The sequence below is a fragment of the Equus caballus genome, chromosome 11, assembly GCF_041296265.1.
Source record: "Equus caballus isolate H_3958 breed thoroughbred chromosome 11, TB-T2T, whole genome shotgun sequence".
Taxonomy (NCBI): Eukaryota; Metazoa; Chordata; class Mammalia; order Perissodactyla; family Equidae; genus Equus; species Equus caballus.
Window position 1 is genome coordinate 31,595,439 of NC_091694.1, and position 70,289 is coordinate 31,665,727.

General features: G+C 48.1%; 1 protein-coding gene and 2 long non-coding RNA genes across 9 annotated transcripts; 1 reads left to right on the forward strand and 2 right to left on the reverse strand.

Moving 5' to 3' along the window:
• Positions 1-2,854: 2,854 nt before the first annotated feature.
• Positions 2,855-23,616, reverse strand: LOC106783365 (uncharacterized). Its single transcript, XR_002811536.2, has 3 exons — positions 23,479-23,616; positions 22,026-22,113; positions 2,855-2,990 (listed from the first exon to the last, which is right to left on the reverse strand). It is a non-coding gene; the product is annotated as an uncharacterized lncRNA (long non-coding RNA).
• Positions 23,577-57,088, forward strand: AKAP1 (A-kinase anchoring protein 1). Of its 7 annotated transcripts, none has more exons than XM_070227452.1 (11): positions 23,577-23,740; positions 42,274-43,915; positions 46,557-46,690; positions 48,295-48,421; positions 48,969-49,096; positions 50,988-51,165; positions 52,639-52,789; positions 53,254-53,321; positions 54,933-55,006; positions 55,512-55,574; positions 56,103-57,088. In XM_070227452.1, the coding sequence occupies exons 2-11, from the start codon at positions 42,298-42,300 to the stop codon at positions 56,175-56,177; spliced, it is 2,616 nt and encodes an 871-aa protein (XP_070083553.1). In that variant the 5' UTR covers positions 23,577-23,740; positions 42,274-42,297; the 3' UTR covers positions 56,178-57,088. The 7 variants fall into 7 exon arrangements, with proteins under 7 accessions (XP_070083553.1, XP_023508604.1, XP_070083551.1 ...); XM_023652836.2 differs by lacking the exon at positions 23,577-23,740 and adding an exon at positions 23,758-23,971; XM_070227450.1 differs by lacking the exon at positions 23,577-23,740 and adding an exon at positions 24,537-24,667.
• LOC111775673 (uncharacterized) lies at positions 33,234-34,273 on the reverse strand. Its single transcript, XR_011423237.1, has 3 exons — positions 34,125-34,273; positions 33,526-33,771; positions 33,234-33,341 (listed from the first exon to the last, which is right to left on the reverse strand). It is a non-coding gene; the product is annotated as an uncharacterized lncRNA (long non-coding RNA).
• Positions 57,089-70,289: the final 13,201 nt, after the last annotated feature.

Below are 70,289 nucleotides of genomic sequence, written 5' to 3' on the forward strand. Positions count from 1 at the left end.
GGCAGCAGAGGAGGGGATGGACTGCATAGGGGCACAAGGAAATTTGGGGAATGACAGAAATGTTCTGTATTTTGATGATGGCGGGGTTTCAAATTAGTTAGAAACTTATGTCCACACACAAACCTATACACAAATGTTTATAGCAACTTTATTCATAACTGCCAGAACTTGGAATGAACCCAGATGTACTTCAATAGGTAAATGGATAAACAAATTGCGGTACTTGCATACAATGAAATATTATTCAATGATAAAACGAAATGAGCCACTAGGGGGTTAGGGGTGGGAGAAATGGGGAGATATTGGTGAAAGGTTACAAACTTCCAGTTATAAGATTAACAAGTTTGGGGACCTAATGCACAGCATGGTGATTATAGCTAATAATACTGTGTCATATATCTGAATGTTACCAAGAGAGAAGATCTTAAATGTTCTCACCACAAAACAGAAATGGTAACCATGTGATAGGATGTAGGTAGCCGCTAATACTATGGTGGGAATCATTTTGAAATTTATAAATGTATCAAATCAACATGTAGTCCTTAAATTTATACAATGTTATGTGTCAATTACACCTCAATAAAGCTGAAAGGAAGAAGTGAGCCACCAAGTCAGGAAAAGACATGGAAGACCCTTAAATGCATATTGCTAAATGAAAGAAGCTAGTCTGAAAAAGCTACATACTGTATGATTCTAACTATATGACATTCCAGAAAAGGTAATACTATAGAGACAGTAAAAAGATCAGTGGTTGCCAGGGGTTAGTAGGGAGGGAAGGGAGGAATGAGTAAGTGGAAGACAAGTGATGTTTAGGGCTGTGAAACTATTCTGTCTGATTCTGTATATGACATTATGCATTTATCAAAACCCATAGAACTGTATGACACAATGAATGAGACAGTGTAAACTATGGCCCTTAGTTAATAATAACCCAGTATCAACATTGATTCATTAACTATAATAAATATATCACACCAATGTAAGATGTTAATAATAGGAGAAAATGTGTACTTGGAGAGAGGGGGTATATGGGAATCCTCTGTGCTTCTACCAATTTTTCTGTAAACCTAAAACTGCTCTAAAAAACTGTCTGCTAATTTCTTAAAAAGTAAGGAAAATAGAAGGAAAAAAATCCAAATGAGATATTTTGGAATTTCTCAATAAAAACCAGTTGCTAAAAAATCATTGAAATTAGATTTAATTGAGATAACTATGAATGACTGGAAGAAAATTATTAGAAGGATTTTACATTCAGGTTTCCTCTGAGTGACTCCAAGTTCTCATTGCACATTAACCTGAAAAATGGAAATTCTAAAAACTATTAAAAAGATGGACAAAAACACACAATCATGTTACTCTACAGATGTACTCTGCAAGCATGCCCTCCCATCTCTTTGTTTACCCAGCAGTAGTTTTGCATGTAACCGCGCTGTATTCGCCAACTTTGTTTTCTGATTCTGTGGGAGGGTTACTCATGTTCACAAAGGGTGGGGTATGCAGGGAGGCCCTCTGGAAATTTGATGAGAATGAGGGGGAACTTTAAAATATCAACCCAGCCACACTTACAAACACTTGTTGGAATTGCCTCCATGGAGGCTGGGATCCTGTGCTGTTAGAAGCCTTCCCCTGACGGGCTGGCCTCGGTTTTATTGCTTTGTAACCATTGGGAACCAGCTTCTGGCCAAGCATCTGGGAGGGCACACCCAGTTCCCAGCTCTGGCTAGATGTGAAAGTGAAAGGTTCTCATTGAACTCTGTGGGCTGGGAACAGAGCCACCTGTCAGGAGGAAGAACAGGTTGCGCCTAACTCGAGGGTGCTCCCAAGCGGCTGTGGACCAGCAATGGTCCCTGCAGAGAGAGGCAAGAAGTGTGAGCCAAACCGTAAGTATATAAGTGTGAGTACATGGAGAGCACAGAGGAGTCTGGGGTACAGAATCCTTGACTGTAACTTCCACTCGTGGCCTGGATATGCCAGTATTGTCACAGGGTAAACCCGGAGCTTAGAACAACTAATCAATGGTAACTGATGTTTATTCGGCACTTACTCTGTGCCAGGCATTGGGCTACACGTTTATGCAAAATATCTCATTTAATCTTCACAACAATCATAACAGGCAGGCCCTATTTGTACCTCCATGTTATAGGCGAAGAGATGGAGGCACAGAGAAATTAAGTAGCTTGCCTCAGGTCACAAAATTAGCATGTGGCAGAGCTAGGATTTGCATCTGGCCTGCTGGACCCCAGAGCTTGTTGTCTTCATCACCATGCTAGTGAGGAGGAGGGCAAAAAGATTACAGAAAGTGTTCCTTAAATGGCTACAGCGGCTTTCAGCTATTACTGCTTGATGAGGGAGACAGATGGGTCTGCTGATACAGGAAGAAGCTGAAAGGGGGAGAGGGGTGGGGCTGGGATGGCAAACAGCTGTGACAAGTGCCCTCCGACTGGAAGGAAGCTTTTCCAGGCCAGAAGTGTCTGTACCTCGAGTGCTTAGCATGGTGATGGACACAGAGGCGGTGCTCAGTAAAGGTTTGCCGAATGAATGCAAGAAAGAATATGTTTTTGGCCATCAAAGCCATTTACATAGAATTACCTCCTAGGCCCCTAATAAACATCTGATTGCCTGCTGATGATATTTTTTTTATTTAGGTAAAATATATTTAGCATAAAATTGACCATTTTACCCTTTTTTAAGAGTATAGTTCAGTGGCATTAAATACATTCACATTGTTGTGCTATATACAACGACACAGAGATTAAGAAACCAACAATCCCTTTCCTCTCTAAACTAGTCAGCATTAGAGTTGGTCAGGATGGCCTAAATTAAGCTGTGGGAACAAAAAACTCCAAAATCTCAGTAGTTGAAAAAAATAAGGTTTATTTCTTTCTCATGCTATGTGTCCGTCACAGGTCAGCTGGGGGCTCTGTTCCACGTTACTCTCACTCTGGACACCAGGCTGACGTGAGAAACACTAACTGGAGTACCGCTGGTTGCTATGGAGAGAGAAAGAAGTGGGAGAATTTGTATTGGCTCTTAAAATATCTGCTCCCATGTCATTGGTCAAAGCAGGTCCCGTTCCACATCTAACTTCAAAGAGGATATGGAAGTATACTCCCATCACGTGTCTGGAAAGAAGGAAACAGGATGTTTGTGAAGAGCGTGAGAATACTACACGACTCTTTCAGTTGCAAATAACATAAACCAAATTTTAATTGGCCGAAGCAGAAAAGGGAATTTGCTGACTCACGTAAGTGTAGGGATTGTTTGGCTTCAAACACGGTTGGATCTAGATAGTCAAAGATGTCTTCAGTGCTCCATCTCTCTTTTGTCTGGTCCTTATTCTCAGCTAGCGGCCTCCCAAGTCACGACAGAAACAGCCATCAGAAAGTTTCACAATTATTTTCCATCAACTATAAAAAGGAGAGTCTCAGGGCAGTGTGGTGGCATAGTGGCTGAGTTCGCACACTCCGCTTTGGCAGCCCGGGGTTCACTGGTTCGGATCCTGGGCATGGACCTACACACTGCTCATCAAGCCATGCTGAGGCAGCATCCCACATAGAAGAACTAGAAGGACTTACAAGTAGGATATACAACTATGTACTGGGGCTTTGAGGAGAAAAGAAAAAATTATTTATAAAAAAGGGAGAATCTCTTCCCACTCTGTTCCACAAAAGTACCTGGAATGATTTCCATTGGCCTAGATTGAGTCACATGTCCATTCCTGGTCCACTCTCTCTGACTCTGATTAGTCTGGCCTGATTCAGGTGCCCAGGCTTTTGGAGCTGGGAAGTGAGTCAGCCCCACTTGAAAACTGTGGATGGATAATGGGGGAGGGTTGTCTTCTCCAAATGAAGAGATGATTCCATTACTAGAAGAAGGGACACTGGGCAGGCCAAAACAAAAGATATTCATCGTGTTCTCTCTTCCCTTTTGTGGTGGGTCAGATGCACCTGTGATGGAATCCTGTTGGAATGTGTGACCCCAGGCTTATACCTGCTACCACCCTTCAATTTATGCTCAAGGAAAGGCTAGGGCTTACTTCTCTGAGCAAGGTGTGGTGGGGAGGAGCTGCTTAGAAGTGGGCTATGGAAGAGGAATGATCAAAGATAAGTTGAGATTGGAGCCCAGAGAGTGAGAGAGCAATAATGCCACTAACAGAAATTGAGGGATGAGAAGGAGAATCAATTTTGGAGGGGAGAGTTGAGCTCTACATCTTGAATTTGAAATGACTGGGATATGCACGTAGAGCAATCCACAGGCATTTGGAGCTGCAGAAGCATAACTCTGGATAAAGGGGAGAGCTAGATATTGACTTGAAAATCATCTGATGATAAGAGGTAGGCTATCCGGAGGCCTGAGACACCTGAGGGAGAAAAGGAAAGAAAAGAATGTGGTCTTCCTTGGGAAATATCCCCAGCTAGTGGGTGAGACAAGGAAGGGGAGCCACCAAATGTGACTGAAGAAGATTGGTTATAAGGATGAAAAGGAGATAAAGGGTAGTTTCTACTTCTCAGAGATGTCCTCAACTTGCCCAGGGAAAGGATGAAAAACACTTTCCATGTCATTTCCTCTGACCTCACTCTCACTTCTGATTTTCCTTCTTTTGATCCCGGATTGTATCATTATATCTCTGTGATCTACAAACACCCCTGCACATCCATGTATATGATGATATGCTTGATTATACTTACATTTGTTTCTGTATGTCTTTTGATTGTCAGTTGCCTGATTCACCTACTACCTGTTGATCTATCCCTGTTTTTACTCAAAAGATTATTAGAAGATGATGCTAAGCGGAAGTCTTATCATATTGATTAAAAACCTGAGCTTTCTCAGCAGAACTGGGCTCTAATCTGTGATGTCACTTACCACTTTTGTGGCATATTTTAAATTACTCAAGCTCTGAGACTTAATTTCCTAATCTGTGAAATGGGGATAATGATATCCACTTCCTAGAGTCACAGAAATGACTAAATGACATGACTTAATTGGAGCTCTTAGCATAGTGCATGGCACATAAAAGTAGCTACCATATATTGAGAATTTATTTTCAATAATAACGGTAATAAAGCAGAAAATTTGAAGCCATGAAAAGCCTTCATAATATTGTTGATTAAAAAGGCAGACTGTCAAATAGCATTTACAATATGACCTCATTTTTACTAAAACACATGCACACACACACACATACACACACACAAACACAAACACAGGACTGGAAGGATATATAGCAAAGTGTAGCAGTGATAGTATGGGTAGGATTACAGGTGATTTTTGTTTTATTATATTTTACTTTGCTCATCTGCAGTTAGCTGTATGTTATTTTGCTTATCTGTGATTCCTGTAGTTTGTACAATACATAGCCACTCCTTATGGAATAATAAGAAAACATGTCTCTATAAAAGACAGAGAAACAGTGAGTGATTTTTCTGCAAGACCCAGCAAAGCTGAACTCACAAGATGCCCTGGGGTGGGTAAGGTACCAGCTTATTTCGTCAGGCTTCAGTTGTCCTATTTTTCCGTGTGTTTGTTTTTTCACTCTCCCAGGCTGTCTTTGAGGAATGGAAGTACTGCTCTCAGGGAAATCCCACCCCACAGACTCTAGGCTCTTCTGGACATCAAAGAGCCTGGAGCAGTCCATCCCTTATCTGGATGTGGGCACAGATTGCCACTAAATTCTTCCCTTCGCAGCTACCCTTGAGGGTCTGTGGTAATAGAAAGGAGCAGCGCTGTAATGCACGAGAAATCTTCTAAGCGACTGAACCCAGAATGTTACCATCTGCATGTACTTCTTATTTTTTGGATCAGCAGATGTACTGCTCCAACAATTAGGGACAGCTTGCATCCCACGGTACACAGTGGCTGACAAATGGGGAAAGCACCTCAGAGGCTGGGACATGAGGGGAAGGTGGGGGCTAATTCATCCAGCAGATCAATCATTTGAATAATTAATATGTGACTTCCCTAACTCTTAATAGCTGTAGGAGTTCACACAGACCAATGGCCTTTAAGTAATTAGGCTTTGAGAGGGGAAGATTAGCATAAACTTAAATCTCTCTTCACTTCCCACAAGACTGGTACTCACAGTTCTCAAATACCAAATACTGGTGACCTGGGAGTCTGGAGGGTGGGAGAAAGGAGTAGGATGGTTTCCTCAGCTGGTAAAAGAGTTCTGAGTATTCTGAGTTCGCCTGTGAGGCCACTCCGCACACATGCTTGGTTTAGTACGTTTCACACTTTCAGAACTCTGTTGTAGCTACACACGTGCACTTGATCCTGAGACGCGCTGGTACATCAACAACGGGCTAGGTAGGTTGAGGAAGAAGCTGGGGATTGGGGTGACCAGGGCTTGGCAAACTGATGTGGCTGCACAGCGAGTTCCAGGAGGCTCTGAGGATCCACACCTGAGGAAGTCAGATCTGGTGGGTGGCAACCAGGCTTCCTGCCAACGTTTGTTGGGCCCAGGTAACAACACAAATAGAGACTCATGTACCATATGTCTAAATAATTAAAGTGTAAAATCAAGCTAGCAAACGGTTAAATAAAACACATCCTCTCTGCTTTAACTAGTTTCATCACAACAAAGAGAACATACTTTCATGACAACAAAATAAAAAAAATCCATAAAGCTGTGGTTTTTAAATGAGTGAAAGCCAGCAAAACAGCAAATACGATTGAATGTAATTATCACTGGAAATGTAAACTCAGGGAATATTAATTTCAATTTCCTTGGGTTTTTTCTTTCTGGTGGTTCATCAATATATATATTACTTGTTTCCATGACTTTTAAAATCTAATATATTACTTTTATAATAATAAAGAAAAAGAAATATACTACTTTTGATTATAGTTTGTAATATAATCTAATTAAATTGAGTAAGATTTACTTCTAAATATGTTGTGTATGAGTTCTCTTACTTTAAAACAAATTAATAATCTCATTTTGCATTCTCCATTCTATATGGTGATCATCTGATGCATTTTTAAACCTATATTATGTGTTGAATATTTTCGCATCACATTTTGAAATAATTTCTACGAAACCTAGAAAATTTCCATTATTTTCTGTAAATTTTGAGCTGTCATTGCCACAAAAAGCATCATGTTTGATTAAGTATTGGAGATAAATTTTATTTTATAAGGACATCCTACATCATATAAGAACATCATTTGTCTCTGTTGAATACTATTTTTGTTTGGCCCTTTATTCAGTCTTTAAAAAAATTAATTCTAGTAGTCGTGTATGCATTTTTTTTTGTGTGCACAAGTGATATTTCACTTTAGTCAAGAACCTAAGTGTTTCCAGGCACAAACACCTTAACTGGCCCAAACTGATCTTGTGGACTGGTTATAGAACTCTGTCACAGCAGTAATAAAATATTTGCTACCTAGGATGTAAAAACATATAAAAACTATTTCTACAATTTCTTTCTCTATCTAAAATAATTTTGCTGTAAAATTAAATACTAAATTTTCTGCCATGTTCAGGCAATGGAAAATTGTAATCATTAATTTGAATTGAATTGCATTTTGCTGGGAACATATTTATGCTGTCAGAATGTGACAGCCATTTTTCAGGATCTCTATCCAATAAGCGTAGTAAAGCTCCAGAGGTTTTTCGGTTTTCACATTCAATTGCAGCTCTTATAAATGCAATTTTCTTCATATGCTAATGGACAGGCAAGAATTGCATTTGGCTTTCTGAGTTATGACTTTATTATGAATAATTCTTTTGTTGTTTTCATTGTTTTAGTCAATAATTAAGTCTGCATTTAGTGAAGAAGATGAAGTTGCAGGAATTTCATCCGAGGTTTCAAATTGTGGGTTGGAAGATATTTTTGTTCATTTTCATTTGATTAGTAGTGAAATCTTTATTAAACAAAGAATGTGTAAAGTCCTGTCTGCAAACTTTAAGTGGGTCACACTCAAGAGAAGTCTGCCCCTCCCATTGTTTCCAGTTTTTAGACATTTAAGAAGACTATGTTCTATTTCATTTTCCTTCAGCCTTTTTCTTCTCTGAGCTCCACTTTTGTATTTTCTATCTCTATGGTGATCTTGACTTGTACTCATTTTCAAAATTATTTAAATAAAGCTGAAATTAATATCTAAATTGTTGGAAAATTTACATCTTATTAAAATTTTTATAAAGAACTATAATTCTAGCATTCAATGTGCATCTAGTTGATGATTCATATAATGTTTATATAGTGTTGCATCAAGACCTGCATTTATACAAATCTGAGTTATATGAGTTATGTAATGTTACAAAATATTCCTTAGCTGTCATTTGCAACTGTTGCAAACACCAGAACTATGCACCACTGGGAAAAGATACCTTGTTATGCAAGAATCTACTGCATTCATGCCAGCTGAGATGAAAGATTTGACAACTTAATAGATTTGTCTTTTTTTCTTAAGTGCTTCCTCCTCCTTGCACTCTGAAGCAGTGTCTAGCTCTCTGTTAGCAGCACTGCAACTTAGAAACCTTCATGCCATTAGATTTCAGTCCTTTTTGTTCCAAGGACATAGGGCGAGAAATGTTAACAAAGCAATTTCTTAGGACCTCAACAGTGTAAGTGATGGGAACAAATGTTTAGGGTTTATGGAGTGTGCCGTGCCAGTCCTGAGTGCCAAATCCCCACTGACGGGCCCCCTTACATTCCCTCATACACCTGTTGTGTGTGTGATATGTGGGATCCTCCAAAGCTCAAGGTCTAACCCCCTTTGCCTGGGTTAAGGGCAATAGTGGCCAATTTGGTTGTTGTCTTAGGAACTAGTGAGAGATCTTTGCAGAGTAGGATCCCTTTGGGAGTGGGGATCTCCCAGACTAGAGACTGGGAGAAAGGAGCCACCCCAGGGGAGATTTGGGAGAGAAGGCAGAGGCAGATAGACCATGAGGCTAATGAAGCTTAAGCTTCAAGGTCCCGCCCTTGCACAGATTGCTCCAAGACCCAAGCCTGATTTTGTGTTCTTTTCCTTAAAGCTGGCCCCCAGCTCGCAAAACTTAAGGTTGAAAGACTTAAGGTGGGAAGCCAGGGCCCAAGCTAGACAGGTTCAGGGTGATTCAGGGCAGGTGCCCTTCCAGCAGCGTCCAAGAGTACTCAACAGGAACCAGGGGCACTAGAAGCAGAAGGTCTCCGCCACTCAGCTGGGTCTCACAGTGACATCAAAAACTGCGGTAGCGAGATTCATACAAATCTCTAGAGCAGTGCTGATCCGTAGAAATATAATGCAAGTCACATGTGTAATTTTAAATTTCCTAGTGGCTAGGTTTAAACAAGTTAAAATAAACAGGTGAAAGTAATTTTAATAATGTTTTTTAGGTAACCCAATGTATCCAAGACATTAACCAAGTCCTTAAAATCTAGTGGGTATTCTACACTTACAGCACATCTCAGTTCAGACTAGCCATGTTTCAATTGCTCCACAGCCCTATGTGGCTAGTGGTTACCACATTGTCAGCACAGCTCTAGATAACCCCTCAGCCTCTACCGTCCAGACAATGCTGGCTGGGGCACTGTATTAGTATCCTATTGCTGCTGTAACAAGTTACCTTAAATTTAGCAGCATAAGACAACACAGATTTATTCTCTTACAGTTTTGGAAGTCAGAAGTCCAAAATGGGTTTTACTGGGCTAAGATATGGGTCAGGCTGCCTTCTTTCTGGAGAAACTGTTACCTTGCCTTTTCCAGCTTCTAAAGGCCGCCCACATGCCTTGGTTCACGGCCCCACATCACTCCAACCTCTGCTTTGTAGTCACATGTCCTTGTCTGACTCTAACCCTCCTGCATCTCTTCTATAAGGACCCTTGTGATTTCATTGGGCCCACACAGATATTCCAGGATAATCTCCCCATCTTAAGATCCTAACTTAGCGATACCTGCCAAGTTCCCTTTACCACGTAATGTAGCATATTCACACATTCTGCGGATTAAGATGTGGACATCTTTGGGGGGCATTATTTGGTCTACCACAGGTATTTAGGAGAGGCTTTGAGGCTTCGGGGGAAAGTGTCAGGGCCTCTAGCCAAAATAGGGTCAGGAAAAGAAGGAATAGCTCCATTTTGCCCGGAGTAAGAACAAGAATGAGCTGAAATTCCATTGGAAGAAAACTAGAGGAAGCTGAAGGTGTTGTTGAGTCTTAAGGGGAAAACCTGGCTCACGGTTATCCCAACTAGCAGCCTCTCCCGTTTTGTTTTTGTTTTTTTGCCATTTAGGAAACATCACAGTTATCAGTCCTAGAATAGAGCTTCTCCTCCAAGGACCATATTCATTCCACGCCACCCCCTCCCCCACTATCTGCTACACACGCACACCCCCTTAGGGCACAAATCAGAGGCAGGACTCACAATATGCTCATGGTAGAGTGGATCTTTTAAAAATTAAAATCCTCATTGAATAAAAAATTAAAATATAGGGGCTGGTCCCGTGGCTGAGTCGTTAAGTTTGCGTGCTCCGCTGCAGGCGGCCCAGTGTTTCATTGGTTCGAATCCTGGGTGTGGACATGGCACTGCTCATCAAACCACACTGAGGCAGCATCCCACATGCCACAACTAGAAGGACCCACAACAAAGAATATACAACTATGTACCGGGGGGCTTTGTGTAGAAAAAGGAAAAAAATAAAATCTTTAAAAAAAAAATTAAAATACACTTCATTTTCTTAAAAGAATACTACTAAAACGGGACAATGGGCTCCTGACCAAGGACTCAGCAGTAAATAAGTCAGAATTGTGGTAAAAATTCCATCATAAGAGGGGCCAGCCCGGTGGCATAGTGGTTAAGTTTGTGCGCTCTACTTCAGTGGCCCAGGGTTCGTGGGTTCAGATCCCAGATGCAGACCTAGCACTGTTCATCAAGCCATGCTGTGCCAGCATCCCACATACAAAATAGAAGAAGATTGGCACAGATGTTAGCTCAGTGACAATCTTCTTCAAGCAAAAAGAGGAAGCAATCTTCCTCACATACACACACACAAAACATGCTAAGAGAAAAGATTATAAAATCTGCAATCACCTAGAAGAACAAAAGTGTGCTGCTCCAACTTCTGCAAAATGGACTTAGATGGACTCTGCACAATGATTACACAAGGAGTCCAATGAGGAGTAGAGTGCATGGAAGTGCCATTGGATCATATGTTTGAACTACAGCCCAATTTGATGGCTATCATGTAGTCAGTGATAACCCCACTCAACTTGTTAGAATTTAGGATGGCTCATAGGAGATGATTAATGAGCCAAGCTATCTCACTGATGCCTTTATTTTCTCTTGGTATATTTCCCTGCAGCAAGCAGAAGTATTTAAAAGTATTTCCTTGACTCAGTACAACCAGTGTTCAATGTGTTATTGGTAATGATGGTCATCCTAGCCAACCTGCTCCAGAGCATTGAAGAAACAAGGCACATTGGAAGGGGTGGGAACCTGACACTTGACACACCCCCCCAGGGTATGTCCTGGGAATGCAGCTCACAGGTGTGAGTGCTGGGAGGCGGTCTACTTTGGCAGGCAGAACACAGAATCTAGGGAGCAGGGCAATTGATGATAAGCAGTTGTTCAGTAAAATAGGAGGCATCAGGGTCATCTGATATGACAAGAGGAGGATAGAGGGTAGCAACAGAGCAGTAATAAATTAACACCCTTGGCATTCCTGGATGCCACTCACCACTTAAAATACCTTTGAGTGACCCCAAGGATCTGTGACATGCATTCATTTGTCATTTGCCAAGACAGGCATCTTAAACACCTCGCACATGGGAATGAGTTGAGTGAATGATCGGTATTCCATCTCACCTCGACTCTGGTCCTTTGCTCATGGTTGGGCATGCAGCAACATTCCTTAGGTAATTACAAAATAACAATAAGCACAATAGTTTTTTCTTTGGAACAGAAAGTCAGCTGCTGCCGCCGGTATCAAACTAAAGAGAAATTCAACCAGAAAATGAAATACAACTGAATGTCGAACTCAGCCGGGTTGGGCTCAGAGGGATGAACAGGTCCACTTGTCCTCTACACAAAAAAAGAGACTGAAGAAGCTGTTTGAGTATGCACAGAAACTGTCATCAAGGGAGAGTCCAATTTTAGTGAAAGTTGAAAAGGAGGTGAATATGTGGTGCGAGGCTATGCACAACAAACAGGTGACCCTTTGGTTCTGGAGAACAAGTCACCCGCACAAACAATGTAGGGGTTCACAATGGCTTGGGAGAATCTTGCTCAAGCATGTCATGGGTTTGCCGCAATCAGAAATCAAACTTGTAGGAGCTGATATCTGGGAAAGCGCGTTTGCAGGTAGCAGCTGTTGCTCCGGCTGGAGTTCAGAGGCAGGACTCAGGTGGGGCTTGGGGAGCAACGAAGCTAGGCAGGCACTTAGTCCTGGGAGCCCTGGAGGGGATGCTCAGCAGATAATCAAAATGGCATTTCTGGCTCCTGGAGCAAGGCAGAAGCCAGCCAAGAGAACCCAGGGCAGGGGCAAGAAGTCAAAGCTGACCTCGGAGCAAACTTACCTTTGTGCTATGTCGCCAGGCAGCAGACTACCCATCCTTAACCTTCCTGTTCTAAAGTTGGAATCAGTCCTAAAAATTATGGCAGGGCCAAGCCTACAGATCTGAGAGGAGGATCGAAGGTGCTTAGGTATAGAGAAGAGGGCTGCAGAGCTAGGAACCTGGGAAGGTGTGAGAAAAATCGCCCAAGGAGAAGCGCAGCTGGCAGCTCGGGGTCAGACTGCTGCAGAGGCCCCGGTCAAGTCAAGTATGGTAGCATCTGGTTTTCCTTCTTTACAGGAGAACCTTTACAGGAAGTTCTCAGTGTGTGGCTGCCTGGATAAAGGTTAGGGCAGTTTGTACTGTGCCAACTTGAATAACTTGGGATCTACATTTCCCAGAGTTCTCTCCCTGTACAGGTCCAGGCAGGAGTTGGTCCAAAGAGGAATGTGCGCGAGACAGAAGGTGGAGGTGGAGCAGCAGCTGTTGCCTTCTGAAGACTGTTGTGGTTAGAAGTGGTTGCAGATAGACGCAAAGGTGCCCATGGGTTCCAGCCTGTCCTTGTTCTCTCCTCCTGATCTACGTCTTCTTTCCAACTGCTGACCCTCTTGACTGACAGTGGCCCTCAACTCACCACCAGATCCTTGACAGTGATCCACAAAGGTGCTAGCTACCCAGAGGCACAGCTGCCCACTGACCTCTCACGAGCCTTGCCTCAGCCATGCCATTTCAGTGCTGGATGTGCTTAACTTCTATGATTGACCAAATGGTGACCTCTCTTCTGATCACCAACTTTCCTCCTGATCCTTCACTTCCCCAGCTCCTCCCACCATTATGTAAGGTCTCCTTCCTCTAATAATTTCTTTTCCTGTAACTTGTAGTGTTTCAGCTTCCCTGAATAACTTCTGGCTGTGTGACTAGCAGCCTGTGTAGACTCCTGGGAAATTGAAGCTTCCACCTGCTTATTTATTGTGAAGAGTCTTTGGTTGTAAGAGACAGCAAGCCATACTGAATTTATTTAAGCAAAAAAGGGGACCTTTATTGGCTCATATCCTCAACCCACTCAAATGAAGGGGTGACTGGAGCCAGGGGTTCAAAAACTACTGGTCTCTTATCTCTTCTGCTCTTTTCATGTTAGCTTTATTCTTTCCTCCATCGGGAAAGACTGATCAGCCCAGGGTTGGTCAAGTGTCCCCTACCTGGTCCAATCACAGGCCAGAGGAATGAGGCATTGGAACCGACCCAGCCCGGATCACTTGCCCACCTCTGTGACGCAGGGTCGAGTCAATTATCAGAGGAAATGTAGCACAAATGTGGCCACTGGGAGTATTGTTGGGAGCCAAGAAGCTGCCTTCATTACATCTACTGCATTCCATTTTGTAAGTTAAACTGGGCACTTTGGAGCACAAGAAAAGTTCTTTTTAGCTAAGGTACCAAAGAGATATCCAGCAGTTGGAAGACACAAATAGATTGCCTAGGCCGCTCATGGAATCTGATATTACACTAATGTTTAAGAACTTCTTGCACTATACTGGAAACCTTACAAACAACCCCCAGGTTATTATTGGGCATCTCTAGATGGAACGCTAAAACATGTCTCATTAGAGGCTTGCTAAGACAGGCAGAATTCTAACAACGAAAGAGCTAATACCTTCTTCATTTGTGGATATTCTAAGAAACAAGAGAATGAAAGGGTAAGAAGAAAAATGTAAATCTTAATTAGGAAGCAAAAGGAGTGACAGATGGAGACTTACATCTTTACCACATTGAGTCTTCCAAACCACAAACATGGTACCTCTCCATTGGTTTAGGAATTCTTTTATGTCTTTATCAATAAAGACTAAGTTTTCTCCGTAGAAGTTTTGACCATATTTTATTAGACTTATTCCTAGATAGTGTGTATATTTTGGTCCTATTATAAATGGTATTTTTAAAACTAAATTTTCTAATTGTTTGCTATTGGTGTATAGGAAAGCAATTTTCCTTTTGGCAAAGATCTTATGTCTGGAAACTTTAATGAACTTTCTCATTAGTTCTAAGGGTTTGTCTGGAGAGGCTGTTGAATTTTCTATATATTATCTCATAATTTTCACATGAAAGTTAATTTTCCTTAGGTGACAAATACAAATTAAGTAATGTAAATTTAGGACCATAATACCCAGTATTAATTTTTCCCTGCTTTAATAAGTAACATTTATTTAGCTCTTACTGGAAATCACATGGTCTATGGAAGTGTTTTGCAAAGTATGTTCCATCAACCAAGAGAAGGTTTTCATATTTCATATTATATTCTTTTCTTGGCAATTCACAAAGGCCCTGAGAAGTCCTTCAAAGAAACCTCTCTACCTCGGTTAAATCCTGCAATACAAATGTACTTCATCAAGGAAGGAACCCCTTCAAGTAATACCTCTAGCCTTCTGAGGAACTATTTTTTATAAAGAGCACACTTTGGGAAATGATGGTCTCGAAACATAGTCATCATGAAAACTAGTTAACGCCAATACTTTTTCAAAGAATCGACCATCTTTTTCATTATATTCTTTGGAAGCTAAGCTGGGTAGGACAAGGCTCTATTTGGCTTTTTCTTTCTACTCTTTAGTCTTTAACAATAACTCCCTATGACTCAATGCCAGCATTATAAAAGAAAGAAAAATATGCATATTAATCTCATGAGACTATTTGAGACTTCTATTCCTTAGGAAAGGGCCACAGCTGGTCACAGTGGGAGATCATCCTTATAATTCCATCAATACTTTTTGAGTGACATGCAGATGACATTTTTTTCTGCTTTTATTCCTCTTCCTGCTAACCCCTGGCTATCACTCCTATGCCATATTTTTTCCTTACATTGTACAGAACCACACGTATTTATCAAAAGCTGTCCTTTCTGTGTTCTGGATTACGTACAAAGGCTACAAATTTGTCAGAGTACAGCTAAATAAATGGAAATGGAAAAACCCACAAGTAGGAACATATTTTATTAGGGTAAAAAAATTCTAATTATGGAAGTTTTCTTTGTACTGCTATTTCTGATCAGACAGAGTGTTTATTAGATCATTTGACAGGATAATGATGAATGTCTATCTCAGTGGGTCTCACCCTGCTGAACATCAAAATCATTTGTGGAGGTCTGAAAAAATAGAAATACCTGGGACCCTCTGAATGAGAATCTTCAGGCGGCAGCTTAAGCACTTGTACTTTTAAAGGCCCTGAAATTTAGTCTCTGGTATTTATTTTGTGGCTTTTCTTTTTTAAGAAACCATTTTTCCATTTGGGCTTGGCTAAATTTTCCTTCTAAATTTGATTAAAATAATAAAGAACAGGCCAGCCCAGTGGCATAGTGGTTAAGTTTGCATGCTCTGCTTTGGTGGCCCGGGGTTCACTGGTTGGGATCCTGGGTGTGGACCTACACACCACTCATCAAGCCATGCTGTGGCAGCCCCCTACATAGAAGAACTAGAAGGACTTACAACTAGGTTATAGAACCATGTACTGGGGCTTTGGGGAGAAAATAAAAACAGGAAGATTGGAAAAGATGTTAGCTTAGGGCCAATTTTCCTCACCAAAAAACAGCCTGCAAAAAGAAAAGAAAAGAAAAGAAAAGGAGGCCATTAGAATCATCTTTAAAAAAATAAATTAAAAAAGAATATTTTTAAAGAAAACAAATCAATTCCAAACTCACTTTCCAAATGCTAACAAATTTTTTCCACATCTGGCTCTAGTCCTTGTTCATGTGAAGAAATTTTTGAATTCTGAATTTGTCACTTAGCATTTTACTTTTTAAAATTTCCATGCTATCCTATAGTGATAATACTTGTCACTTTAGGAATTGTATAATATCTCAGCAAGTATTTCTTTGTATCATAACTTAGCTTACAATTCCCTTACTATGGGACATTTAAGCTGTTTCTCTCTTTTTAGTTACTCTAGAGAAAATGGCAATGAAGAATTTGATGTGTATGGATTTTGCTTTTCTTTTGAACCAATTCCTTTGGGATAATTTTCTGGAAATCTAGTTATTAGGTCAAAGGATATGAACGCTTTTTATGACTCTTGTTAATGATTACTAAATTGTTTTCCAAAACGTTGAAGAAAATTGAGAAGCCATGCCCCAACTCCATGGCCTAATTGCTGAGGCTCTCAGGGAGGGGCAGGCAATACTAGAGGTCTGTTGGGTGCTTCCAGGACAGACAGGAGTGGCTCCAAACGTACCAGTCGTATCACTCTGCTTAAGAAGAAAGGCACGAAACCTAACAACCTCACCAGTATTAAGGCTCTGCTCAACCATCTCATCTACCGTGTGCAGTGCTTTCTTGCATTCTCTCTAATCCTCAAAATAACCGTGCAGAATTAGATCTTACTGCCCCTCATTTTACGGAGGAGGAAAGGGTGGGAAGAGAGGCTTGGTAACTCACCTGAGGGCCACATAGTGTGTTAGTACTGAAGTGAGCATTTGAACCCTGTGTTTTGCTGCTGCTATGCCACACTGCATTTCATACCACTGGTTCCTGAAGCAGCCACAGAATCTCACCAATTAGATACCTCCTAAGTCATAAATTGGCTGTAAAGTGGAATATGATAATAGAAGTGGTAGGTTTAAAATGTCCTCAATTCTCTACCTCTTCTCCAACTTGGAGGTGGGGTCTATGGATGTTCCCCTTGCATCTGGGTTGACCCGGGGACTTTTTTTGACCAATAGAGTACAGCATGAGTGATGGTGTCTAGGTCTGGGCCTGGATCTAAGACACCTGGCAGCTTTAGCCTTCATCTTCTTGGAGTCCTAAGCCACTATGTAGAGAGGTCCAGATTCCTTGCTGGAGAGACCACAAGGAGAAAGAAATAAATGCTTGGCCATCCAGCTGTTCCAGCCATTGCAGTTGAGGTACTAGACATGTGAGTGACCCCATCTTGGATCCTCCAACCTCAGTCAAGTCCCCCAGCCAACAACATGTGGAGCAGAAACAAACCATCCCAATGAGCTAATAATCAGTGGATGTTTGGGGGTGGTTTGGTATGCAACAATAGATAACCGAAGAAATATATTTTATTTTGGTGAATCTCAAATGCAGAAAGAGTACCAGTGATACATTCAAGCTTCCCTGACCCTAAAACAAGCAGAATGAAACTCATGGACATTTATCACTTCTCATCCCACCTAGTACTTACCTCTGTCACAGCGCTGACCCCGCCGCACACGGTCTTTGCGTATGTTCACATCCACCTTCCCTACCAGATAGGGGTATTCACCTTGGTAACCACAGCACCTTATACGAAGCCTGGCAGAAAATAGTTGCTTACTGCCTATTTGTTGAATAAATCTTGACTTGCTCTTGATTGATTGATGAAAGCACTTGGAATAATAGCTTTTATTTCTTGGGCTCAGCACTGTGCAGAGTATTTTGTATGGATTATCTCATGTAATCTTCACAACAACCCCATGAAGAAGGGTCTGATTATTATCTTCATTTGACAAATGAGGAAACTGAGAAGGTAGGTAACGTTACTTAGATAATAACTGTTCTTTAAGTACTTATGCTGAGCATGGCAATACTTCAGGCTTTGGCAGCAATTAAATGAATGAAGCCATTGCAGTGTGGTGCACCAAACCCCAAGAAGTCTGGTTGGCTGATTGTGTCACGGTAGACAGCACTAGCTCTGTCAGGACTTGCTCCCAACTGCAGGAATGTCATGGAGGGTCATGCAGGTCATGTCCTGCACAAGGGCATCCAGCCCAAGGGCAGCGGCAGCTGAAATCCAGGATGTGCTATTTTACTCTGCTCACCATGGAGCCTGGCACAGGGCAGTATCTGCCTGGGGGCAGGGACACCTGTTGCCTAATTTGCACAATGCCACTGTGTGGGCTAGTGGCAGACCTGGGTAGAACACATTAGTCTGTGGGAAAGTGCAGCGCCTGATCAAACAGGAGACAGAGGTTACTAAGAAACTTCCCAGGTTTTAGAATAAATAGTGTGAGTGAAATGGTTCCAATGGAATGGCAGGGGGTGCGTGGAGGCTGGGAACAATGGAAGATTTGGGTGAAGTGTGTGAGCTCCCGTATTGCTACATGCTCTGCCTCATCACTTCTGGGAGTGGATCATCTTGGCTAAAGGTCTCATCCCCAGGGGAGTTCCCATCTCCCTGCAGTTATTTGACACTCCTGGATCTTGTGGTTTTGGACCATCTCAGCTGCAACGGTGCAGAGAAAGGTATGCAAACTAACAGAAACACTGCACAAAAGGTCATAAACCCCACCCAGAGAGGGCTCACAACAGTTTTCTTATAGAGCCCAAGCAATTCAAGCATCCATATACAGGCACCCAGCATGGTCGGGGGCCTCCTGCGGGGACTCCCACAGTTGGGCCAGAAAGAGATACCTTCCATGGAATAAAATGAGGTAGGTAAGAGTCTCTGATGATTTAACTGCTTCTCTACATGCACGAGCTTGGCTGTAGTTGAAGGACCTAAATTGGTTTGCGTTAGAACTTCACCCTGCCTGAAGTAGTTTGTAGAGTTTCTTAGGCTTAACTTCCAAACTGAAGTGCCAGTGGAAGAAGCTGGGAAGAGTGAAGGGGGCTCTGGGAAATAGCCAGCCATACTGCCAGCCACCCACTTAACAGAACCAGAATTAAGATCTTAACTATACGGCTGGAAAAGTCCCCAAAAGTATGAGGTGATGATGGTGCTGGAGCCTGGGTGGTGCCTATTTGAGGCCCCTTCATCATAGCCACTTGGGTGGGGCCTATGCCCTGTGAAGCCATAGCATCTTGGGTCTGGAGGGGAGGAAGGGGACAGCCACCTTTTATTATCTGCTGAATGACTTCACATTCCTTTTTTCTACCCGGCATCCACGGGTTCAAGAAAGAAGGGCACTGTATCGGTTTCCTAGGACTGCTGCAACAAAGTACCACAAACTGGGTGGCATAAAACAATAGATCGATTGTCTCATAGTTCTGGAGGGAAGAAGCCCAAAATCAAGGTATCAGCAGGGCTGAGCTCCCTCTGAAACCAGTAGGGGACGCCTTCCTTGCCTCTGCCTCACTTCTGGTGGTTTGCTGGCAATCTTTGGTGTTCCTTGGCTTGTGGATGCATAAATCCAATCCTTTGTTGTCACATGGTGGTCTCCCTGTGTGTCTCTGTCTTCACACAGCTGCCTTCTCATAAGGATACCAGTCATATTACATCAGGGGCCCAATCTACCCTACTACGACCTCAACTGAACTAATTGCATCTGCAACGTTCCTATTTCCAAATAGGGTCCCATTTTGAGTACTCAGGGTTAGGACTGCAACATATCCTTTCTGAGGGGACACAATTCAATCTACAGCAGCCATGCTTCTGCTCCCTGGTTTTCTAGGTGTGCCTCCTGCAGCACTAGAGTGAGCTGGTTAATCCATGGGCTTCAAGTCAGATTGCTTGGGTTAAAACCTTGCCTCTGCTGCTGTGTGACTAAAGGCTATAAAACGAGACTATAATATAACAAGAGTATCTAGTTTTTGAGGTTGGCAGAGGATTAAGATAAAGTACTTTGCACAGTGCTGGGCATCAAGTGCTCATTAAGTATTGGCCATTAGTATTGTTTATTCCCCAGCTCTTTCCATTGACTTGTCTGGGAGCAGATCATTTATTCTTCCCTGCAGACACACACAGTCCTGGGGCATAGCCAAGTGCTTCCTCAGTTTAAGGGAATAGGGAGTTGGGTGGAGAGTGGGAGGGGTTGAGTTCCACTTGTTTATTCAGTTAAACTGAAGGAGTAAAGACACTCCTTCACTGTATTGCCTATAAAGGGGACAGTTCATATTTGTGAGCACTGAAAAAGTTCCTTCTGTAGATCCTTCCTGTAGGAAAGGCAGGACATTTCTCAACTATGTGCCCCCTGAAGTTGGAGGCGCTCTCAAGGGAAGACAACTGGGCTGACTTTTTAAAGAGCCTCATGGATGATGTTTTGATGAAATTCCCCACGGCCCTGTATCAAGCCCTCACTCAGCTTTTCACCAGACTCAGAAACTTCACCACGTTGGAGTCCCAGAACTGAAAGCTGAGTCAAACAAAAAACATTCACGAGATGTGCACCAGATGCAGAAAACAAGACAGCCACTTATGTAATTTACAATGACAAAAATCTACCTGTCAGGTGGACCAGTGCCTTCCACAGTGCCTCATCAGAATGTTGCTCGGTGGGTATGGAGTCAGAACGAGGGGCATGAGTTATATAATGTCAATGAATCATTGCGTCGGGTTCTGATCTGACCGTTTCCACTTATCCAAGATGGCAGCTTCTAGATTAGATCACATTGGGGACCTCCTCCCTTAGGTGGGCATGGCCCGCTTCTTTTTTTTTGTCTCCTTTGGGTGCTTTATTATTCATCTCCTTTTGACTGACATATTCCTTTTTAGATATGGCTTTACCCTCTCTCTTGCTCTACTTACCAGATCCTTATTCTTTTTTTTTTTTAACATCAGGATAATATCAGAGAATCTGACAGAAGCTATCCACAACTATTTCTGCAGAAAAGCGCCAACCTTATAAAACCATCTGAACAATTTCATGGGGTTTGTGGATGTCCTTGAAGCTGTTTTATGACTCCTAGCTTAAAATCCCTGCCTTCGGCGGACCTTTGCCCATTTAGAATTGATGTTAAAGTTTAAGTCTAACAGCATCATCTTATTTTCCTCATGGCCAAGTTCTTAGGATCACCTTCCACCCTCACCTCTCTTCTCATTCCTCCACCTTCTAATCTTAAACTAGGGCCACCCCATGACCTCTGAACTGCCCTGACCTGTGGCCACCTCCTAAGCCACAGCTGCTGGGTGGATCTCTGGTTATGATCCCAGCTAATCCTGTGCTCTCGTCTTCTCCCCTTTGACTCCTGTCTTGTACTTTCTCTCATATTCCAGTTACCCCTCTCCTCTATTCTTCCCTCATTCCTTTCATCCTGGCAGGCATTGCCCATGTCCCCACACACAGGATAAGACTGATAATCTCATTTGCCCCCTGCTTTCTGTCCCTCCTTCCCAGCACCACATTCAGAGCCTCATCTCCCTCTTTCTTCTACTCCCTCCCTCTCCCCATTTTTTCCTACCAACGCTTTCCTGTACTTACCCTCCCTGGACATCATTTTCTCAGTTTCTTCCCTGTAGACCATTCCTACCTCCACCACCACCAGGGCATTGTCTTTCCTTAAAATATCTGCTTTTTACATGATTTTCAATACATATTTGTATTTCCCACCCAGACCACTCCTCTGAGGTCCAGACTTGCACATCCAACTTAAGTACTGTTTGCACTTAGATGTCACAAAAACAGTACAAACATAATGGGTCCAAAATGAAACTAATGATTCTCTGCCCCTATCGTCCCCCACCTCAATAAACTGTACCCCATTTCACGTAGTAACTCAAGCCAGAGGAAGCATCATTCATTGTCTCTTTTTCCTTACCCCCAATAACATGATGGAGTCTTGTTGCTACTACTTCCAAAATATATCTTGAGTCCCAAGCAGCCTCTTCATACCCACTACCATGACTCTTAGCTCAGGCCAGCATCATTTCTCACCTGGACCACTGCATCAGCCTCCCAACTGGTCTCCTGCTTCTATGCTGGTCTTTCCCTAATCCATTCTTTCCACAGCAGCAACAGCTCCCTTTTAAAAACAGAAATTATATTATGTCAATCTCTACTTAACTCTCTTTAATGGCTTCCATTCATTCACTAAACACATTTTTACTGAGTGTCCTCCATGTGCCATGCCCTCAATAATGTGTCCTCTCATGAATGTCAGGTAGACAGTATGTAGATAGTGGTAAGTACTATGAAGAAAAATAAAGAAGGGGTGAGGAACAGGGAATTGTGGAGGTGGGGAGGAGGAGTGGTTACAATTTTAAACAGAGTCCAGGGAAGACTTCACTGAGAAGGTGACTGAGTAGGTGACCTTTGAGCAAAGGACATGAAAGAGGTGAGGGAGTGAGCTCTGCAGAGTTCTGCAGAATATTCCAGTTGGAGGGGATAGCAAGTGCAAAGGCTTTGAGGTGGAAGCACGCCTGGCTTGGGGGTGCTGAGCAGAGTAGAATACAATTCAAGCTTTACTATGGTTTATAAGGCAGCCCAGTTCCCTCACTGCCACCCTCCAAAAAACAAAACCTCCTCCCTCTCCCTTCTTTTCCGGTGCCCCCCCCCCCCGCCCCCATTCCATCCACACTGATCTTCTAGTTCACCAGAAGCTGTTTCCTGTTTTTGCCCGTGTTGTTGCCTCTGCAGGACATATTCCCCAGCTCTTATTCCCAAGTACAATTTGCAAGGCCAGCTCCTTCTCAGCCAGCAGGTTTCAGTTTAAATTTCACCTCAGGCCTTTTCTAACCACAGGACCTAAAGTACGTCTCTTCTTGTTACTTCTTTCCTCTTTCCGCTTCCTATTTGTTTCCTTCATGGCACTAATCACACTGTGCATCAGGACTCACATATACTACATGAATTGATACCTAAAATTCAATAGGTAAATAGCATCTCACTGTCCTTTAAATTTGCATTTGACTAGTGAAGCATTTTCCCAAGTAATGGTGAGTTCTTAGCACGATCTCTTTTCTATATTTTGCCCAAACCAATATTCACTTCAAGTCCTTATGTTTTAGGACCGGGCGCAGGCCTGGCCAGCCGGGACCCCACCCACTTGTCTGGGGGCAATTTATTTTCCCAAGTTTCCCGGAGGAGTCAGTGACTCATGGTGATTATCATGTCCTCACGGGAATTATTCCAAAAGCCAAACCCACTTAGAGGAAAGTGTTCCACTTCGACATCACCAAGTTGTGAAAACGGGCACGAACGCTGCGTTGAAGCGGTGCCAGGCACTCCCATTACGCGGTTATTATTAAGCAATTATTAACGGCCACGGGGCTATGCATTACAATGTAAGGCCAGTTACGGGGAAGCAACGGGAGCCCTGCCGCTCACCCGCCCCTCCGCCTTTTCCAGGGGGCCCTCCGTGACGACGCAGGCAGGTGGTCCAACTGACCCCTCCAGTCCGCTCAGAGCCGAGGCGGGAGAACCCGCGCGGGAAACGCGGAGCACACCTTTCTGCTTCCCGGGGTTCCGAACGCTCCTGCCAGGCCCCTCTCTCGAGCCCCGCCGAGATTACAGCTCGTCTCGCGAGAGCACGAGCAAGGCCCGGCTGCGGAAGGCGGCGGCGGGATGCTGGCCGAGCGCTCCACACCGCGCCCCCTCTGGCGCAGCTGGGAGCGGCGCGGGCGGGAGCGGCCGGCGGCGCGCACGCGCAGGTGAGCGGAGCGAGCGCGGGGGCACGAGGGCGGGGGGCGGGGCCTTGCGTCGCGCCGCGGGCACGTCGCTGCGCGTCCTCAGTATTTAATGTCTCTGTGTTCCACCGGCCTGGGCGAGCACGTGGGGGAGCGGCCGGGGTGCAGCGCTGCGGGGCCGGACCGCGGGGCCCAGGCGGGAGCCGGGGGGCGGCGGCGCGAGAGCTCTGCATCCCGACGGGCGCCGAGGAGCTGGTAAGTTGGGGCCGCCCGTGGACCACCTGCCGGGGCCCTAAGGGCCATGCCGTCTGGGTGATGGGGAGCCGAGGGTGCAGATGCGGGGTGCGACGCGCGTTCCAGGTGTCCCGGGGACCAGTGGCTCCGGACGCCGAGCGCGAGCGGAGGCTCTCCGGCCCGCCGCCTGCTGTCAAGCAGGCCCTTCCTTCCCTTCCGTCGCCTGCGCGCCCCCTCGTCCTCCCCCCCGGGGTTGTCTGCCCGCGGATTCCCGCTGACAGGTCGCCTGTGTGTGGCTGGGGGCGCGCTCTGCAGCCGCCCTGTGCCCCCCACGCGCGTCACCATCCTCGGGGGCGGGGGGCGAGGACGCGACCGCCGGGCCACCCCTCTGAGGCTTAACTTTCCCCGAGCGCGCACGCCCTCCCGTGACACAGACCTGGGCGCGTCCCACCCAAGGTCGCCCAACCCCACACGCGTTTACTTTTCAAAGGTCGTGTGTACCCAGTCTGAGCAGGGAGAGGCAGCGGCGGGGCGGGCTGTGGGCAGGGCCAGGTGCTCAGAAGGGCGAGGAGGTCCCCTAGGGCCCGCAGACACGCCTCTCCCCGCCCTCGGGTTGGAGTTGAGTTGGTCACTTCAGGAACCTCGCCCAACTTCTGGCCCCTTGAGCTCGCCCTGAGTTGCTCCCCACATAGGGCCGGCGGTGGCCAAACCGAGCAGGTAGCTCAGCCCCTGGGAGTTCAGTGCGGCGAACCAGGGGTAAGGGCTCTGTCCGCGGAACCGGGAGGATAGGCTAGCAGACCGATTGTTATTGGAACCGGTCTCGGGTAGAGGGACCACTTGATCCGAGTTAGGGTCCCAAGGTCCAAGCCTTGGTGTCTCGAGAGGATTCGCATTTGCAGCCCCTTAAAGGGTGACTGGAGAGGCGGAGGCCGTCCTGCCCGGTGTGCCCGCTGACTTCATGCCCCAGGGCGCGTAGGTCACATGTCGCGCTCCGCCTGCACACCGCCCTCCGCCGGCCGGCGGTCTGGAGGGACCACACTGGTTTCGGGGTTAGGATCAAAATTATGCTTGGAGAGGCTGTGGTCTGGACGCTTCGGGGGCGGGCTTTCCACCACTTCAACTGTTTTGCGCCCTGGGATGCGGTTCCTCCTGTTTCCTCTCCAAGGGAGGCTTAAGGAAGGAAAGGAGCTGGTGGTGGTGGGCGGTGCCGAACCGACCTGAGACAGCTTGGAAGCCCTGGGCGTTTCGCGATCTTCCTCTCCGGTGGAGATGCCCAGGTTGGTGGGCGCCTTCCTGCTCCTCGGCCGCCGCTAACACAAACCCGGTGGACTTCGCTTCAGGTGTGAGTGGAGACCTCTCAAGCCGGGTAGGGTGTGGTATGGGCACGGCAATTAGGTTAAACTAGCCATCTTTCCCTTACTGAAGTGCAGGCTACTTGGTGTTTAAATTTATTTCCTGCAGGAAAATCTGGACTGCTGGACACCTGTACAATCTGTTGGTTGGTCTCAATTACTGATCAAGGTACACGGTCCACAAAAATGCTAGTAATTTTGGCAACGAGTAACCTCATTGTGCCCTTGTAGCTAAGTCTTTCCCAAATTAGTTTTTTGTTTTTTTTAAGTATTTAGAAAACAAAGCTTGGAATCTTAGCACCACCCATCCCTTTTGCTTTTAAAGGTACAGAGCATCTTTGAAATGGAGAGAGGGCAGCATCATTTGATCATTTATCAGATTCCTCTTCTCTTGGCGTTCATGTGGTTCACCTGCTGGTTATTTAAGACTTTCTGAGCACTGGAAACAAGTGAAGTTATGTTTCGAGAGCTTTTGGACTTGTGTTGAGCCTTTCGTCTTTCACCACTTAACTAGTTTTGTGGGTTCTGGGTAATAATTCCTGGGTATATATATTCACAGATTAAGTATGGCCCTGGGTGAGCGGAGGTCCTCTGGATCCTACAGGCATGCAAATCACTGAAATTTCAGTGCCTACCTGGATTGAATAGGCTGTATTGTCACGTGTATTGTTAGGTGATGGCCCAGAATTTGCAAGTAACTGATCTAATCCAAGCCTGTGAGTGGATTTGTGTCTAGTTAGAGCCCTTTGTATGAATATCAGTTCCTTCTCCCAGCTGTTTCTAGGAAATGCATTCACACCTGGCCACTGCAGGGTGACAGTGAAGGTGTCTGTTGTAAGTGGCCTGCTCAGGTGCCAAGTGGATGTATCTCCAGTGTAAGGTTGCTGAGCATCAATATTTTAAATCAGTTTGTTTTGCTCCACCTGGTAACCCAGATTATTCTTGGGCTTTGGACCCAGGCTGGCTTATAGCCATGTTCGTGGGAGAAGGTGAGTTTTAAGCCTTTACAATGTTCTCTCTCCTCATCTCAAAGACCCATTGAGATAACACAGTATTGTGAGGCTTGGCGCTGTGCCTGGTAAATGATGAGTGCTCAAACATTGTGTTCCCCCCCCTCTCCTAAAGAATCTCTGAGACTGACGTTAAGTTTCTCTGGAATCGCTTGAATGATTTGAATTTTATTAGAAGTTCCCCTCACCCCAGCCTCTGACCTGGAAACTTGGTTGGAGGGAAAAGGAAAACAAATTGGTTTCCCCACACTTTGCCAGCCAAGCCTCCTGGCTCTAGCCTGCAACCACGCAACTGGATCGAGCGAATGTTTCAGGGCTTGGGGGAGCGGGCACCCCATGTGCCTAGCCAGTGGTGCCTGCTAGCCCATTCTCCCCAGGCCACTCCTTCCTAATCTTCCTTGTGAGTGCACCTTGGTCTGTTGTGCTGTTGTGGGGAAGTTGATAGTTTTGTGTTAATGCTTTCGGCTTGCCATTCTGAAGAGTTTTCTTCTGCTCTGGGGAGGTGGTGAGTCCTATGGGCCTCTTGTCCCACCGAAATCATCTCATATTGTTTGAGTTGCTAATATATGTGGGATGTGTTTTAATCCTAAACCTTGCTTTTTGGGGCAAGTTCTGTTTCTTCCACATTCTTTGTGGTGTAATACCTCACACAGGTTTCAGCTTTGCTTTGTGATCACTTAACATTAAGTACCCATTATATGTGGCACTCCAGTGAGCAAACCTGGCCCTAGTACCTAATTTTAAACTTGGGCCGTGGAAAACATGATCAATGACAATGTTCTGAGTAGGACAGAGTCTAGCTTGAGAAGTAGGTGGTGGGGGGGGAGTGGGAGAGGATGCCTTTTCCTTGACAGTAACTGTGCTGCATGAGTTTCAAGCAAACATATCCCTAATCCTTTAATCCTCACACCTCTGAGTACAGTTGAGGAGGAGGGTGAAGCTGGAGGTCATCTGGGATTGTTTCAGTGGCTAATGAAAATGCAAATCGAGGGTTAGAGAAACTGACAAGTGTGGATTCGGACTTAAACTAGGTCCTCTGGAGGGCTTTTGTGAGAAGCAGCAAGGAGGTCAAGTCTGTGGGCTTCTCTCCTAATCTTTCTGTTGTTTTCTAAGCACATTGTTGCGGTGAAGGAGTGTGTGTGGTTATTCAGCATCAGAGGACTGGCTTTCAGTAATAAGTAGCTTTCAAGGTGTCCTTAAGTTTCTTTTCCTCCTAAGATGGTTCTACTAAATGGTCTTCGCTCTGTCCAGGTCCTCGCTGTTTGGACTTTCTACAGCTCAATTTGATAGTTTGCAGCTGTTGACAGTAAACATTCTGTTCCCATCTGGTAGTACTGGCTGGCTGCCTTGGTTTAGCAGGGTGTCGCTGAGGCCCATGCACTTAGGAACAAAGCAGGGCCCCAGGTGAGTTCTGGAAGTCAAGGTATGCAGCGCTGAGGGCTGAGGAGACCTGTTTCATGGCTGGGTTTAGCTGGCTAGAGCCCTGAAGTGGAGGGGTGGGCCTGGTGCAGCTCTCAGGGCTGAAACCTTGCGGTGGTTCTAGGCAGGTCTGTTGGCCCCCTGGGGTCTATTTCTTTAGCTGGTAAAAGAGTTGGTCAGCATCAAAGGTGTTCAGATTATGCTCCTGGGAGCCCTGGCATTAGAGTCAGGTGCCTGCGGCTGCGGGAAGGTGGAGTTGCCTGCAGGGTTGTGTATTGGGCGGGAGGGGTGTGTTTGGGCTCTGACGCATGGCTCAGTGGGTAGTACAGTCCAAGACTAAGAACCCTCAATCCACTGTTTCAGGTGCATCTCAAGTTCTCTTAGCTCTAAGGTGCTGCTGTGCTAAATATTTTTGATTTCTAAGATACCTCTATTCTCATCTCCTAAATAAATCCTAAATTTTAAATAAAATTTAAAAATCAGTTCGTGAGTGACGTCAGGCACAGTTCAAGTGCTCAGTAGCCTCTTGTGACCAGTGGCTGCAGTACTGGACGGTGCAGGTCTGGAACATATTCATCATCACAGAAAGTTCTATTGGATGGTGCTGGTCTTAGTTCTTTGCCCAACTCTGAAAGGTTGTTTGGGCTTAGTCTTCCATAGTCCACAGACCCAACAGCTTTGGTGACAAATTATTTATGTATCAGCGCTCTCCATGGCATGTTAAGAAGCAAGTTCCGGCCTGCCAGTTGGGAGGGCGGTTATCAATTATGAAACAGTTTGAGAGAGGAGCATAGTGAGGGGTCTGGGGACGGGAGCGTGAAGCAGAAGGACCAGATGCCAAGCCCTTGGGAAGCTGTTTTGGCGTGAGACCCTGTTTGTTCTCATGAAGGTCCTTGCTGGTTCTCCAAGCCCCGCGCTCACTGTCCTTGGTCTTCACACGTCAGCATAGCTGCTACTTGGTCCTTCACCCACCTGATGACTTCCTGCAGGACCCCAGTGTGGGCCCTCTGCTAGACCAATTGCAGACACCTTGCTAACCAGCCTCATTTTTATCCTGCGCCTCCACTGCATTGTTGCAGAAGGCGCTGAGGAGAGTCGGGCCGCAGTGGGGATCCTGAAGTGTTGGTGTGGGGCTGGCTCTGGGACGCAGGCTTTATTTCCAGATGCCCCCTCATCTCAGTCCTCGGCCTGCTCAGTTTGAACTCTGCTAGACTGACCTTTGACATGTAATGTGAGATCTCTCTTTTCTTGGAGCCGGACAGCTTAAGATGCATAACAGAAACTTAGTGAGCATCTACTGTATACCTGGCATCTTAGGGGTTTTTTTTTTCCAAACGATTCCCTTTTCTATTCCCTCAGCCCTATGAGGTTAAGTATTTCTAGGCTGTATGAGGAAACTGAGGCTCTGAGGAAGTAAGTTGATCCCAGGGCACAGTGAAGGCTGGGCTGACCTTGGACCTAGATCGAGGCTCTGTCTCCAGCTTAATGCTCAGAGACTGTTTCATATTTACTGCCCCATTGTCCCTCCATCCTTATCCGGAAAATGAAACTGGGTTTTTAAAAGATTAAAATCGTTTATCCCACAAACTGAGTCAGACTGTTGGGTGTTTTGAGTCATTTCAGCCCTATGAGGGAGGTGATCGTATCCCATTTTACAGAATATTTTCATTTTCCAGGAAACTGAATTTCAGGATCTTTAATGATCTTGGCTTTCCTAAGCCATGTTTTATCATCATGTTATGCAACCATTCAGTGCCTTTGAGCTACACAAATAATGACTATGACTAAGGCAGCCTCCTAGACTAGGTAGCTGTGCCTTAGGGCCTGCAAAACTGCTCTGAAGGCTATGGTTTAGCTCAGTTGCCTGGTTGAAAAGACAACCTTGAACTAACTGATTCCCCGGCTAATAATAATGTGGCCTGTCAGACCTCACATGGAGGTCACGAGACCATCCCCTGGCCCTCAGCAGGCTGTCACCCGGGAGTAGCTTGGTCCCTGTTGGAGGAGGAAACAGGATCTGTTCAATCCCAGCCATCAGCCCCACGCCGCACTGCTACCCCCGCCCCTTCTCCTCCAGCCTTGGCCTGGGACAACAGCTCTGAAGGCCAGTGCAGTCTTCTGGAGATCTCCTTCTTGCACCTCCTTGCTCTCCCTCCAAAGAGAAAGGAGCAGGAGTGACTTGCCTTGAGCTGCCTTGGAAGGAGGCCTGCACTCAGATGTGCCCTGAGCTGTCTCTGGTTAGAAAAGGCTGTGCTGAGAATAACCTTCCTGCTTTGTCCTTTGACTTTGGTGAGGCCCACCCGGCCAGGAATGTGCTACTGTGCTATTTTTAGCAGGTGGCATCCTTTAGGAGGGCCAAGTGCATGTGGCTTCAGTGTACAGGGCAGGTCCTGGTGCCAAAGCTGCTGTTGCCTCCAAATCAGGAGAAGAAGGAGAGAAAAGCCTCCCTAGAAACTGTCATGGAGTGTGTATGTGTGGGAGGTGGCCCCTTAGCAGGTCTCTGGAACTGCCTTTTCTATTCCAGCTCTGTGGCAGGGACCCAACCCTGCCTCCTGGGCCAGGCCCGCATGTGACCGAGGCAGTCCAGTGAGCCAGGAATTCCCTGTGGAGGGGCATGAGGACCCCTTGTTGCCTCACCAGCCAATCTCAGGAAATCACGTAATCCCATTTTCATGGGAAGTGACCCAACCTAAGGGCAGGTTATTAAAGTGGCACTAAAAACTCTGTAAAACTGTGGATCTGCTGGCAGCCTGATTACTGGAGTCCTTTGGCTTAAACTAAAAGAAAAGCATAAGAGGAGGCAAAGCCATTTCCCTCAGTAGGAAGTCTTAGTGGGGAGCCACTGAGGCTGAGGAGATGTGAACAAGGAGTGTGACACACAAGTTCTGGGCTTCGCCGCCACCCTTTCTTTTCTTTTTCTTTTTCTGTTCCTTCTGTCTAATTTGGAGCTGCCAACTCCAGCCCATCTATTTGTTTCTGATTAAGAAAGCTTCGAGCCATATAAGGTCCTCTGTTGCCTATGGTTTATGTTGGCTGGAGAGCGAGCTTGTTTTCACAAAGTCTGATTCGAAGTAGCAGCAAGGGCTGGTGTGGGGCACTGTGTGTGTCTGTCCCCAGCCACCCCCCCCCGGGGCAACACCACCTTATTGGAACAGATTATTTTGAGGGGGTGCGAGCTGAGGGTAAGGGTCTAGCCGAGGCTCTCGAAGACTGTTGTGTGATGCAAGCCCAGGTCTTCCTGGCAAATGCACTTGCTGAGAACTCGAAGTGAAAAATGAGTCCCTGTGTACTTACACATTGTGTACCTGTCATGCCACCAGCCACAGAGGCATCCTGTTTCTGGAATAGTTTCTGGAATCAGCTTCTGTTTATTAATTAAGAAACTACCGCCCCCTGGCTCTTGGTACAAGTCGGTTCCCCTCTCTGGAGGAAGTTCGGGGAACCTGTTCCTCCGGGTTCTTGACTTTCAGCAGTGCTTCTGCCCGGTGATGCTGGGAAGCCGTTTTTCTGGCAGCAGCCCTCTGACCTCGTCCTCGCCTCCCTTTCTTGCTGTCTCTTGAGTCAGCCAAGCTTGTTCCTGCCTTAGGACTTTGGCACACGTTCTCCCTGCCTGGAACTTTCTCCCCCTCTCCTTTCCCTGTCCTCCCGTATCTTGGCAGGGCTGCTCCAGCTCTGCAGCCACCTCTTCGGAGAGGCGTTCCCATACTGTTGTATCGAAAGCTCCCCGCTCTCCCCAGCATGCTTGTCCACCTTTCTCATCCTGGTTTCCTCATCTAAGCTACAGAACTCAGAGGTGATCCAGTGCCTGTTTCTCAGCTCTCCCAACTAGTACCATTCTGGATGCACAGGGAGTATAGTTAATTCATTACATACACGGGATGCCTAGGGCTCAGTTCTCTGAACCGGTGGAGAGAGGCTGCAGGTTTATTATGTTTGGTTGTTGAATCTTCTTTGCTATCTTGTTATCTGAAATGTGACTCCCTACCCCTCCCTCCACCTTTGCTTCCTGAGGGCTCTTTCCATTGCATCTGCAATGGAACCCAGCTCACAGCGGGCATTAAAGTCTTTATTAAATGACTAGCCCTGAGGGGTCCTGCTACCTGATGCTGGTGGTGGAGTGCAGAGACCAGATCCCATGGCTCCAAAGGGTCCAACTATCAATAAGCACGTCCTTTTTTTGATTATTGCTATTTTGTCAGCAGGGCAGTTGGGGATCTCTGGAGCAAAATTGGCATCAATTATTATGGGAAAATAAAGCATTACAAATTTGTACATAAATGAATTGACTTAATACGTATTTATTTGTTATAATGGTTAACAAGAAACAAAGCTGTATGGTAATGGAGCATCCATTGCTACTTCTATATAGCTTAAGAATGTATTTATTTTCTATCAGAGCATTGCTGGTGGAAGGATTTGACTTTTGACTCTGAACAAGGTTTGGAAGAACAGCTCTTTGCCCTGAGTGCCCCCCACCCATCCTGTTCTCTTCCAGAGGCAGCTGCTCTCAATTCCCTGTCCTTTCCGCCATTTACCTCTATTTCTAGATAGTATGCCCTCCTCTCCTTCCTTTTTAATGTTGTCTGTTTTGCTTTGCTGCTTGGCTCAGTCCTACACGTTTTCCGCCCTCATCCTCTTGGTGCAGAGGTAGCACAACGTGGTCAAGTTGCTGTTCGGAGTGTACATTGTTATAGATGTTGCTTCTGGCTGCAGAGTTCTTAGTTTTCCATGTTTGCTTTCTTGTCCCCCCCTTCCCTTCTCCTCTCCCAGTTAATTTCCTTTATGTCTTTAGCTTAGTTTCCTCTGTCTCTCACCAGTACTCTGACTCTTCCCTGGGCCTTGGCCATGCTGTCGAGCTCCTGTCCTCGGAGGGGAAACTCCTCTCATTGTGCTTCGACATTCGGGGTACGTGGCAGTTGTGCGGTGCTCCTGGGAAGCACCCCGTCCCTGGCTCTGCTTCCCCTTCATCCTGGGAAGTCCTTCTTCCCTCCTCTTGTGGAGCTTCCTGGGTTGGTGCCCCCCTCCTTTCTTAGTTTACTCCCTTGTCTTGGTGAGGCCATCTTCCGGCAGCTTGCTGAGAAAGCGTGTGAGGGTGGGCAGCCAACAAGAAGCAAGCTGATTCAAGCACAGGGACAGGCCCCTTTGAAGGCATGGGTTGCGGGGTTGCTGGGGGTGGGTGGCTGAAGACAAAAGGGTTGGTGGAAAGTTGACAGAGATGACTAGGCCCCCAGATGCCTTCTGCCACTCCAGTACAAGATCTGGCTTTACTTTATGGAGTAGCTTAAATGAGAGGGATCTGGATTTGAGCACCAGGTAGTGGTGAAAATGGGTGCTGAATGAAAGTCTACGTATTGAATGGTGCAGGTCAACTAGCCCTTGGCTCCCACATGCTGGCTTTCAGGCTGAGATCCTCTCATCTCCCACCCCAGGACATTAGAACATTCTAATCTGGAGAAACTGGCAGCCTGATTCCTGTTTACCCTCCCCCCAACCCTAGTTAAGACACTTGCCTGACTGTTGGACCAGACTTCTCAGTTGGTCGGTGGCAGGGGGTGACAGTAACAGGTCCACTGGAGGAGAAGTCATTGGGGGTTTTTGCCCTAAAAGAAACTGGAAGATTTGAAAGTGCCTTGAGAACAGTGCATTTGTCTGATTCATTTGTGTGTCCCACTGTGCTTTGTACCCTGTAAGTGCCAATAAAATTGGATGAATAGAAATTACTTTATGCCTTTGTGATTTCTGAGTTGGTCATATTGCACTGTTCGCACTAATTTTTGGGAAATCAGTGTCTTACCTCTTTGCCCCGTTGAGGTGGTGGTGTGAAGGGGTTTCGCCTCACACTGACATCTTTTCTGATTCCTTTTGGAGGCATGTGTCATCTTTATTAGCTTTTAAGTGACGTCATTTTCGTTGTCGGATCACAGCTTCATACCTTCTGGGCCGTCTCGTGGAGAGTTCTGTGGTGGGCAGGAACTCTGTGTACCCAGGAAGGCTTTCCTGGCACCTGCTTTCGCCATTCTCAGAAACCTGTCCGAATTCACTTGTAAAGCAAGATGAGTGCCACAAGCTGGGGGTGAGGGGCAGGGTGTACGTGGCGCAGTCTTTAAAGTTTTCTGAAACCACATTCCTACCCTCTAAATGAAGCAATGGGAAGACCTTTGTAGGAAGTGCTGGTTTTTTCCTTTATCGCTTGAAGCCTGATGAGGTTGGACCTGCCGTGGGGTTGGTCAGCAGAGGAGGAGGGGTCTGGGCAGTTCACCCTGGTGTGGTTCTCTGTTGTACCAACTTTTCCAAACTGGGAGTGAGTTTAATTTTTTATTGAACGGGAGGAGGAGGAGCTCTTAACTTGAGCCCATGCCCAGGATGGGATTTTTCACTTCTGTCTCTTCTTACCTGGAGCTCCTGGTACCTAACTCTAGGTTTCCACTTTGGCTGGAGAAGGCTTCCCCGAGCAGGTGATGTTACTGGCTTAAGCCTCCAGTCTCCCGGAGAGCAGGCTGGAAAATGTTCTGTGACGTGAGGACAGCTGGTTTACCCAGAACGGGGCGTGTGGCTGGTCTAGCTGCACTGGGCAGCTGGCTGCTCTGCGGGACCATCACAATGGAGGGTGTGGGGGACAGCCCTGGGCAGGACCTCACAGCCCCTCTGTGAGCTAATTGGGAATCTATAGGGTGCCACTGTAAGTCACAGCTCACTCAGGCCCGCTAAGGATGAAGGTAACGAGCCTGTGAACACCGGGGCTGGGCTGAGACCAACGCGCCTGAGGCATGGCTCCAGCACTCTGATCCCTGGGCCCCAGCCATGCTGCTGAGGTTGAGTGGCCCAGCTTACCATCATCCTTCACCCTCAGTGGCAGGACCAAACACTGCCCAGCAAGGTAGGCGTTGGCCATGGTCGCATTTATCCAGCTCTTAGGTTTCCTTCAGTTCTGTTGGGAACACCCTCTAGAGCTGCGTTACTAGGTAGCTACCAGCTCTCTGTGGCTACTTATATTTAAATTAATGTTAAATTAAAATTCAGTTCCTCAGTCACACTGGTCACATTTCAGGTGCTTAGTAGCCCCCTGTGACTAAGTGGCTGCCAATATTAGACTGCAGTTGCCACTTGGGGATCACTCAGACCTTTGCCTCTTGTGACCTGCTCTGCTTTGGCCATCTCACAACTGCTGCGACCCTGTGGTTCCCATTGCCTTGACAGTAAAGGTCAAACTCCTTTTGTCTGGCCCCTCCCAGTTCTTCAGCTTCAGCTCCTAGGACTTCTTCTGCTCTCCTCTGGGACTGGCTGCCTGCTTCCACCCACAAAGGCACCTTGGGTTTAGAACCTTAATTTACGTCATTAACCCGCCATTGCAGCAGCCTCAGGAGATTCTCGCCTTCTTTGAGACAGCCTTCCTTGGGTTCTCTTTGCCCACTTCTGAAATCGAGCTCAGCTTGATGCAGGGATGTGTGAGAGAGACGCACACACAGAGATTCTTCCACCTGGATTGTGAGCTTCTGGTGGACAGAAACTTTTTCTTGCAGCAACTTAAACATATTTGAATGTATGTGCCTGATCTCAGCCTGGTGCGGAATTAGGTAACTGCACCCTCTACAAACCAAGAGGCACTCTTGTGGTCTTGCAAAGACCTCTGTGTTTGTGGTCTTCCTCCAGCATACTTGGGGAGGGAAGGGGAGGAGGGAGGGAGGGGCCTTGGCCTGAGTGCGAGGCAGCCAGTGCTGGGCTTTCGGTTCTGGACCATGTGGCTATTGCCTCTCCTTGGAAGGCCTTCTTCAAGGGAAAGCCCCTCAGCAAGGACTTGATGTGCTGGGCACAGTAGAGAGGGAGTGTCTTGAGACTCCTCCTGTTGGTGAACACTGGGGACAGTCTTTCACAGTGTGAACACATAACCCTGGAATAATGGAAGATATGTTCAAATTTCAACCTAGAGGGTCTGTAAAAGTCCATTCAGAACACAGAGTGGGTGTGGCATCCCATACCAGGCCCAAGCCCTGACTTGTTCTTGGCTCCTAAGCTCTTGTTTTTATGATTGACTTTCCCATCAATTAATTATGTGTAGCTCTTTTTCCAAATTGGCTTAGTCACTGGGACCAACACTCTTTGTACCATTCCTGGAGATTTGTCTTCTTGTTTAGCAGAAGGCTCTAGACTGTGGTGACCCGTTGGTCGTTGGGGTTGGGAGGCCATTGCTTCTGCAGAGGTAAGCTGTTCTGAGAAGTGCAGGTTCCTCTGGGAGAAGAAGGAATCCCTTTAGAAGCTGGAGTTAGCAGGTGAAGCTGAGGCCTGTGGTGGGGCTGTGGCTCGTGCCTGCCTTCAGCCCTGTGTGACCACTGGGCAGCCAGCCAGCATGCATCTATTCGCAGGCAAATGGACCTGCTAAAAATAAGCAGGCGGCTATTTGATTCCAGCAGATTCAAAATAGCCCAGTCTCCACCCGACCCTCGCGAGGGCAAGGCTCTGCTTCCTTCTGGAGGCAGGTCTGCCCGAGTGTCCTGGGCCTCAGGAGGTGGGGACCGCCTTCAGTTAGCTTGTGACTGTGAAGGCCTTTAGACTCACAGGGTTAAATGCCACTTATGTCTTGGGAGGTTCAGGTTAAAAAGAAAACCCACATAGAAAACCAGGGCAAAGAGAGCAACTCAAGAGTCTGGGCCCAGAAAAGGAAGGTAGCACAGAGCCGCCTTCTTTTTTTTTTTTTAATTGAGTTATTGATAGGTTACAATCTTGTGAAATTTCAATTGTACATTAATGTTTGTCAGTCATGTTGTAGGTGCACCACTTCACCCTTTGTGCCCACCCCCCACCCCACCTTTCCCCTGGTATCCACTAAACTGTTCTTGGTCCATAGTTTTAAATTCCTCATATGAGTGGAGTCATACACAGATTATCTTTCTCTTGCTGGCTTATTTCACTTAACATAATTCTCTCAAGGTCCATCCATGTTATTGCAAATGGAATGATTTTGTTCTGTTTTGCAGCTGAGTAGTATTCCATTGTATATATGTACCACATCTTCTTTATCCATTCGTCTGTTGCTGGACACTTAGGTTGCTTCCACGTCTTGGCTATTGTAAACAGTGCTGCAATAAACATTGGGGTGCACAGGACTTTTGGGATTGCTGACTTCAGGCTCTTTGGATAAATACCCAGTAGTGGGATGGCTGGATCGTATGGTAGTTCTATTTTTAGTTTTTTGAGGAATCTCCATACTGGTTTTTTTTTTTTTTTTTAAAGATTTTATTTTTTCCTTTTTCTCCCCAAAGCCCCCCGGTACATAGTTGTGTATTCTTCGTTGTGGGTTCTTCTAGTTGTGGCATGTGGGACGCTGCCTCAGCGTGGTCTGACGAGCAGTGCCATGTCCGCGCCCAGGATTCGAACTGACGAAACACTGGGCCGCCTACAGCGGAGCGCGCGAACCCAACCACTCGGCCACGGGGCCAGCCCCCCATACTGTTTTCCATAGTGGCTGCACCAGTTTGCATTCCCACCAGCAGTGTATGAGGGTTCCTTTTTCTCCGCAACCTCTCCAACATTTGTTGCTATTAGTTTTAGATATTTTTGTCATTCTAACGGGTGTAAGGTGATATCTTAGTGTAGTTTTGATTTGCATTTCCCTGATGATCAGCGATGATGAGCATCTTTTCATGTGCCTATTGGCCATCAGTATATCTTCTTTGGAGAAATGTCTGTTCATGTCTCCAGCCCATTTTTTGATTGGGTTGTTTGATGTTTTGTGATTGAGTTGCGAGAGTTCTTTATATATTAAGGATATTAAGCCTTTGTCAGATATATGACTTGCAAATATTTTTTCCCAGTTAGTGGGTTGTTTTTTTGTTTCAATCCTGTTTTCATTTGCCTTGAAGAAGCTCTTTAATCTGATGAAGTCCCACTTGTTTATTCTTTCTATTGTTTCCCTTCTCTGAGAAGGCATGGTGTCCGAAAAGATCCTTTTACTACTGATGTCAAAGAGTGTACTGCCTACGTTTTCTTCCAGAAGCCTTATGGTTTCAGGTCTCACCTTTAGGTCTTTAATCCATTTTGAGTTTATTTTGGTGAATGGTGAAAAAGAATGGTCAATTTTCATTCTTTTACATGTGGCTTTCCAGTTTTCCCAGCACCATTTGTTGAAAAGACTTTCTTTTGTCCATTGTATGCCCTCAGCTCCTTTGTCAGAGATAAGCTGTCCATAGATGTGTGGTTTTATTTCTGGGCTTTCAATTTTGTTCCATTGATCTGTGCACCTGTTTTTGTACCAGTACCATGCTGTTTTGATTACTGTAGCTTTGTAGTATATTTTGAAGTCAGGGATTGTGATGCCTCCCGTTTTGTTCTTTTTTCTCAGGATTGCTTTAGCAATTCGGGGTCTTTTGTTGCCCCATATGAATTTTAGGATTCTTTGTTCTAATTCTGTAAAGAATGTCATTGGGATTCTGATTGGGATGGCGTTGAATCACACAGAGCCTTCTTAAGGCTGAAGTGTGCATGTGCACGTGTGTGTGCACGTGCACGCATGAAGGCAGCCCTTTCTGAGAACTCAGGGGGATCAGGGCTTCCTACACCACCTCATCCTGGCCTGTCAGACCGCGTAAAGCAGGGAAATGGCACCTTACCGACTCCCAACAAGTCTGTTTGACGGATGAGCTTGGCCCAGAGAATTGAAAGTGAAGGGCTCAGTTGGGGAGGGACTTTTCTTGACCGGCAGGAAGTGGGGCCTTCGGTCACCCAGAGTTCCCAGTGAGGCGCCTCCAGGCACCCGGCGCCCTTAGCAGAACCCAGCTGGGCTCCGTGAACATGCCGCCTTTGGGTGGAGCGGCCTCTAATCCTAGGGCCACTTGGCTCTGTCCTTGGTGGAGATGGCTCGTGTCACTAATCATGGTCCCCTGACAGCAGGGAAAGAATGAACCATGTCTTCCCCCCCTATCTGGGGATCTCAGACCTCTCTTCTCAGAGCACTCCAAGTCCGAGTCAGGCAGTCCCTGTCCCTGGAGGCAGTCATGGGCAGGAAGGCTTTGCCCGGAGCTGCTCTTACCGCGTAGAAGCAGTGGCTCCTAGTTCTCAGCTTAGGGTCTCTCAGCTCTAGTCTGAGTGGTGGGCGGTGGGCACTGGGGATCCAGGTGGGACATTCAGGATTTCGCGGGTTGAGTGACGTGGCCTCAGGGTAGCAGTATTAAATGCCTTCTAGGGGGCCCTCCCGGCACAACAGCAGGGGGTATCTGGCTTGGAAATGGTGCAGAAACAGTGCTTCCTGAGCTGTAATTAGCTGAGTAGTTACAGCTACCTGTCTGTAGGGGGCTGTAGATCATGGGTCTCGGGGCTTAGAGCCTCGGTCTCTTGGGAGCAAGCTGGGCTGGGAAGGTGGGTGGCAGCAGTGTGACCGTGAGCTACAGAGCAGCAGGCAGGGAGCCTGTGTTGTGGCCCCAGGCAGCTGGTTCTGTGTCAGTGTGAACTAGGACTGGGAACAGAACAGATGAAAGTGGCGGAGGGGGGTGGGAGGATGGTAGAGGGGGCGGAGGGGGCGTGGCACTAATATGTGGGCCAGGTCTGGGTTATGGTGTGGATCTCTTGGGGTAAGGACCAAAGCCAGACTGGAAGGTATGTCTGAGTGCTGGGCCTCTGCCTTCTTACAGTAGTAGAGCCAAGTTCTGAGGGGGGAGGGGGCAACTGCTGGAGGGGCAGAACCCCTGGGATCAGCCCTTAGTTTCAAAGGGGCAGTGGGGTGAGGGACTCTCCCAGCTGTTCTGAGAGGCAGTTTGTGTCTTGGGTAGCAACTCTGCCCATTACACACACATGTGCACACCTAATTAAGTCTGTGATCCTGGGCCCTTGGTGTGTAAAGGGGAGACTGCTGCCTGTGGGTCATTCAGACAGAGGATTCTTTTTCTTTGTTTGTCCCCCATTCCTTTTCCTCTTTTTCTGAGATCAGAGAATTGCTGCAATACTCTGGTAGTCACGACTATGAACTCTGCTGAAATGGGATTGCCTAGTTAATAAGGAGTCAACCTAAATTTACTGACGAGGGGAAAGCCTAGGTTCAGACCCCAGCCCCACTCCTGTTGCGTGCGACCTGTTGGTGGGACTTGATCTCCCGACAAGAGGCCCCATCAGGTGCGTGCTGCCTTCTCCTGAGAGCCCCTTCCCCCCATAGCCTCTTTGCCTTCTCAATTTTTGTTTTTTTTACGTGAAAGACATTGAACATAAAGCCAATCTCCTGTAATCTACACTCTTTTGGGGTGTGCAAGTTGTTGCAGAACAGTGATTCTCCAACTTAATGGCTCTTTGGAATCACCGGGGTTAAAAAGCCCGCTGCCCGGGCGTCACCCTCAGATTCTGATTTAATGGGTCTGGGTGCTGCCTTGGGATTTTAAACCTTCCCAAGTGGGGCTAATGTGCAGCCGAGTTGGAGAACCACTGTTAGAGAAATTAAAAATCTCTCTTTCTGAAAGGAAAAATGAAGACCATCTCTATTCGCAGATAAGAAGAAGCTATTCGAACTGCTGAATGAGGTCAGCAAGGTTGTGGGTTACCAGATCAGTGTGCCAACCTTCCCCTCTCCAACACTGAGAGGCTTGGTGTGCATCCTCCTCAGTTTCCCCTGGCATTATGTGGACGTAGACATCACACACACGTGGTCTACAGCTTTCATTTTCTGTTTCACAGCAGTTTTCCCATGTCAGTGCGTGAGATCAGCTTCCCTTTCCAACACTGGTGTGTCCATGCGTTCTGTAATCTATTCAGCAGTGATTCCTCTGAATTGTTTCAGATGCCGCCCCCGAGGACCTCCTTATATATGGACCTCTGCCTGTGCAGAGCTGTTTTTTCTTTTTGGAAAAGATTCTGGGTGTGAGACTTCTGGGTCATAGGGTATGGTCATAAAGTTTTACGAGCAGTACAAACTTCCCCTTTTCTTGGTTCATACAATGCCTCGTCCCCACAGACCCATTAATTAGCGGGTTCTGGATTTAATGTGAGGCAGAATATGAGTTCCAGTCCCTTGGCTGTATGACCTTGAGTTACTTTAACCTTTAAGATGGTAATACATTCCAGGGCAGCCCAGTGGCCAAGTGGTTAAGTTCGCGTCCTCTGCTTCAGTGGCCCAGGGTTTCACCGGTTGGGATCCTGCGCGCGGACATGGCACCGCTCATCAGGCCATGCTGAGGCGGCATCTTGCATAGCACAACCAGAGGCACTCACAACTTGAATATACAACTATGTACCGGGGGGCTTTGGGGAGAAGAAGGAAAAAAAAGATTGGCAACAGATGTTAGCTCAGGTGCGAGTCTTTTTTTTTTTTGAGGAAGATTAGCCCTGAGCTAACTGCTGCCAATCCTCCTCTTTTTGCTGAGAAAGACTGGCCCTGAGCTAATATCCGTGCTTATCTTCCTCTACTTTATATGTGGGATGCCTGCCACAGCATGGCGTGCCAACTGGTGCCACGTCCACACCTGGGATCTGAACTGGCGAACCCTGGGCCGCCGAAGTGGAACGTGTGCACTTAACTGCTGTGCCACTGGGCTGGCCCCTGATTTTTGGTTTTAAGAAGACATTATTTTTGCAGACAGAATAAAATTTGCTGGCGTGGGAGGGCCTGAATACAAGGATTCTAGAATAAGTCCATCACATACCTCTAATGAGAGCTAACTCTGCTTTGTGAAGCACTTAATACATATCTCAACTAATCCTTGTGCCAAACCTTCTTTACGAGATGTGTCTCCACCTTAAGGTGAAGAAAATTGAGTTTTCTATCTCCTTTACATGTCTACTGCCTTCTTCTAGGCCCTTATTGTTTCTCCTTGCCTGGATCTGACTGACTTAGGTCTCCAGCTACCTTTCGCTCCTTTCTGCTCCCAGAATCACCTGGAAATGTAGTTTGGTGTGTAAGCCTTGCAGACCTACGCTCGTTCTCTGTTGCCTACTGATGAAGTCCAGACTCCAGGACCCTCTTCTAGCCCACTAAACAACTTGAGTGTCCGAGCATGACCTCTGTCTCCATGCCACTGTGTGTGTTTTGCTGGTTCCTCGCCCTGGAGCATCCCTTTATCCTTTAAAAAATCGTATTCATCCCTTGTTCTGGTTCTTTATTACTGTGTAACTGCTGCTTCATTGACTCATGATCTTGTGGGTACATATGAGGGACATGTGTATGTGTTGATTCCATGGGTGTTTAAAAATGCTCCAATGTCACCTGAATAGATAAGTGTTCTGGGAGTTTAGAGAACTAAATCTTTAAACATAACTTGCCCCTTGGGGGAAAATAGGGAGAATTTGGTGTCGAGAAGTGATGAAGAAAGGGAGTTGGATTCAAGAGAAGTCTCAGCTTGTTTCACGGGAGTGTGCGTGGATGAGGAAGCAGAAGGGGGAGGTGTCTCTTCCTGCCCACCCTCCTCCAGCAGATCACGCAGAGTCCTGGGTGTGAACAGAGGGGGGGCGCTCGTTTGGAGGCAGGGAGAGGGAAAGCACACCTGTCGGTTGTCTTTCCCATGCACTCGCATCAGGATCCTCCCACGTGACTCTCACAGCATCCCTCTCTCCTCTCCTCCTGTTCCCCCAGGTGTAATTGCTTCAAGCCCGCAGGATGGCCATCCAGTTCCGTTCGCTTTTCCCCTTGGCGTTGCCTGGAATGCTGGCGCTCCTCGGCTGGTGGTGGTTTTTCTCTCGTAAAAAAGAGCATATTAGCAGCCATGACGAACAGGTGGAGGCCAGTGCCGTGGAGCTGAGGCCGGACCCTGCCCTCAGTGAACCACTCCCTGGGGAAGACGCCTGCCCTGGAGTAGTGTCCACACCCCCCAGCGTCACACAGCCGCCAGAGAAGGAGCTGTCCACCGCGAGCAGTCCTTCCACGGAGCCCCCAGCCTTGCTGCGGGTGCATCCAGCCTGTCGCAGATCAGAGTCCTCAGGCAGCCTTCCTAATGCCACGGACATGAGATTTCGACCGGGAATGCACAAAGACGACAGTACAAGGGTAGAACTAGCCCTGACGGGTGATGAAGCCAAGTCTGTTCCTCCAGAGTGTCCCTCTCCATCCCTGAAGGGTGTTCTGTTCCCCCATGAAGCAGTTGAGGCATGTAAGCGAGAGTCCACTTTCAGCAGGACAGCAGGGCGGGGCCAGCAAGGTGGCGTAGCCCCCACTGAGAAGCTTGGCCTCGGAGAGAAGGCAAGAGAGACAGGCGGGGCCGAAGGCACTGGTGACGCAGTGTTGGGAGAAAACTTGCCGGAAGAAGGTATGTTGTCCCAGGAGCATGGCTCTGAATTGCAGAACGGCAAGGCTCCCGGCCCAGCTCCCTTGGGAGGAGGGGGAGAGGAAGGGAAGAGCAGCCCGCCCCTGGTGGAGGAGGATGCAGCAGGGAAGTTGTTGAGTAGCTTCGAGTCAGCTCATGTGGAGCTGGCGAAGGATGATGAGACGCCGGCACCCCAGGTCAGAGGTGGCAGAGCTCGGGGTGGAGACTTCACAGGAGAACTGCGCAAAGAAGAGACGTTGGATAAAAATGAGAAGATTGAGCAGGCTGCCTTCGAGATCATCTCCAAAGTGATCGTGGAGGCAACTGAAGAAGTGCTGGCCACCACGATGGGCAAGATTGCAGGTCGGGTGTATCAGGCTTCAGCTGGTCAGCTCCAAGGGCAGAAGGAGGAGAGCTGTGCCCTGGTCAGCCAGAAAACCTCCCTGGGGCAAGATGCCGGGGAGCCCACTCTGGCCACAGCAGAGGCAGCCACAGGCCCGTCAGACGCTGCCCTGCCCTCTCCAGGCCTGCCGGCAGAGGACCTGTCACCACCAAAGACCTATGTGAGCTGCCTGACCAGCCCTCTGTCCAGCCCCACCAAGGATGGGAAGCCAAAGAGCTCCGCATACCACATCTCCCTGGCCCCCTGCCCACCATCGGCCACCCTCCCCAGAGAGTCGCTAGACGAGGCAAATGTCCTGGTGGAAGATGCGGGCTGTGTCACCTGCATGTCCGACAACTGCCAGGGTGGCCCGACTTCAGTGGCCTCCTCTGGGCAGTGCTCAGATTCTGTCAGCACTTCAGGGCTCGAAGACTCTTGTGCTGAGACCAACTTGAGCCCCAGGGACAAGGCCATCACCCCGCCGCTGCCAGAAAGTACTGTACCCTTCAGTAATGGGGTGCTGAAGGGAGAGTTGTCAGACTTGGGGACTGAGGATGGATGGCCTGTGGATGCGGAAGCAGATCATTCGGGAGGTAGGAGGGTCTTGGGTGGTCCTCACTTAGAGGACCGGGGGTGGTGTCCCTTTATTCCATAGGGAAAGGGTGCTGGTCTGCCTCTCCCTCTCTACTTCTCCAGTAATGGTCTCTTCAACTCTGTCCCAGCTGGCCTGCAGAAAGTTGGGTACAGCATAGAGCTGGTGGGTAACTGGGAAGTTAGGCTACCCTGAACCCCAAAGCCATGGGAGCTGTAACTTGATTCAGCAGCCAGTGACCCTCCCCAGCCCTTCCGAAGGAACCAGCTTGCAGGTGGCTTCACCAGTGAACCTATGTGTGCCTCGTTCTCTCTTTTAAACCTCTTAATGGAGAGGCAGCCTTAGCTTTAATTCCCTTGAGTACCAAGAATGGGTGTGAGCTTTTTTAATGGTTTATTTCCTTTTAATCATGTGCTTGTTCCCACGTCTTCACCTGCTTTCCTTCTCCAGAAGCTCTTTCCGGGTAAGTGCCCAGAGAATGGCCCCAGCTTTGAATTGAGTACTTGCGGGAGGCTCATGCTTCCCGCCTCGTTGTTGTCAGCTCCTCCTTCGCGGACAGCCTCAGCCACTTTCTTTGTGTGCAGCTGCAGCTCCACCCACCCCGGGAAAAAGAGGGGTAATTTGGTAACGAAGTGTCCACTGGGTTTTTCGAGTGCTCACCCCAGCGTAGACAGTTCAGACCGCTAACGTACAGGTCAGCAGCTCCTGACCCTGGTTTCTCAGCTACCCTGGGGTATTTTCGTTTATCTCATAGAAAGAGGCTATGCAGTTCCTGCAGAGGTCTCTGGCTTGTTGCCCTGGAGCCGTTCCCTACCATTTCAACTCCAGAAAGCCTGGGAGCGTTAGTACTTCAGCAGCATCTTGTGTGTACCACACACTACTTTTTGTAATCTCTAAGATGCTATTGATTAAGACGCTGCTGTTTTATGTACCACTAAAAGAAAAATAAATGCTGCTGATTATGGTATAGAAGACCAGAGACTGTAAGGTGCACCCTAACTTCAGAGATGTTAAAATGTTTTTTCTTAAAAAAAAAAAAAAAAGCATCTTAAAATTGGTGAAAATCTTTTAAGAATAAAGGAGTTTCCCTTTGTCTATTGCCCCTCAGCTAATTCACAAGCCCCTCAGCCTTATCCTGCCAACTCTAGGTTGATTGTAGTAGCTACTCTGATGGGTGGAAGGCATCTGAGTTCTGGCCTTGCAGGAGCGGAGGCTGTGACTGCGCCAAGCCGAGGTGGTGGGTGGGGAGGCGTGGGGATGGCAGGTGGAAGCCTGGGAGCTCCATTCACCGAGCGCTCACTTGCGCCAAGCTCCAGGCTCGTGCCTTCCCCGCATTCTCACAGTAGCCTTGCCTTGTGTGTGAGGAAGTTGAAACTTCGAGTAGTCTAGGGACCACCCAGCTGAGCAGAACCTGGCCTTTGAGTGCAACCCGCTGCAGTCCCGGTGTGGTCTGAGCCACCCCTAGGTGGTGTTGGGGTGGCAGGTATCGGCCAGCCCTGTTCTGTCGGGCAGAGGCTGGGGCTGTGTGTGAGCGGAGCGCCTGTCAGCCTGCTTCTGCGTCTAGCAGGCTGGCTAAGTGGCTGCCCTAAGGAGGGGTGGTTCTCCCTGCCTGAAGCCCATCCCTGGTGTGGAGGGAGGAGGTCACTTTGAAGGTGACTCTTCCTTAGCTGGGAGTGGAATTCATCTAAGCCTTACTCCTCTGCATCCAGCCAGCACATGGATTGCCTGGCAAATGATCACATCCAGGGTTTGGAGAAACATGTGGAAAATAACCCAATTAGTAGAATCTCAGGAGTGATCTATTTCTGGCAATTGAGTCGTCCATATTTAAGCTGCAGCCACTTTTCTTAAGCTGGTCTGGCCCCTGTTTTTCTGTGCTAGTCCCTTTGGCACACTCCTGAGAGAGAGTGGAGCTGCTAAGTGGGTGCCAGCGCCCTGCTTCCCACTCTGTCCCCTTGGGAATGAGCTTCAGCTCCGTCTCTGACCGGGGGTTAAGACCCACCATGAGCCCGGAAGAGCATTCAGAGTTGCACAAGTCAGGCCTGAGCAGAGGGAAGGGAGGGCTTCCCTCATCCCCTTCTGGCAGGGCCCTGATCCGGATGAGAGCAAGGGAGAACGCTACGTAGCTCGGTGTGGCTGAAGGCCACTGCCCATTAGCCCAGGCCTGGGGCCTTTGGGACTGGGGACCCCTCGTCTGAGGGGCTGGCATAGCTGGAAGGGTGTGGACCAGCTGTGACTGGTTGGCCTTCGTGGAGGGCTGCAGCAAATACCTGGCTTCTGGGACCGTGTGGACCTGTTGGCCTGTCCCCTCCCCCATGCCATGGACTCTCCTTCCTGGGCCAGCGTCTTTCTTCCCAGTTCACCACTTGTCTCTGCTCCAGCAGCTGTGGCTGGGTGTGGCTGCCAATTAAGCAAGTGGGACTGTAAGTGACAGGCTAAAATTAGGTGTATCTACACCCCCAGTCCTCCTTTCATTGGGGTTGTTCTGAGCCTTCTAGACTGTGACTTGACAGTCACCTGCCAAGCTTGAGGAGGGGGCGTGGGGCGGGGGACTCCCGGGAGCGTGAGTTTGGAAGTTGTGCATTATTAACTGCTCTGAGCCCGTGTCTGTGTGTCTGTGTCTGCTGCTTCCTCCCCTGCAGGTTCGGACGGGAACAGCATGGATTCGGTGGATGGCTGCTGCGGCCTCAGGAAGACGGACGGTTTCCAGAATGCCCAGGCAGGCTCCACTCCTAACAAGGTCGACCTCATCATCTGGGAGATTGAGGTGCCAAAGGTAAGAGCTGCCAGCTCACAGTTCCCTGAGGGCCAGGGTCATCAGGTTTGTGGGGTGGCCTCCGAGGGAGGGACAGCAATCCAGAAGAAGCCCCTGAGTGAGCCAGAGGCTGGAGGAAGGGGAACGCCACACTTTGCAGGGTTCGCAGAGCTGCCTGCAGAAGGGAGTTCCCCCCGCTGCCATCAGGGGCGTCCTGTTCTTGTCCTCTTCCAACTCACAGGCCTGCCTGCCTCCCCTGGGGCTTTTCCCCTGTGTGCTCAGGCTCAGATCTGTTTGGAGATGCCAGCAAAGACCAGACTGAGGACGTGGGCCGGCCAGGAGTCCCTTCACTGTGCTCTGCTCAAGCTCTCCAAGGCAGAGTGTAGTTCTAATTAAGCACAGCATAAATCCAAATTCTAGAGAACTTGAAAAGCGTAGAAATGTAGGAAGAAAATAAAAATCAGCTCGAATCCTACCCCTGAGAGTGACTGCGAAGACTTTTATTTCCTCCTCCTCTTGCACCCTGTGGTTTTTAAACAAAACTGAGATTGTTGCTTTAATTAATGCTTTTAAATATTTAACAATTTAATTTTCCTGTGTTATTCTTTGAAAATGTAATTTTAACTGCATTATTCATTGTGTGAATGTCAATTGACTTCACGGGTCCCCAATTCCAGGGTGCTTAAGCGGTTTCTAGCTTCTTGCTGTTCTAACTTACAACTTGCTAGCTTGATCTTGATGTTTATCTCTGGGGCTCAGAAATAATTGCAATCTCTGGGGGCATTTAGCTCCCTGCTGCGGCAGAGGCTTGGCTGGGTTTGAACTCTGGGTCATGCGGGCTGCTGTGACCCGGGATGCTGGCTCCCTTGGTTGTTCCCTCCCCCAGTGACCCTGAGAGTGAGTGATCCTATACTCTTCTCCTACAGTGGTTGCAAAGGGCACATCCAGGCAGCTCTGGGTGCCGAGGGACTACGGCCCTGGTGGCTCTGCTGGGGTGGGGTCGTTGGGGATTATTTCAGAGCTCCTCTTACGTCATGGCTAAGTTTGGCTGCTTCTGTCCGCCTTGAACTCTGGTCTGCTGGCCCTTGTGTTCTGAAGGCTCCAGCCTGCTGTCGCTTGGCAGCAGGAGCCCAAGGGTTCTTTCTTGGACCTTTATTTTCAAATTGAGCCCCTTTGTCTTTGGACCTGAGTATACTGGAAGAGATGCAGGAGTTGTAAGTCGGCCCTTGTGCTGGGGAAACATCTCATAGTGTGGATTTGGGAAGAGAAGATGCTGCCTTCGCAGCTGTCTGGATTTGGATCATGCTGTCGGGGATGAAACGGGAACTGCCTGGTCCTGGAGCCAGACTGCCTAGTATAACTGCTTCGTAGCTGTGTGAGCTTGGGCGAGTTAGTTAGTCTCTCTGGGCTTGTTTCCTCATCTGTAAAATGGTGACAAAGGTTTCTGTTTCATAGGTACTATGAGTAAATGTGAGTGCTTAGAACAGTGTCTGGCAAATGAGTGCTGACATGTTAACCGTTAATAATGTTTGAGCTTGCCCTTGTGTCAAACAGACGCAGGTCTTTGGGAATATAGGCAATTGGTTTCTCGTTAACTCTCATATCTCTTTCTTTCTCTCTGGAAGCACCTAGTCGGTCGGCTAATTGGCAAGCAGGGACGGTATGTGAGTTTTCTGAAGCAAACATCTGGTGCCAAGATCTACATCTCAACCCTGCCTTACACCCAGAACATCCAGATCTGCCACATAGAAGGTCAGGGGCCGCTGCTGCCCTGTGTTTGGTTTTCTTCCTTGAAATGTAAAGCCGTCTGAGCCTCAGTTGTTCCCTGGTGGCCTCTAAGCCTCTGAGTAGAAAACCCTGCTCACCCAGGTGGAGGGAGCACTGGGTGTCTTCCCTTTAGCCCTTGTCTCCAGTTTAGGTGCTTGAGGCAAGGAGAGGCAAGGGCACTCGGACGGAGGGCCAGGGGTCCTAGCTTTACAGTACCCCGTGCCCCACATGGCTCCATCACAGAGCAGAAATGTGTCCCCTCTGGTCAATGAGGGCCAAGTCTTGCCCATCTCCTTGCCTCCTGTTGCATTCAAAGCACGGGTCACAACAGCAGATGTATCGCTTGAAAGGTCAGTGGGTTTGAAGCCCCTTTAGATGCCTATCTTCCTAAGGCAAAGCTTGGCATTTTGGCACCTTAAAGATGTACGTGAACTCTAGGAAAAGTCCTGAAGGATGGGAAGTGTGCCTGAGTTTGGTTTTGCAGAATTTGTCGTACCCACTGTGACTGTGTCCTGCTTCCACCCCCATTTAGGCTCTCAGCATCACGTAGACAAAGCACTGAACTTGATTGGGAAGAAGTTCAAGGAACTGAACCTCACCAATATCTACGCTCCCCCACTGCCTTCACTGGCACTGCCTTCTCTCCCAATGACTTCCTGGGTGAGCATGCTCCTGGGGAACCAGGACTTCCGATACTCCTTTCCCCCATCCTACCCAAAACAAGAAACTCCCAAGACCATGGGCCAAAAAGGCCAAGAGCTCATTGATGCCAGTGTCCTCTCAGCTCTGACCTCCGGTCATTTCCTCTTCTGGCCTGTGTTCTCTGGGGTCAGGATCAGGGCTGGAATGCTGGTAGGAAACCAGAGGCCTCTCTGTCCCTACTTGAAGGACCCCTTGCCCCTGGCTCTGCCGCCTGGGCACCCTTTGTGTTTTCAAGGCATTTGCCTAGAAAGGGTTATAGTCCATCCAGGGGGACATGGTGTGTCCAGACTGGCGTGGGACTCCACAGCGTGTCCAGAGTCACAGTCTAACACCTCTGAGGCCTGGATCAGACCCACCATTGTGGGCTTGGATGGGCTTGTAATGGGTCGTCATGTTCCTTTTTCCCTGATGAGCGGGTGTGGTGGTGGCCCTGGTGAAGGATTCCCTTCCCCTTCCCTCTTCACAGGACGTACCTAGATTATAAAGGAGAAGGAATCCCCCCGAGGCCCCGGAAGCCAGCTGGCTCTTTGGAGGTTGTCCTGGGAGTTTGGCAGGAAGAAAGGCTGACATCTCGGGGCCCGCTGTGTGCTGGGGGCTTCAGGGTCTTTTGGGGCCTGCCACTCATATCCTGCGGCCTGCCTCCAGCCCTTTTAGGGCCTCATCTCATTGGGAATAGAATTGAAGGGTTCTGTAGGCCAAAGACCACTGCATTTCACACAAGTGGGCTGAACGTGCTGCTTCAAGAAAGCTGCCTCCCTGACCTTTGTTCAGGACGGTTGACCTTTTGGTTCTGTATCTTCACCTCCAAAGACCCTTGTGCTTTGGGGGAAGGGATGGATGTTTGGGAACTGAACCCCACTCCATGCTTCCCTTCAGAATCAGGGTTTTTTGCAGAAGGCTTGGCCCCAGGCCCACTCTCTATTTCTAAATCATTGAGTGGTTGGTAAGGCTTCCTTCCCTTGTTCTCTGTGTGGCTTGGTGGGACTGGGGAGGAGATCCCAGATGCCTCAACCAGCAGCATTGGGGCAGGGGCAGAGGCCAGGACACTTCTTGGGGCCACCTGATTGAAAGTGGACTAGAAGCCCTGTTGTGTCTAGTCGCCCTGTGTGTTGCCTGTAGCTTAGCATCAGCAAAACTGGCGTCTAAGAACAAGACTTCTAGGAACCAGTCTTGGCTTCTTTTAGGGCCTTTAATGTGAGGCCTGGCCACTGAGCAAACCTACTTTGCAAATCCTAGAGTGGGAATGAGTTAGAAGGGTGTCTGTGGAGTGTAGAGAAGAGCAAATACAGCTCAGACTGTTGCAGACCTTGACAGTGGACCCTTGCCAGCAGAAAGGCAGAGTAGAGAGATGCTGTCAAACCTGAAGCTCCTGGGGTCAGCTGCAGGCCCAAAGGAGCTGCCTGCAGGGTGTGAGGGCCTGCCCACCTCTTTTTCTCGGGTACTTTGTTCTCAGTGGCCACCTCATTCCTGATTGCCCTCCCTGGATGTTACTGACTCATCAAAAGAGGTGGGGGGAAGGGAAGCTCTGGTTTGTGGCCCTGGCCCAAGCCAGCAGGTCCCCACCCCAACCCTCCATTAACAGCTGGCTCTTGACAGCCTTCCTACCACCCTGAGATGAGGCCGCCTCTGGTGGTTGCTCGTGGTATTGCAGGACAAGGGCTCCAGTGGTGTCACACACTTTCCATGGCTACAGTAGTTTTCCTTGACCCTCTACCATCTGGGTTTCTTTGGGTTGCCATGGCCTTTTGAAAGATACGCTGGTTCAGAGACTTGCCCTGGGGCCTCGGGGCTTCTCCCAGACCTGAGAAAGGTTGCTGCAGTGCCCACTGCCCCCTCCCCTTCTCTGCAGCTCATGCTCCCCGACGGCATCACTGTGGAGGTGATCGTGGTCAACCAGGTCAATGCTGGGCACCTGTTTGTGCAGCAGCACACGCACCCTACCTTCCACGCGCTGCGCAGCCTGGACCAGCAGATGTACCTCTGCTACTCCCAGCCTGGAATCCCTACCTTGCCCACCCCGGTGGAAAGTGAGTGCTACCCTGGGAGTCAGAGGGGAGTGCTGGGCTCTGGCCAGGCCAGGGGGAGAAGCATTGGGGTGGCCTGTTCTGCCCTTGCTCTTGACTGGAGGAGGCCATTCTGGGATCCTTTGTGGGAATAGCATCCTTGAGCTCTTACCATTGGTTTGGAGTTTCTCCAGACTGATTGTCCTGCTAGCCCAAGCTGGTGTTTCCATTGGTTGACAGATGGGTTGGAGTGGAATATTGACGCATGGATTCAGATCCCAACTGTGCCACTTACCTGTTGAATGGGCCTGATGCCCACTTGTTCCAGGAATTGGGGTTGGATACTGTGTTATGTGTGAAGTACCTGGTGCAGATGCTGGTTCCCGTAGAAGCTCCCTAAGAGCAGCAGACCCCTGCGGTGGGTTGGCTCTCTCCATTTGACAGATGAGAAAACTGAGCCTCTGAAGGCAAGTGACTTGCCTGAGTGACAACTGAGCAGGAGCTGGAATCTGAACCCAGTTGCACTCCTGAGCCTGTCATTTGTCACTATGATCCTTGTTGTCCTTGTTAGCAAGAATTGAATGTCAGGACATCTCTCCACCCACCCCATCAGGGAATCCTAACCTGGAGCCCCCCAGTGGGCTTCCAGGCATTAGGAAAATGTTTGACATTATCTGTAGCATTGTTATGGTTTTTTCCTTTGGAGAAATAAGGATTTAGTTTTCATCAGATTTTCTAATGTTGCCTCAACCCAGCAGTAAAGACCAAACTGGAGTCCAAGAGATGACTGCACCAGGGGTCAGGGTCAGGACACAGTGTGGTGGGCTGTGTCTCACAGGCCCTCATCCCCACTGGCCTGGGGCAGCTGCTGAGGGCACTACTGGGTGACCTCACCCCGTGGTTCCCTCTGTCCTGCCCCAGGGTAGGGCTGGTGACCATTGGGGCACTTGCTCTCCAGCCTTACTGGCTCCCCAGGGCATAAGTGCCCTCAGCACCTTCCTGAAGCCAAGGCTAGAAGAAGTGGGCTCTAGGCCTGGGAGTCCCCTTCTGATCAACTTCTGAGTTGTCATGGGCTGGAGCACCCTTGAGATACCAGGCCCCTGAGATCTGCTGCACTTGGGGTTCTTGATTCTTTCTGGGACTTTCTCTCAAGTCCCCAGTCCCTGAGTTTTGGATTTTACTTGGTTTATTTCAGTTAATCTGCATTCATCTCAGGCTTCGGAAAGTTTCAGAGTAAATACATCTGGATGCGTGCTTTTTGGTCTGGATAGCTTTCTGGGTAGCACATAGATGCTGGGCTGAATGTCACATGTCCGGGTCCTTCCATTGGCCAGTCTTGGCTCTTGGAGGCTTTGGGGACTCCTTGCCGTTCCTTTGCCCTGTGAAGGTGCAGGCCTCTGAGAAGGAACGTGGGGAGATGGGTAGCATTGACCGGCGTGACCCTTGTTGCCCTGCCCTGGGCCAGGCGTGTCCACACACTTTCCTCCTGCCCTGTAGTAACGGTCATCTGTGCTGCCCCTGGTCTGGATGGTGCCTGGTGGCGAGCCCAAGTGGTAGCCTCCTACGAGGAGACCAACGAAGTCGAGATTCGCTACGTGGACTACGGCGGCTATAAGAGAGTGAAAGTGGACGTGCTCCGGCAAATCCGGTGAGTTGAGACCCGTCAGGCAGACAGTCATGGGGCCTGCCTGTTGGGTGATGTGTGATTTCTGCACAGCCGGCTCAGTCCTCCAAGCCTGGGGCATAAGTTAATTCCCCCGCCTGCTGCCTACTCTCTTTGAGCAGAGTCTGATGTTAACAGACTCCATTGTTCACCTCAGCCAAGCTGAGCTAGAAAGGCCTGTCTCGTGGAGGGAGTCCCCCCAGTGTCACACAGCAAAGGGAAGCAGGCTTCTTTCTGGGAGTTTGATGCGAGAAGTGCCACTGAGGTCAGGCTGCAGCAGGGCTGGCGGGCTGCATTCTGGCGTGCTGGGCGCTGTGGCCTGCTGCCCGTCACATGCTTCACTTCATCCTGGGTTGTGGGGGTCACGGCGCTAAGCAGAAGGCAAATATCAGCTGGAGGGAGTCAGCCTTCAAGTCCATGTTAAATGTGCTTCTTTCTTGCCTTTCTAGGTCTGACTTTGTGACCCTGCCGTTCCAGGGAGCAGAGGTCCTTCTGGACAGCGTGATGCCCCTGTCAGGTAACAGGTGGGGCCTCTGGCCTGGGGAGGCAGTTGTTTGTTGAGAGGTGGCCTTTCTCTTTGGGGGCCCTCATTCTCACCTGGAGGGCTTATGCTAAGAGATTGCTGCCTCTATCTGTTTCTAACAAGTTCTCCAGGGATGCCAGTGCTGCTGGTCCATGGACCACCCTTGTCAGGTCCCTGCTCTAGACTTGACCCAGGCCTCCAACTTTGAGAGGCTTCTGATACTGGCACATTCCAGAATGTAATTGAGACCGAGAGTCTTTGCACCTGTGGTTGGAGGTGGCATTGAGGACCACAGCACTGCTCAGCCGGGCCTTGGCCCCTGGTGGCATTGTGGGGACCGTCCTAACACTCACCTATGTGGTGTCTTGGACTGTGATCACATCACCAGAGGGAGGGGGACTGGTGGTACGATCCTGAGCAAGTTATTTAGCCCTCTGGGAAATGGGGCAGCACCCCTCTTCAGGGTGGCTGAGGGAATTGCATTAACCCAGCAACTGGTAGTGGACAGTGATCACATGGCGGCTATTCATGGTGTGTCCTAGGTCATATTTGTAGGCACCAGTCCATTCATTCCACTCTCTTCCCTCCCCACGTTTGCCCTCTCTAATCTTTTTTTTTTTGAGGAAGATTAGCCCTGGGCTAACTACTGCCAATCCTCCTCTTTTTGCTGAGGAAGGCTGGCCCTGAGCTAACATCCATGCCCATCTTCCTCTGCTTTGTACATGGGACGCCTACCACAGCATGGCATGCCAAGCGGTGCTATGTCCATACCCAGGATCCAAACCGGCGAACCCCAGGCCGCCGAGAAGCAGAACGTGCAAACTTAACTGCTGCGCCACCAGGCCAGCCCCTGCCCTCTCTAATCTTGATCTTGTCCACAGCAACAAAGTGCGTTAGAAACACCACAGTTTAGCTGGAGTCCTGTTGGCTAGAACACTGGGCAGAGGCTTTGTTGATTTTCCTTTATTGCTCCTGTCCAGCCTTCCTCTCTATTTCTGTGCATCTCAACAGTCTGTCCAGGCCCAGCTGAAACACTCCTTCCTTCATGAGCCTTTCCCAGACCTTCATAAACCTGCCTCTCCCATCCTTACCAGCTCTTGCTTGTGAGCCTGTTCTTGTACGTAACTTTTATAATCTATGAAGAGCGCTGTCTCAGTGCTCTGCCCACTGTAGAGTCACTGCCCGTCTTGGGCTGTGTGGCCAGCTGCCTGGATTTGACTTCTACCTTCACCTCTCTGGGAGCTGGTTGACCTTCGGCCATCAACCCTTGTCTCTGTTCCCCCTTGTAAAGCGAGGATAACACCTGCTATCTCATGGGGTGTTACTGATTCGGTGGAAGAACACAGACAACGTGATCAGCCCCCAAATAGTGGTGGTGGTGATCTTTGCATTGGAGGCAGAGTTTCTGTCCTTTGGTCCTCTCTCCCCAGTGGGTAGGTAGCACGTAGCAGGGACCCTGAGTGTGTTCAGGTGGAGGCCTGGGCTCTTCTCCAGTTCCACGGCAGCTTCTGGAGCGTTCTACTTGGAAGACTCCTGGAAGTTGTGTGACAAGAATGCTTTGCCTCAGTGAGAATCTAAATGTCACTTTCCCTTCTCATTCTAAAGATGACGACCACTTTTCACCTGAGGCGGATGCAGCTATGAGCGAGATGACAGGAAACACTGCCCTGCTGGCTCAGGTGTGTGGCTGGCGGGTGGGAGCGGGGCAGGCTGGACAGAGTCTGTCTGAGGAGCCTCCTGCCAGCTTCGGCAGTGCCTCCTGCCCTCGCTTTTCATGCATCTGGTCTTCTCGGGAACTGACCTTTGCATTCCCTCTTCCTGGGTTGGCCAGCAGTTTTGTGTTGTGTTTTTATTTTATTTATTTATTTTTTTTGAGGAAGATTAGCCCTGAGCTAACTGCTGCCAATCCTCCTCTTTTCGCTGAGGAAGGCTGGCCCTGAGCTAACGTCCATGCCCATCTTCCTCCACTTTATATGTGGGATGCCTACCACAGCATGGCGTGCCAAGTTGTGCCATGTCCACACCCGGGATCCGAACTGGTGAACCCTGGGCCGCTGAGAAGCGGAGTGTACAAACTTAACCACTGCACCACCGGGCCAGCCCTGGCCTGCAGTTTTTAAGGAGAGGTGCATGGAGTAGCTTCTAAACATGCTTGGGGTTTTTTTGTTTGTTTTGTTTTTTCAGGTGACAAGTTACAGCCCGAATGGCCTTCCTCTGATTCAGCTATGGAGTGTGGCTGGAGATGAAGTAAGTTCTGTCCTTCTTTTCCTTCTAAGTTATGGGCCAGCAGGAATGAATTGATTCTACCGTTGCTGCCTTGTAAGCTAATCGGAGGATGTAACTATGCTAAATGTCCCCTGGGGGGCACTGGTCCAATAGCCAGAGACATTTTTGGTTGCCCCAGTTGGGGGTGATGATGCTAGTGTCATCTAATGAGTAGAGGCCAGCGATGGTACACTATACAATGGTGTGATGGCATCATAAAACACCAGTGGGCCTTTCTGGACGTCTGTCCATTGGGTTTCCTCCCCTCCATCCCATGGTATTAAAACTTAGATTTCTTCAGTGTATTGAAAAGCCTACCCTCATGCCAACAGGACATTTAAGTAAACGCCCCTGTTGGCCTAGAAAATGAGTCATGCCCCCACCGCTGTTACTCTTGTGCCTGTTGCCTGTGGTGGTGGCCTGGGACTGGGAGAGGAAGGGCCCAGGCTGCCTTGAGAAATGACCCCGAGATGCCATGGGCAAAGCTCTCAAGGGGACTTTGTCTTCTAGGTGGTGTTGATAAACCGGTCGCTGGTGGAGCGAGGACTTGCTCAGTGGGTAGACAGCTACTACTCGAGCCTCTGACCCCGTCCTCACAGCCGCTGCTGGAGTCCTTTTTGCACTGTTGAAATTGGGCTTGGCACTCAAGGCAAAGACTTTACATCAGAATAACAAACGTTGTCCTCCCCAGAAAGTCCTTTTTTTCATACTGTAGTCACGTTAAGACATTTTGTCTCTGAGACAAGGAAGGAATGGTGGGTTCTCTTCAAGCCATAGGATGATGTTTAACAAGCCAGTTGGTTTAACCTGGTTCCAAGCTGTTAAAAAAAAAAAAGTGGAAGAAAACAATCTCAACCAGATTGTCCTATTTCCCCTTTATTCCTTCCCGCCTCCCCTACCCAAACCCAAACCTGCTGTAGCAGACAGACCAAGGAATGTGTTGCTTGCTCGAGAGGGTTTCTTCTGCTTTAAAATCTTTCTTCAGGGAGCAAGACATGAATTAACTAACTGGTATCGATCACTTATACCGCTCACGTAAATGAATTTATGATGTTTAACCAGTTTTTATAAACTTCATCTAGGTCTCTCAGAAGGCAGACTTTTTAATGCATATGTAGATACCAGGCAGTCACGCCTCTGGCCTTGGTCCGTCAGGGAGGGAACTGTTATCTTGCCAAGCCTGGTTGTAATTTGTAACCGTTTTCTATTTGTGCAAACTCTGTAAATATGTGTTTAAAAAAATGTAATATTTTGTATAAGATACACTGGAGAACAAAGGGAACTCAAGATTTTTCCACAGCCCATGTCACCTGTGAGCAGAAGTTACTTCTGCAGAGGACAGCTGCCCATCCCAGCTCCTGCCACGGGCTCGGCTCCGTGGCTTCTGCAGACTGGACGTGCCGACTGTATGGGGTAGATTGATCCTGGGATTTTTTTTTTTTCCTGTTTTGCTGTACAAATTTGTTTAAAAAAAAATAAGCAACTCATTGAATTACCTTGCAGTGGTGTGCGTTTGATTCTTTTTTAGACTGGCTTCAGCATTGTGCGATTTAAAATGTCACTTAAACTTATATAAATCTTGAACTGTGTACATGATAGCTTTGAGTACATTTTTTCCATGGTGAAAAGGATTGGGGGTGGGTGTGAAGAGGTAGTTGTGAGTGTGGTGGGCTTGGAGGAGCCCGTCTAAAGGAGACCCATGGCTCGTTGAAGATAAAGTTTAGCCAGCAATGTCCATCAGGTGTTTCCCCTCCTTGCCCCACCAGGTGGCAGCTGAGTTTCCTCTGGCTATCCCCAGTGAATGTCTCAAATAGCCAGGCTTCCAAAATTGTTTGGCTGTGCATTCTTAATAGGTCTGTGAGGTTTTTAATCTACTGTATTGGTAGGCGGGATGTAAAAATGCATCTATCTGCATGGTGAGAGCAGAACAAAGTCTTCACTTAACGGTCCCTCCTCTTAAAGGCAGGCTCTGACCGTTTGGCCCAGGCCTCCGGGGGTCTCTAGAGAGCAGCGATAGCCTGAGGGTCCTTCATGCTAAAGGCATCCTCCCACAGAGCTGCAGCCACTCTCCCTGCTGCTTAAAAGCCTCAGTTTCCCTCATCTGGAGGATCAGATAATGGTACCCACCCCATAAGGTGATGAAGTGAAATCGTGGAAGTGTCCTCTGCTTGTGTGGAGATTGGCCCACAGCCTGCTCTTATGTGGTCTTAGCTGCTAGGAGCCCTAAGTCCCGCTGGTCATTGACTTTGGCTGAGTCTTGTTACACCCAGGTTGAAGCTTTTTCTGTACAACTCGGCTTTGCTGGAGCAGAAAAAGGTGTTTGGGAGCCTTCAGACTAGTGTGGGGAGAACTCACAAAGCTTGGTGTCCAGATTTGTCCTTTATCTTTGGGAGCCATTGAGGGGTTTTAAACAGAGGGAACCACAGGATTCTGGTGCAGGGAGGAGGATGGGCGAGGTGGATGGTGGATCAAAGCCAGGATGGTCCAGATGAGAGAGGGGCTTCCTCTGGGGTGGTCCTGGGGCAACAAGCGATAGGGTCAGGATCCTTGGGTAAAACCCCCAGGGCTGGCGGGGGAGGGCGGTGAGGATGAGGAAGTGGGCTGCTGCTGGTGTCTCGGGTCTTACAGTGTTAGCCTTCAAGGATGGGTCCGTTAAACAAGGTTTTGTGTATACGGGAGGAAAAGCGAGTTGAGGTTGGTGAAGGGCACATACTCTTTGAATAAACTCTGTCTCAGATTGTTGTGGGCCTTGGGTTATTCTAGAGTTCTGAAAAGGTTGATTTGGACCATTTTGCCAGTAATCTTGTTGCTTTGACAGAGGAGCGGATTCATGGAAGTCTAGCCCCACCATTCTGGATGTTGGCCCTCCGGGCGAACACATTTTAGACATGTTCTTTGAATTACCTGTGGGCCATGCAGGGGACAGCTTGTAGGTGGTTTGAAAACTTGTGGGAGAAGCTGGTGCTGGAGAGATTTGGTGATCTGTCCAGGCGCAGGAGAGAGAGGTGGGATGCTGGACGTAGGGGGGCTTCCAACCTGTACTCATCCGGGTGTTTGTGTCAACTACTTCCCCTCTGGTCCTTGGGGCCCTGCTAGGTACGAGAGGAGTGGCCGGTCCTCATAGGGTGCCAGCGTGGAGGCTGGGTTTTGGAGCTACTGCGACACCTCATACAACCTCAGTGATGCCACTTAGAGGCATCATCTAGCCATTATGGGCCTGAGAATAGAACAAGATTAATAGCTAGAGTTCTGGAGAGCTCACTGTGTCCAACGCCATGCTGTTTAACAGGTAATACTTGGTCCTCATGACACCCAAGAGGGGAAGGGATTGATGCCGGACGTGGAAGATGGTGATGTTAGAAGGTGGTTTTGGGTGGAGTGGAGCTGAGACTCGGAGCTGGGCTGCTGTCTGTGCTGGGTTCTCTTAACCACGGCTCCCCTGAAGTAGCCTGGGGGTGATTGTGCCTCATTCCTCATCCCCAAATAAATGCCATGGTGGTTAAATGATCAGCCCGTAGGAAAGTTTTGAACTGAGAATGGGAAAAACACTATCACAGGAGAGATTAATTACTTTGCGTATATAAAAGCTAAAATTTAAGGAATGTAAACAAAGCCGGGAGAAACTTGTAGGATCTAGACTGAAGAGTGAACATTTTAAAATCTGTGATGAAATAAAAGGAAAACGAAGTCTCCGTTGGAAGGTGTCATAAAAGGTATGAACAAAAAATAGAAAGTCTGGATTGTTTCTAAATCAACGCTGTCCTATAGAAATACAATATGAGCCATGTGTGTAATTTAAAATTTTCTAGGAGCCTCAATAAAAAGGAGAAAGAAACAGGTGAAATTGATTTTGATAATTGTTTAACCCAGTATCTCATTTCAACATGTAATGGACATTAGAAATATTACTGAGATATTTTACAGTATTTTCATACTAAGTCTTTGGAATCTCATGTGCATATTTTATACTTCCGGCCTGTCTCTTCAGACTAACCGCAGCTCAGGTGCTCAACAGCCGCAGGTGGCTCAGGAGGGGCTGCCACACTGGCCGGCACGGGACTAGGCTACCCCATGGATCACCACACCCAAACCGACAGCCTTACATCTATGTTCTTATCTTATCAAAAAGTTCTAGGTTCTCTTGCACATTTGTTTTTCCAGATGAACTTGAGAATGATTTTGGGGGGAGGGGATCATGGCAGATGTTCTATCAACAATTTAAAATAATGCATATTATTGGTTTGGTATAAAGTTTTATGTAATCTATTAAATTGGGCTTGTGAAGTATTAAAATCTCTTGTTTTTCTTTCTTGCCCTCTCCCTCGTTTTTTTGGTCTGTATTTGTCCATTTCTAAGAAAAGTACATTAAATGATTCTGGTATTGTCATGTTTTCCTGTTTTTCTTAGCTTCTTTTATAAGTTTCAGTTATATGTTGCTTAATTTGAAAAAGCTCATGGATGGTATTTTCTCATCAACGTAAAATATCTTTGGTATCCTGTTTGGTGCTTTTTGTTTTGAATTGTACATCCTTTTTGTCTGTCATTTAACTTTAGATGGGTGGCTTATAAACACATTGCTGGAATTTTTTTTTTTTAGTGAAATTCAGACAGTCTCTTAATAGGTGAATTTAACTGGTTTTTTTGTGATCATTGTTGCAATGTTATTTGCCATTAAGTTCATTTTCCTATTATGTTTTCTAATTGGTGGGGGGGTTTTTGCTTCCCCTATTTGCTTGATCAAAAAATTTTCCTATAGTAAATTAAGCATTCAACATCTTCTTGCTGTGTTACTGGTGGATAACTTTAAAGTTTTAAACATGTTTGAATTTCTATTTCTCTCAATTTCACATATTTAAGGCCTCTATTCACCCTGAACAAGAAACTCAGCAGAAAGTCAGATTTCTGCCCATCTTCCTACCAGTGCACATACACATTCTCTGTCTCCTGGGTTTCGCTGGAATCATCTAGAATACAGTTCAGAATTCTAAACTTTTCACAAATGTCTCTATCTCAATCTCTTAATAGTGACACTAAATGTCAGTCATATTATTAAAAAATATTTTGGCCCAACTCCCTGTTTACCCAGCTTCACTGCTCACCTGTTTCTTATAAACCTGTTTCTGAGTTCTTGATTTTGATTTGCTTTCTTCTGGAGTATTTCTTTGGATTTTTTTGTTTTCAGAACATGTGCGAGTCCTTGCACCTCTGAATGTTTCTGTCTTTGTCCTGACACACCAGCGATCAGGCTGAGCATCTCTCCTGGAGAGGATGTCTCCTTGCCAAAAATTCATCCTCCTTCCACGCAGTGGGATTGCACATCCTAGCGCTGCTGAGCTCGGGCATGGTCCGTGAAAGATGGGTAGACGGGTGTGCGTCTCAAGGCGGATGCTTCAAGAACCAGCATATGGCTCACGTGTCCTCTCCCTCTCGACTAGCACTGGCCACGTTCCAGGTAGAGACTCCTCCATCCCCCTGGGTTCTGGCCCAAAGTCGACCTCAAGCAGAGCTGCAGCCAACCTGCCACGGCCATGTGGTGTGAGAAACAGGTCTGTCACATGTCACTGAGGTCTGGGGGTCATGTGTTACCCGCAGGCTGTTCTAGCCTGTCCTGATCTACGTATTGTTATGGGTTGCAGACCTTTCCTCTGAGAAGTTGGAGCTCTGGCCATGGGGCTGGGGCAAATTCCTTGCCCTCTCTGCTCCCTGAACACTGCCCACCTCCGCCACCCCCCTCCCCCGACCATCTGTAAAGCATGGGAGTGAATTAGATGAACACAGAGGTCCTTGCCAGGTTTGACATTAAACTGATCTTTTCTGCCAGATAAGGGCCTTCCTGAAGATTCCTCTTAATCAGGCAGCTGACTTTGTATTTTTACAAAGCAAATTATGTACGAGAGATTTTGGCTATTTGTTGCTAGAAATAGGCCCAGCTGACGTCTGGTGGGGACAGATATTTGAGAAGCCCTGGAAGGCACCAGAAGGCGGACACCTACCTGGAGCTGGGATGGATTTCTGGTCTGTCCTCGGCCTCCCTGGCTTGGTGACAGGCAGGAGCTCTGCCTGCGCCCGCTGATCTCTTTCTCACCATTGAGTGCCTGCTGTGTGCCAAGCGTCCTGCCAGGGCCTGCAAGGATGAGACACACTGACCCTCTAGGAAGCACCTCTATTTGGGGAGGTGGGCTTGGTGATCTTCATGTAGATGGGGCTTTCCTGTGGCGCTGCCTTCCTTCACTTCCTCGTGGGATCCTGGCAGCCGCTGGTGAGATGGGAAACGGACTGAGAATCAGCAGAGCTGGGACCGGAACCCGGGCCTTCTGCAGCTCCAGACTCTGCTCTTCCCTGCACGCGCTGCCTCTGCTGCTCTTTATGGTGGTGGCCAAAGGAGCCGTGCTGACGGGAAGGATGAGTGAGGCCGATATTCCTGTGCTGCTGGGAGGCCTTGCAGGAGGTAGCCTCCACCACCTTGAAGGAGGAGAAGGAGGAGGAAAAGCTGGGAGAGGTAAGGAGAACTGCATAGCGAGGGCCGTCCTCCTCTGATGTGGAGGCTGTCCCGGGGGTCTGGCTTGTGGACACTTAGAAAAAGAGATGGTGAAAGTGAGAGCAGGCATGCCCTCCCAGGAGGCTGTCTGCACATGTGTCATGTGTGGAAGTCCTTTCTTTGTTTTTCATTTTTTAATAGGTGATAAACACAATACATAATTCCGTAGATAACGTAGGCCAACCAGTGGAAGGACGTCTCCTTGCTGTGTCCCCCAGACACCCGCATTTCCTCTCCAGGAGAGACTGCTATTTTTAGGTTCTCATGTTCCTACCAGAGGGCGCATCCCTCCTCAACAACACACGTGAATGATTGCGGACCGTAAACCACGGGTCACAGACCAGGCCTGTGTGTGTAAATCAGTTTTATTGGCGCACAGCACGGCCGTTTGTTTATGTATTGTCTGTGGCTGTGTTTGTACCACAGTCATGCAGTTGAGTACTTGTGAGCGAGACTGTAGGCCCCGCAAAGCCAAAAATACCTAGTCCTTTCCAGAAAGTTTGCTGACCCCCACTGTGAGCACTCGTGTGCACTTGTTCCCCCATCTTGTCAAACTTAGATGCAGCCTCACTGTTTCTCACGTCCTTTCCAACCATGAATTCATTAGACTTTGAAAATGACAGGATCCTCAGATTCCTTAAGATTCTCTGCCGCGGGCAGCTCTGTGTCTTGTAGACTCTCTCTTGGTGGAAGCCTTGTTCCTGGTAGGGTGACCTGGCACAGAACCCTCTGCCCCCATATGGTGGGCACGGAACCTGGGGTAGGCCAGGAAGACCCTCTTTTGGATAGCAAAGTGTGATCAACAAACCCAGAGTGCTGGCAGCACCTGGGAGCAGAATCTCAAACCCCACCCTACGGAACCCACGTCTTTACTTTAATGCCTCCCGGGTGATTCGTGTCGCATCAAAGTTGGAGAAGCACTGACCCAGGGCTGCATGTTGGAATCGCTTCTGAAACTGTCAGTGCCTGGAACTCATTCTCAGAGATGCAGATTTAGTTGGTTTCAGCTGCAGCCGGGGCATGGAGATATATTTTTTTAAATGATTACCTTTGGAGTATAACATATATACACTAAGGTGCATAAAGTGCACGAACCTTGAGTGTAGAAGGTGATGCATTTTTACATATAAATATACACCTGGGTAGCCGTCATCAGATGAAGAGAGAGGAACATTTCCTGGACCCTGGGAGTTTCCCTCCTGCCCTCTTCTAGTCAATACCCCCTCCCCACGTAAGTATTATTCTTTTATCACCATAAGATTAGTTTTGCCTATTCTGGAACATCATATGAATGGAATCATCCAGTAAATACTCTTGCATCTTGCTGTTCCCACTCATCCTGACATCGGAGAGGGGATATATATCAGTGGTTCTCCTGTGTGTGTTCTGCTGTATGAATATATTACAATTTATTTACCCATTCTTTGTGGGTGTTCATTTAGGTTTCCAGTTTGAGGCTGTCATGTCTAGAGCTGCTAGGATTCATTCTTGCGTTTTTGGTGAACGGATGCATTCATTTCTCTTGGGCCTGCACCTGGGAAGAGGATTGCTGGGCCGTGGGGTCGGAATATGTTTAGCTTCGGTAGTTATTTGTGTACTGAGATTTTGAAACGCTCACCCGGTCACCGTGATGTTCTGCTGGGATGGAGAGCCCTGCCCCGGAGAGCGGCCCTAAGCCCTTGCTACCGAGCTCCCCTTCCGGGTCCTGCTGTTGAGTCTTCCACCTGCTGTGCTGTCGGTTTCCCCAGTTGCCTCCTGATAAAGTCCTAATCCGTTTTGCCGCTTGCCACCAGCAAGCCCTATCCAACCAGGCATGCAGTTCCAGTCCCACTGCCACCCCACCCCTCAATCCACTGCAGTGTTTAAATCTCGTCCCCATCATCCCTGTCGATTGGCTTCCAACCTCAACCCTGTATCTCCACCACCAGAGTGCGCCACACCTGCGGCAGCCGAGCTTGGAGTCTCCACCAGGTGGTTCTTCGGTGCCATCGGGGCCAGCAGGACGAGTGGACAGGACAGGACGATTCACAGCATCCTCTCTCTTCTTAAGAGCACTAACATAGGGTTGACATGAGGCTGAACTGGCATAAAGCACGTACAGCGCTTAGCGCAGGGCGTGGTGGAAAGTGCTCAATAAATGATGCCTAAATGCAGATAATAGAGCATTTCCATCATTGTTCAAACTTTTAATGGATGTGCTGCATAGACAGCTGTGCTGTCCAATATGGTAGCTGTTGGCCACTTGGGGCTCCTGAGCACTTGAAATGTGACTTGTCCAAATTGAGATGTGTTGTCAACGTGAAATATACACTTTATGAGAAAGAACAATTACGTGTTGAAATAATACTTTGCACATTGTGGATTAAATAAAATACAGTCACGTCTGTGTCTTTTTGCTTTTTTTTTTTTTAAAGATTTTTTTATTTTTTCCCTTTTTCTCCCCAAAGCCCCCCAGTACATAGTTGTATATTTTTCATTGTGGGTCCTTCTAGTTGTGGCATGTGGGACGCTGCCTCAGCGTGGTTTGATGAGCAGTGCCATGTCCGCGCCCAGGATTCGAACCAACGAAACACTGGGCCTCCTGCAGCGGAGCGCGTGAACTTAACCACTCGGCCACGGGGCCAGCCCCGTCTTTTTGCTTTTTAAGGGTAGCTAGTGGACATGCGAAGATCATGCATGTGGCTCATGTCATTTCTGTGGGATGGCACTGGGTGGAGGCATGCCTTTAGAAGAGGCCACCGCCTTTCAGACAGTGTTTCTCAAATTCAGGGCCCAGGCCATTTGCATCAGAGTTTACCCAGAGTGCTCGTTAAAAATGCAAAGTACTGGGGCCAACCTTGTGTTGTAGGGGTTAAGTTCACGGGCTCCACTTTGGCAGCCCGGGGTTCACAGGTTCAGAGCCCGAGCTCAGACCTACACATCACTCATCAAGCCACACTGTAGCGGTGTCCCACATACAAAATAGAGGAAGATTGGCACAAATGTTAGCTCAGCGACAATCTTCCTCAAGCATAAAGAGAAAGATTGGCAAGAGATGTTACCTCAGGGCCAATCTTCCTCATGAAAAAAAAATAGTGCAAAGTACTGGGTCCTACCCAGGAACTCTTAAGAATGGGACTGGACTAAACTAAATTCATGCCCTCTTAAATTTGAGATCCACTGCTCCTAAACTTGGGCAATTTGATTTTCCTCTTAAACAGGTGTGCTGCCTTTAGATTGTGAGAAGATGGAACTCTTATTTCCTCTGTCGACTTGGCTGCCAGGAAGTGTTGAGGCTAAGTTGTGGGTTAAATTAGGGTTTAATTATTGTGTAACCTGGTGGCCGTGTGTCAGAGTTGTTGTGTCTTAGGTTAGAAGTCTCTGGAGGGCAAACACTGAAGTCCGTTTGCACTGTTTAGAGATTCTGGCTTCAAAAGACTTGTCCTCCAGTCTCAGTGCTGCCTGTGGTTGTTCAGAGGATGAAGAGAAATCGTTTAACGTCGATAAAAAGCTTGCTTAGAAGAAGTAGAGATAACAAAATTGAACGCGCTCCACGCAAGCCGTGAGTTTCTTGGCACGTGGGGAGAGAAAGGATTTTCAAGTTCAAGCAATTCGCCCAGCATAGATCGCTGCCATGGTGGCCTGGACCAGTAGATGGCGCCACAGCACAGGTTTCTGGCAGTATTCCCTTCCTCCACCCGTTGTCTCACAACACTGGTTCTCTCCAAGGATGGTCTCAATTTCAGAAGTTATTAGAAATGCAAATTCTCAGGCTCCACTCCAGACCTACTGAATCAGAAGCTGTTTTAACACGCCCTCCAAGTGGTTCCGATGCACACTTAAGTTTGAGAGTCACTGTCCTAGACTATACCTGGGGGTAACCTGGGTGAATAGAAGTCATGGATAAAGGGCTTGCTGGAGAGGGGTGAGGGGTGGGTGGGGGAGGCTGGGAGAGCGGGAGAGTGAAGGTCACACGTGCAGGGACAATTCCAGATTGTCCCCATTTGCACAGGGCTCACCCATATCGGGGAGCAGTTGAGGAACGAGAGACTGAGTGACGATTTTGTATTTTTCTTTTTAGTTAAAGCATGTCAAATGGTGTCAGCTGGATGGAGGGAAAAGGGGGTCACTGGGGAACCCCTGCTTTAGGTGAAAGGCCTGGACCAGGAGCAGAAACACAGAGGCTGGCTGAGTTCTGCCGGGAGCCCTTGGCCAGCCTGTGTCCCCAGGGTGGCTATTTATCTCTGCCTGTTCTTAAATTTCACCGTGTTCATGGACTCAAAGCTTGCAACCCTCCCAAGATGATCCAGGAAAATAGATGCTCAGAAGTCAAAAAGAAGTGTGAGACTAGGCGGAAAAATCGCTAGTGAATTAAAATCTTATTTCTATCTTTTCAGTCCTGTCTGTATCCTAAGGGGAGGCTGGTGCCAAAATGAATTCCTATCTCTTTTTTTGATACAGACAAAAATTCCTTTTTGCAGGTGGCGACCAAGCCTTCAAAGGGGCAATGCATCATGCCAATAATTTTTTTCAGCTATGATGTGTACAGTTTAGTTTGATTTATTTTTGATGTCAGAAACAAAATGGAAAGTTAGCGCTTTAAAAATGAGCGTGGCTGGCTGAATAAATAAATAATATGCTCTTGGCCAGAACCTGCCAGTGCCTCCTTAATTGCCCATTGATTCTTTAATTCTCTGTACTTTAACATCTATGGAAATTAAGAGGCCACGGAGCATGGAGATGTCTTTTGTTAAACAAATTAAGGAAGCCAGGTTTTAGGAGGTGTAGTCTTCCCTGGGCTTTGACCTCGCCTTTAAAGGCAGGAGGACGAAAGCCAGTGCCCTCCGTGGTTTCTTCGGAGCTCAGAGGGACCGTCACCTTGTTTATCCAGCCATGAATATTTATGGTGTGTCCCCGGACCTGAGAACATACAGAACACTATGCGACTTAGCAACAGTGACACTGCGCGTCCCTCCTGTGGTTTCCTGGGACGTCTGGAGGTAGCCTGGTGTGGTCTTCCTCCGGAAGTGGTGGTGCCCATATTCAGATTCTTGCAGACTAGCCTGAGAAGACCGGGCAAAGGTCCTGGGGCGTCTCTTCCATTTCTCTCAGGGAAAGAAACCCTCCTGGAAGGTTTCTTTCATCCCCACTTCCAGGCCGGATGGGGGCACCAGCCATTCTCATCACCCTCAGAGGTGACCCCTGATGCTATCCCGAAAGGCTTCCAGAACCCCATGGGCCTCCAGAGCCTCCGAGCTCACCACCACCTTCGGCCTTCAACTCCAGTCCATCCAAACCATGGAAAGTTCGAGTTCTCTCTTCCCCGTGCCTCTGCTGGGGCGTCTCCACAGCTGGTTCTCCCCTTCCCCTCACACACCAAGGCCCCCTCCCCCAGGAAGGGTTTCTGAGCCCTCGCCCCCAGCCTCCCACCTGTGGGACGGTGCCCCCCTGGTCCCCAGAGTGCATTGAGCATCCTCCTGCTGCGACATGGCCTCCTGGATGTGAGTGCTCGAGAGCAGGCGTAAGTCTTATTTCTGTCACTCCAGCGTGTGAAACAGGCCGAGAACATCATAGGCCTCAAAAATTCCTGGTCAAATGAATAAATGATTGAGTGCATTTGCCCTGAAGCAGATGCTACAGAAACTCAGTTAACAAGAGGAAATGCCCCACAGGGGATCCCGTGACTTTCCTTGTCTTTTGTGTTCCAGCCTCTCACCCTTCTGTGTCAGGAAGTCCTTCCTTGTGTCCCCTCTGTGCTGAGTAGAGTTGCCTTCAGGTAGAGCTGGAGGAGGTTCCGTGAGCACCTGTGTGCAGAGCGCTGGGCAGGTGGCTCATGCCAGCAGGGGGAGGTTTGGGGCGGGTGGTGCGGCTCTCAGCCTCTGCTGGATCCAGGCTAGGTCTGGCAGGACAGGTGTGAGGTCATATGGAAAAAAGGCTGTATCCTGCTGGGTTTTAGACCCTTGAACACAATGTATTGACCCCAATTATGCGCCACTAGGACTGAAACCTCCTCAAGGGCAAATCTACGTATATGGATGCCTCTGGGCTGGCATACCGCCTAAGAGCTGTGTCATCTCAGGGAAGTTACTTAACCTCTCTGGAACTCAGTTTGCTCATCTGTAAACTAGGGTCAAAAATAATAGTGCCATCTCAAATTGTGAGAATTGAACAAAGTTCCTGGCGTCTAGGATGCACTTGATAAATATTTTGTTTATTATTTATGCCCATTGGCTGCTGCATGAGGGAGGTGTGAGGACAGTATCTGCTCAAGGCTTCTCTGTAGAAGTCGCTGAAACAGGTCATGTTTGTCTGCTTCTCTGGGTTCTTCTGGGATGAGGTCTATACCCTTTCTCCTGGTCCAGGGGTCTCATCATTTCCTCCACATTGAAGACTCAGCTGCCAGGCTCCCTCTGCTCACTGCTTGGAACAACCACAGGATGCCGCCTTGGGCGTAATTATGGCTCCAGGGTAACACCACCATCCAAACATCTGCTGCCCAGGCCCCTGCTCCCAGATGCCCCTTCCTTCTGAGCTGGACCCAGGGTAAGGCTGGGACCGGTCCACGCCCTCCCCCATCCAGGCACACGTCCTTAACTGGCTGCCTTCAGGAGCCCTCACCTGCCTCTTCTCTTTCAGTCCCGATTCCTTTCCATCAGCGTCTTTATCACATTAGAATTCTCGCCCCTCTACTTATCAAGTCAGCTCTGTACCTGCCCCTCTCCACCACTGTCCACATCTCTGCTTCTTGTGTCTCCTACAGCCTAGCACCGGGCTGCTCCCCTCTCTCTGGCAATTACAATTCCCTCCCCAGCTCACGTCGAAAGTCTTTGTTCTTCTCCCTGAACGCTCAAGTTAATTTCTGCCAACTGTTTATTCAGCCTTTGTGCTGGCTGGCTTGCTACCTTGTCAGGAAACACAGCCCCCAGAGGGAGAAAGCAGGGACACCCAGCAACAGTTTAGGACAGGAAGGAAAGACTCTTCAGAGAGTGAGGGGGCGAGGCAGGGATTCTGAGGGCCCCAGGAAAGGTGGCCGTGGGGAGGGCACAAAGGAACCCAGGAGGGGTGTCTGGCCAGTTCTCAAGGCGGCTGTTTGGATTAGCATCTCGGTACCGTTCCTCACCGTGTAAGTACGCGTGCACAAGCACATGGATACGTATGCACGTGTAGTTACAAACCTGTACGTATATGTAGGAGGCAGAAAAAGTAGCTGTCAGTGGCCACAACGCTCTCTCTGTCGGCCTTTTGTTCTGCCGAGCACTTTGAGAGTTTGGGAGGAGATGATGGGCGGGCAGAATTGGGGCAGAGAAGAGGGTGGTCCGACAGGGAGGGGACATAGAGGAGAGAGGAGACAGGAAGGGGAGGAGCTGGGAGGGAGGAGGGCTGGGTGGTGTGGCAGGGAGAAACCCGCCACCCCGATGGGGTGGCCCGAGGAATACCGTGTCATTTTGAGCTATTTGCCTTGAAGGGCCAATGTGAGTCCCTAATCTTCAGGAATTTTCGTCAGCTTTTAGGCTTCAACCTTGTATTCGAGGTTGCTTGGAGGTGAGGTGGGGGTGGGGGTGGGGAGGGAAGGGATGTGTGTCTCCTTGGTGGACTAACGCTGGGGTGCAGATAAGGCCACAGCCAGGAGACAGGACTGAAAGAAAGAATCGGGGGAGGCTGGAAGTCAAGAACTTCAGACTGCTGGGAATTTGGAGAAATCTTGGGGAAAGCTTTGACGTGTGTGGAACGGGGGAGTCCAATCAATGTTACACCTTACGGAACCAAGAGACCCCAGCTGACATCTGGGATTCTCCATATACACACACACACATGCACGAATATATTCATAAAACGTAAAATGAACAAACGCAAAACTATATATAACATACAATATGTATAAATTATAGTCTGTATAAATATATTTATGTGTATAAAACATAGAAAATATATAAGAGTCAAATATATTTACATAATACAAATACAATACGTGGAAGTATACATTATAGTATATAATCATATAATGATAATATATGTAGCATATAGAGTATGTAATCAAGTTTTTGTTTTTGTTTTTGTTTTAAAGATTTTATTTTTCCTTTCTCTCCCCAAAGCCCCCCGGTACATAGTTGTGTATTTTTAGTTGTGGGTCCTTCCAGTTGTGGCATGTGGGATGCCACCTCAGCATGGCCTGATGAACA

Bases quoted from the DNA above. Each gene is read 5' to 3' on its own strand.
- AKAP1 (XM_070227452.1), top strand. From the start codon at position 42,298: ATGGCCATCCAGTTCCGTTCGCTTTTCCCCTTGGCGTTGCCTGGAATG. The intron at 43,916-46,556 runs GTAGGAGGGTCT...CCTCCCCTGCAG, and splicing joins GGAAGCAGATCATTCGGGAG to GTTCGGACGGGAACAGCATG. The intron at 53,322-54,932 runs GTAACAGGTGGG...CTCATTCTAAAG, and splicing joins CAGCGTGATGCCCCTGTCAG to ATGACGACCACTTTTCACCT.